The sequence below is a fragment of the Astyanax mexicanus genome, chromosome 1 (assembly GCF_023375975.1).
Source record: "Astyanax mexicanus isolate ESR-SI-001 chromosome 1, AstMex3_surface, whole genome shotgun sequence".
Classification (NCBI taxonomy): domain Eukaryota; kingdom Metazoa; phylum Chordata; class Actinopteri; order Characiformes; family Acestrorhamphidae; genus Astyanax; species Astyanax mexicanus.
The window spans coordinates 74,067,697-74,139,785 of NC_064408.1; positions in this window are offsets into that span (position 1 = coordinate 74,067,697).

The following is a 72,089-nucleotide window of genomic DNA, read 5'->3' on the forward strand; positions in this document are numbered from 1 at the left end:
ATGGTTCCATCCGTCATGACAGAAATATAATATTTACAAGATGAGTACACATGAACACCACCACCAACTCATATTTACTAGTGAAAAAAAAATATTTTTTCAATGAGCTCCAACATCACAAGTTGTGAGCGTAAAAACAAGAAAACACATGGATTTAAAACTACAGTCTATTTTGTTTCCTATCAGCTGGAAACAGAAAAACAGATGGAAATGGAAAAAAGGGCATTCTAGTGTGGTTTTTGATCAAAACCTCTTGAACAGAAATCACACCATACTGACAATGCTAGAATAATTACTCGGGTTCTCTTTAAGTCACAGGGCCTTACAATTCTAACCTCCACCACCTCCTCCCCCTCAGTACCCCACCATATATGAAATATATGTATATTCTATGTGAAAGAAGGTCAGAATACTTTAGTATTCAGGCCTTTTTTCAGTGGTGAGGAGATGCTTATTCAGAAATGCAGCCAGTGTGATCTCCAGTGGCACTGAGCAAACAGTACATTGATTTTACTTGATTTGAATGTGCCAGTCAGCTGCATGAACACAGTGTGCCTCTCCTGCAGCATCCTGTCAAAAGAAGTAAACAGATGTACAACATACTGTATGTTGCTGTAACTGAGTGTTTCTCAATCCTGGACCTGCACATTTTAGAGGATCCCCTATTTAAACACCCCCTGCAGTCTTGAAAAGACGTTCTGAATGAGCTTATCAGTTGGATCAGATGTGATTGGAAAAGAAAGGAAAGAAATAAATGTGCAGAACAGGGTTCCTCCAGCACCAGGACTAAAAAACACTGCAGTAACATATAATATTCACAAACTCTACTTTTTAAACTACTACCTTTACAGTTTGATTTACTGTTGTATTGCAAGTAAACAATAAACTGTGTAAACTGCACAGTATCAGTGTCTGCCAGACATTAGAGAATTGTACTTTTTGTTCTTGCTTCTTTGTTAAGTAAAACAGATATAATGTTCAGTGTATGTTCCAATCTGTGCTTTAATGTTCAGGATAGTTTAAGCTATATAAGGCACAGTATATTCAAGATATCTGTACCTGTTCATTTTTTAGTTAAGTCTGAGACTATATTTTATTGTCAGTTAGTATGTTTTATATTTACTCTTAATTTAAAAACTATTCCTCTGATAATTCCTGCTTCAATAATCAACTCTTATTTTCTCTTGTTCACTTCAGTTCTGTTTTACTCTTCTTTATTCCTCCTCCCAAACCTCTGGTGATCATGTGATTTATATGCTGTTAGCAATGGGACTAAAATGACATCAATTCAATTCGCAAAAAAATGGAATTCAAATGTGATTTTGAGGGCACAATAATCTCCCACAATGCATCACAAGTTGTAGTAATTATCGTATCATACTACATGACCGAAATGTGGACCTAAATGCATTGCAAGTCTCGCTACTTAGCAACAGACAGCGGAACAAATGGAGCTGACAATAGGCAGAAGGGTTGCCTGATTGTTACATTGGCATTAAGGTAAAACATGTATCTAAACCTCCAAAATACAAAGAAAAAAAAGAAAAAAAAAACAGCCGATGTACACCATGTCAACAATATTTTATTACAACATGGCCTTAAAATAAAAAGATGATATCTTAAATATGTATAAATTAGTAATTACAAAAAAGGACATCTAAATTATTTAATTAATTTTCATGGTGACAGCAAAGTCTTGACACTTGGTAGTTTTGTTTGTCCATCAAAGCACATTTTCAGCTGTAAATTTCAAACAGTCTGATCAATTTGGCATGAATCTGGCAACATTGCGAGTCAGTGGATGCCGTGAATTTCACATATTTCACACATTTATAAGATGTAATGATTCACAAGTGGGTGAAATTAGTACTCTAGGGAAGGTGAGCATGAGAACGGTTGCTAATTGGATGACTGGTGGCATGTGACAGAGTGCTCCAGAAGAGAGCCATTATGGGAATAGTAGTGAGAAGAGGCAGGAAGGAGACCCAAAAATCTGACAACAATATGGATTCAGTTTGTGAAAAGTTCAATAAAATATTAGCCAATAAGTATTGTCTTTTTTTCATGTATCTAGGTAGATAATACTAAATAAGTTAAGGTGTACTGTGTCAGAATTCCATCCAAAAAAAAAAATAGGAATGCCCAGAGAAACCAACCTCAACAATCACATTCTGATTTCCAATGGGTGAGACCAGTTTCATCTTAAAAATGTCACTCTAGGCCTTCTGGATGTCCTAGATATGTCAGTGACTGTGAACGCAAGTGGCAGTGCAACAAGACTTCAGTCAGTTTTTGGAAAACAATGGCAGCAGTTATGTGTCAGGACTCTTTATTCAAAAAGACACTGCTAAACTGCTACATACAAGTTATAGTACATGTTTCTGTCTGTTACAAGAGTCAGTTCAGACATGAGAGTCCAATGTGTTTTTCAAGCCTCACATCCAGAAAAGGCTGTTAGCTTTGCACTAGCATACTACTACAATTCCATAGCACGGATTCTTCCTTCTGTCCTTCTGTTAATTTCTGTTTGGACCTTCTTAAGATTAAAAAAAAAAAAAATATATATATATATATATATATATATATATATATATATATATATATATATATATATATATATATATATATATATATATTTTAAGCTGCATAACTTTATATTTTAGTAGCCATCAGCAAGTTTCAGGCAGAAATGGCCATATTTGAGGAAGAGTTTAATCAGATATTTTTAGTTTTTGGCACAGACGTGACTTTTAAGCACTGTCCACATATTTGGGATGGTTGTTTCAAATTATTAATGACGACATGATTTATCTGTTTCACAAATCCAAACTACATTTGAAGAGTTGAGTCATCATCTTTTTAGAACACTCAATTTCATTCATGTTTCAACTGTTTTAAGCAATCTGAAAATTTCTTCATTATTATTATTCCATCAACTGTGTCAGTTTTAAAACAGCACCAGAATATTCTATCTCCACTATGCTTAACAAATGCCTATTCACTTTTATAAATTACAAATATTTTTGTCTCATCTAGAAGGTTGTTTCATATATGTGTTTTTGGAGAAGTAACAAGCAACAGACAGCAGAAGAAGGAGCTTATTTCTTAGACAGCCTCTCAGTTTAAGCGATAGACATCATCTCTCAAAAGTAAAGCCACCACAGGTCGGGCGCACCCTGCTGTTCAGTTTCAGAAAGCTGTGTAACCCCACCCATCCCCATAGGTTTCAATGGCAAAACAGACAACTTTCAATCACGTTTTTTTCTAATATGCTGTAATTCTACCTCCTTTATTTAAATGCAGCAGCTAGTGTAACCTCTGCTTATATTGTCAAATTTTTAGATCCCCACAGAACTCTTTTTTTAAAACGTTATTCAGCTCTATTCAAAAAGGTGTGCTTATTGTAAAAGGGCTGGGTTACACCTGGCTGGGGTGGGACCAATGACTGTATGGGCGGGACCATAGGCTGTGTAAACTCTGTGGAGGCAGCCCTCAGGGGTGGGTTTATTTAAATGAGTAGGCTGTCTGTCCACAGTCTTTCTCCCTCCTCTGCTCTCTACTGCGCAGACTCTGAAGATTTTAGCTTCATTTTCATTGAATAAATGGGAGCAGCGTCAATGTGTCCATCTTTTTTATAGTCTCTGGTTTATGCCGATATAAATCTCACTTGACAGTAGACTGTGATACTGGTGTTCCAGCAGTTTTCTGTTCATGACAGGACTGTGCCTTGGTAGTTCTTGGGTGGTGATGAGCTTGGGATCTGCAGTTGTGTAGAGCTGGCACCAAGAGACATTCCTGCCTTGTGTAAATCTGCAGTCATCCTTCTCAGATCTACACTAAGCTTTTTTGGACTCCAAAAATATTGTATGTTGGTCATCAGTCCAATGAGTGTCATAAAACAAATATTTTTGTGTGTGGGAACAGAGAAGCTATCAGGTCTAGTCAATTATGATCACTAAAAGGTTAAAAAGAATCCAAGTTGAAGTATTTAATGTATATTTTTTTTATTTCTGAACCTTTCCATGTACTTTTGACCCAGCAAAAAATGTTAACTTTTTTAAATTTTCATATTGCCCATTTCTTATATTCGTGAGTTGCGTATAAGTTGTGATATTTTATCTTGTAAGTGAAGTTGAGTGAAGCCTAGTGGGTGCTAAAGAATAGGACATTCCATTTTCATTGTATGGGCAATAAACTTTCCCCAACCCACAGTATTATGTTAGGTGGGCATTACCACCCACAGTGGGCAGCACACTGAATAGTAAAGATCGAGACGAGTGGCGTCAGGCTAGACATACAAGCAACTCAGGCAGAAATCACATCTACATTCCTTACAGGAGGCCCCACACACATATCCCATAGTCCAGTGCAGCATTCTTTACCTTCCATGGGACATGGCAAAATTCATGGGGCACAACACTAGATACTGTCTCTTTACACATTTGGCATGTAGTGTAGTTACATAGGTGTAAATATATGTGTATATGTGTATATCTGTGTGACTTACCTACTTATATAAAAACCTGTGTGTGTGTGTGTGTGTGTGTGTTCTGCACAGCTTTGTACTCAGCTGTTCTGCACTCAGGTTGCCATTTGTGCATCTTCAGTTCCGTCGAGGTGGAGAGTGAGTTAGCTCCCTGAAGCAGATGGCTGAGTTCTGCTCTGCAGAGGTGAAAAGTACCCCATTAGCTTCTGAAAATGAATGGCTTTTACTTTTTAGCGAAGAGCCTTGAATAAACCTGACCAGTCTGCTTGGGACTCAGCTACGTTCTGTTTTTAATCAGCCCCCTCATTCTGTCAAACACCTCCTAAATGCCAGTGTTTGTTCATACATAAAACCCCAAACTACATCCAACAACACAGCATGCCTTCAAGTAGGCTACACTGCTACACCTGTATAGTTCTAATGCAGACAGTCATTCTAATTATTGAATTCAGTTACATTAAGCTGCACCCACTGATGGTGTGAACATTTAATGGGCATATAATCTCCAAAAAAAAAAAAAAACATTTCCAAAAGAATGGAACATTACATTCTGGAGAGTATAAATTCCTCCAGCACTGCGTTGTGGAGCATGTAAATGAAAGTTTTAGTAATAAAGTTGTACCAGGAGACTCTAATGCTATATTACTCTCAACCAATCATCAGCTTCAACCTGGGTTTAAAGAACGGGACTTACACTCTTTCTTTGCTGCTTTCAGATGCACATTTTGTTTTCCCCTCTTTCCTCCCCACTGCTTCCAGGATGGTCTCTGCAGTTGCCAAGAGGGACAGCTCTGCCCCCTGCCATCCAGATGCAAAATATTTTAAGTTCTTCACCAAATATTTTAACTACTGCTGTCAGGTGGTTAAAAAGTTTCAAATTAATTACATGCTCTGTGATTAATTCATTGAAATGAATCACATTTAATTGTACAATTATATTGAATTTATAGAAGCAAAATAAAGAATGAATGATTGGCAACTAATTGACTTGAAAGCTCCCTGTAATGAACATTAGTCAACAAAATATGCTGTACATACTGTGTATCTCCCTCAACACTAGGCACCTTTACTCACCTTAACATTACAAACGAATTATAGAAGACATTCACACATATCAGAATTTATTTTTAGGAGATTCTAGACTTGTAAATATGTCTTAAAGAGTAATTACTAACATACTTAAAAAAATACTGGATGTTCTTTATTATTTTATCATGTTTTAATATGAGTTGCCATGGGACTTTTATTATGAAGCCCAAACTAGCAAAGTAGCCATCATGGCTGCTGGTTATATTAGTAGGTTCTGTGATTTGATGTGATATGTGTATTATGACAATAGTTCACTTGAGTCCCTAGTTGTTACATTCAGGACACTGGGATGCAGCTAGCGGCTCAATGCTAGCTAACAGCTAAACTCAGCAGTAAGGATTGGACGGTGTTAGCTTGAATGCTAACTGTTTTTAGAGATTAAATAATTCCTGATGTTTGATATCAGAATGATGTCACTGTGCTGGCTAGATATGGTAAGTGCTTCTGTTTGATATGATATCTGTATGATGTCTGTATATTTATCTGGCATTCAGCTATGGTAATTATTTTTTTAGTTGTTTTTTTTCTGTGATTAATTAATTGAAATTAACATATTAACGTGACAGCCTTAATTTTAACTTATTAATGTGTTTCACTATCTAATGGTTCGTCCTGCATTCTCGTCTCTGGACTCGTTCTGGTAGAACTGTGTTCTTTGGAGTAATGGAGCTCCATCTAATACCTTTGAGATGACTTGGAACTAATCACCCAACAGATGTCTTCACTAATGTTCTTGTGGTGAAAGCATCCGAATCCAAATAGCAACATCACACCATTGAGTGCAAAACCTTCCCAGCTGAAAAGAGTTCGGTACTCCATAACGTAATACTACTTTTGTTATCAGAAGAGATGTTAGAAGATCAATAATTTGGACATGGGTACAGGTACAGGTGAAGTACACACACACACTGAAAGATTGTCTCTACATAATTGTCTGAGGAAAAAAAAAAATTTACATAATGTTAAGCATCAGTTTATGCTAATTGTAATAACTGACAGTAGGCAATGTTCCAAGCAACAGCTGCCTTCAATCAACTGCAATTATAATCCTTGTCAATCACACAATAGAAACAATGCAAATCTGTGCAATATATTTACAAAGGTAAGTGACATTGCCCAAGTACATAGATACAAACTGCAGGGGGGTATTATGTCATTCACCTTCCCAAACCTAACGCCCTCCCACAGTTAAAGAGACAGGGATCAAAACTCAACACCATGCATGAGTAAAGCCAAAATTCTAAAACCACTGTAGTGTATGGAAAACTGTATTATTTATTAAACTGTTTGAAAACAAAACGGATTTGAAGCTGCAGCTTTATGGTCTCTACAGCAACCAGTAATGCTGCACTGTATTCATCATCATTGAGGGCAGAGGTGGCTTGGCAGCTAGAGCACCAGGGTCATTAATGAGAGGGTTGTGGGTTCGCCACTGTTGGGGTTCTGAGCAAGACCCTTAACCCTCACAGATGGTCTAAAGGTGAAGGCCACATTCCATCTGTGTATGTTTAGCACAAATATGGTAAATATGGTTGTCTTGTCTGTTCTTATCCTGGCATGCATGAGTTTAATTTGCTGGGTTTTTTTTTTCCTCATGGTGATACCAGATCCAATCTTTTTTTTCTCCAAATTAGAGTCTGAAAATGATTATGTTTGAGGAGCTTTTGGATTATGTGTGATTATTGATTCTTGAGTTGAATATCTGGCAACCTTAGGATAGATAGCCCCGTACAATAAGAGAAGGGGCAACGTCCAAGCCGTTTTAAAATGGTCTTAAAATACTGTTTTTACAAGGTAAGTAATGTGACTTCCTAGACTAATGTGATTAACTGTATATAAATGTATATATATATATATATATATATATATATATATATATATATATATATATATATATATATATATATATATATATATATACATTTACATTTTATGTATTTAAACTAGTGCAAGATAGTTTCTGCTTCTGGCAGTCAAACTTTAAATAAAAAAAATAGGCTGGCAATCAGTATTGTCTGTTTAGTCATTGCGTAACTCAGTCATGTTGTTATTCTATGGCATGCAAAACAACAACACAGCATGAGGTTAGCTGATTAAAGTTTATTATGCATTAAAGAAAGTATTTAATGTTTTACTTAATAATGACATTAATATTTTAATTATTCCAGCATATATTTTCCCACAGACAAGCAATTAATATAATGGCACTTGTTATTTTCTCTCTTATTTATCTGCTAATGATATTACTGAAAATGACAGAAGTAAAAAAATAAATTACAGTGTCTTTATCTTTTCATTTTCTTGAGAGTTTAGGAGCTTTACTGGGGAAAGCTGGACTAAAACCCATGCAAAAGCTGAGCCATTGAGTGAGATAATGTGTGCCAAGTTCAGTGGGTGGCATCATCACTGTATGACTGTGAGCATGTACATGCATGGTCAGTAGAGGCCAAGCGGAGGTGCAGGAGTAGCCATGATTTAGAAATTGAGGTCCCAATAACAAATTCACTCACAACTTTGCTTTTTCATGAAACAGAACTAGTCATCCACACGGAAAAGCAATATTTGACATATATACTATATGTCCCTATATCAACAGTAGTGTTTCCATATAAGTTACCTATATGGTGATATAATAATATTACATACATACCTACTCTTTGTGTAGATGAAGTTTGTAGCATATATGAAATACCCATAAAATGTATATATGTACATATAAATACTTATAGGATTTATTTTCATATGGTGTTATGTGTTGAATTCATATATGTTAAACAGTAAATATTTAATTCATTAAAGTTTATTAAAACAACATACAGTATATACAGCAGTAGGCAGTGTTCTGGCCCCATAAGGCATTGCTGTCTCTCTTTGAAGCTTTCTGTTGCAGTTATTGTTGTATTTACTGTTCTAATATTGTTAAGTTAGTAACTTTTGATTAACTTTTAATTTGTGTGATAAGTTTGTTGTTGTTAAAGCGTCATCATGTAGTTGACCATGCGGTAGCTCACTATTACCGGTAGTCCCATCTCTGCTCTGTTTAACCTTAGTGGTGTGGTTGGTTTCATTCATCTAGTGCTTTTAAGTGCTGTAAGGGTGAGATGAAAAAGAGCTTCTACACTGGAAAACATGTTGCTCTTCATAAACTCTTTATGTAGGCTAATGTATAATGTGCAATTATATGTATATTAGTGGTGTCAATTAAAATACTAGAATATACTTGTATGTTTGAGGGGAGATAAAATCAACGTAGGGTGCTGGAATAAAAAATGCATGATAAATTGGATTGTAAATGTCTCAGCTTGGTTGTGAGGATTTCTGAATTCAAACTTAATTTGCTGAGTTTAAAAATTTCCAGCTTTAAGAATCTCCAGACTTAAGAATAACAATGTTGGTAAAAACTGCCTAATCTAAATAACCAATTATGTAATTTTACCAAAGGCACCATAATGCCAAATTAATTAAATCATTATAATAACTATAAGTTTATTATCGCAAACTAATCATGTCCTCATGATTCCTGTTCATCTGTTAATGTCCCTCATCCACATTACTCAGCAATCATTCAATTAAAAAACATGCAGTGCCAATTCTGAAACACTTTAACACACATTCATAGTCTATTCATATTTTTAAAATACTGTACATATCTCAGATACTTTTCAAAGGTTCAAAGTGAAAGTCACGTCTTCATCAATACCATTGTGTCAAATAATCTGCTCAGCATCACTGACACAGATTTCCGCTAAAACATGCTTCTCTTATATATAAAAGCCATTTTCACATTGGCACACAAACCAAGGTTAATCATAAAGTCCTCCGTCAATGCTCAAAACATCACACTCAGTCCGTCTGCTTAACAGAAACCAAGGATTTCTCACTGCAGCTCAATGTTAAAGACTCATCTCTGCAAGCAGCTGTGATTTCCTCACGATTCAATTTCAATAGCATTGCTTTTGCATGCATTTTTATTAGAGAAAAGCGAGGGCCAGGAGATTCGTACAAATTTGAATACCTTCCCTTTCACTGGATAAATTAAGAATTAATGTCACTGCTTTCAAGGCAATGCCACATTATTACACTGTGCTGCTTTGACAAGCATTGGAGGATTAGTTAGCACCACAGTGGAGGAAGATAAAGCTGGGATTACACTAGTGCAGGTTACATCCTGTATCTTAAAGTACAGCATAAGGGCCATAGGGACGAAATGACCAGATCTGAACCAGTGTGCATTATAGTCTTATAGTATATAGTTGTAGGCTTATGATCTGTAATCTGAAATATCATTAATGTTAAACTATTTTCATTAATCATTGTTAGTCAAAATGATCCAGCCACCCTTTTAAATTAGTGAACCGGCATGCCAAGGTTCATGGGATAGCAGAATTATAGTATTATAACTAGCCAAAAAATATTCACTAGGCCATTACATTATTATTAAATCAAATCAAATTTATTTGTGTAGCGCTTTTTACAACTGATGTTGTCGCAAAGCAGATTAACAGAAATTAAACTGCAAGGCAGAGAATTAGGCAAAACATTAAACATATAATACAGAACCCCCAGTGAGCGCGGAGGCAAGGAAAAACTCCCTCAGAGTTGCAGGAGGAAGAAACCTTGGGAGGACCAAGACTCACATATAAGGGGGACCATCCTACCACTGGTCAAACAGCTTTTAAATTAATGTTAAAAAGTCATTATACATCCACACATCCACACCAGCAATGTAAGCAGTTAGAGATCATACTTAAGTTCATAATTAATTAACATAATTAAGTCATATTTAGATGATGTTGCTATACTGTATTCAACAATAACTAAAAGTGTAGATTTAGAATATAATACAACTGACTAAAACAGACTAATATAGTACATTATATTTAAATATTATAAAAAACTCTACCATGTATTTTACATATTTTAATCAACATCAGTCGAATAATAAGAAACACTATACAGTGCTACTACTACTACTACTACTACTACTACTATTACTAGTATTACTTATAATAATAAAGTACAGTAATAATAAAAGTACAGCATAATAATATTAATAATAATAATAATAATAATAATAATAATAATCTATTTCTCTGGCTGTGAGATGTAATCAGTGTTATAAAACACAATCAATATTACAATTTTACTATAACTCTATCCGTATTGTTAACACAGTTTTCAGCAATTGTAGTATCACCTACAGCACTGTGTACGAACGTCATATGTTTATCATAATGTACATGTGTGTATATATGTATCTTTTTTCCTGGTGAATAAATATGTGTCCAATTTTTTATGTGTCCTTTCATCTGAGTGTGTGCAAATTCAAATATTCATATTAGGAGATGTAAATTGTGTATTTTTTCACACCAGCATGATAAAAGCATGACAGAGTGCAACAGAGAGAAAGAGGTTAAATTACAGAGGGTCAAGTGTAGTTTCTCCCCAGGGAGAGATTTCATTAGTGCCATTTTCAGCTGTGGCACAAAAACAATCCCAAAAATGGGACACAGATGGGAGAATAGCAGGCTGATTAGCACTGAGCACACAGTGGAGCCATCGTTTATGACTGGAACATCAGAGATGCACTCATTTAAGGGGAAACGCAGACACATTGTCATAATGAGTACGTACAGTAACCAGAGATCATACGTGTAGGCTTATATAGCCTTGGTATGAACTGTTAATCTTGTGCTACTCTTTATTGATTGGTCAGGTCCGTAAAGCTTAAAATAAACCATTAATTTTTGAAATGGCTGCTGTAATCCTCCATCAGCGATCCACTTACTCTGAGCACACAGTCCCTATTGAGCTAGTTATTTTAATTTGTGTATGTCTACATTCAATACAACTGCTATTGATTTGTTCCTCCACCTTTAACAACTCCTCTGATACCAGTAGCAAGCTAGCGCCATATTAAACAGGTCTCGGGCACTGTGTGTTAAACTGATTTCATATGAATTATAGACACAGAGAGGAAGAGCCTCTCTCAGAGTGTTCATGCTTGCATAGCTGCATGCTTGAGCTAACAAAGTGGCCAATGTTATCTGCCTTATTGTATTTTTCTGACTATAAGGCTCACATAAAATAATAATAATAATAATAATAATAATAATAATAATAATTTTTTTCTAAAAATCATCAGTGTGTGTTTTAATCCGGTGCACCTTATGTAAGAATTCTACCAGTTAGGTATTAGGGAGCAGAAAAAACACTCTGCTGAAGTGCAGCATTATAAAGGTGAGTTTTTTGTGATAATTCTCCTGCACTAAACAGCATTAGCATTAGCCGCATGAGTATTAGTATATTGGACTGTAGTTTGCATATTTACCTTGTTAAATCAAGCTATGTGGGAGGAACCACTAGCACTTCCTCGGTCTAGCTCTATCGGGCAGCATTAACCTCCTTCTAGTGCTGCAATTAGCGGCTAATGCTAATGCTGCTGCAACCAGCCTTAGTGCTGGAGAAACTTTACTGAAAACTCACCCTTAGGAAAAAATACTGAAAATCTAAGCTTACTGTAAATAAACAAAGGTGCTTTACTCTCCCAAATACATGTTATTCAGGAGAGAAATGTGTGTAGATTAACATCCAGTGCTCATCTGACTGAAAATGTTTTTATTAAGAATTACAGTTTTGTTTACTTAGGCACTTCCCCCAGCTTCCCCATTAGAAGGGAAACATGGCGTCGCCTAATGCGCCTAATAATCCGGCGCGCCTTAGGTATGAAAATATACCAGAAAATAAACGTTCATTAATGTGTGCGCCTTGTAGTCCGAGAAAAACAGTACTTATTCAAAAGAAAGAGAGAGACACAGAAAAAAGGATGACAGCTAAATAAGTGAGTAAGATGCATCCACTCAGATCTCCTGCAGTGACACTGGCAATGTCAGTGCATGAAAGGCTTTTTGCTTCTTTATCACTGCATTGTCAGTAAACAGAGTTGTAACCCCAAGTCTTTCTTTGCCATAAGCCAGAATAAACAACTTCCAGGCAGAATATTTACCTCCACTGATTTAATCAAATTAACTACAATAAAGTTGCCAGAAAGAACTGTGGGTAGCAGTAGTTGCCATGTCTGAAGGACAACAGGGATCAGAAAGAGAGACACAGAGGTCCTGCTGTGCTTCTTCTGACCATGCTGTAAATGCCTGTTAGTTGAGCCACTGGTCAGTGTCAACATTAGACAGTCTGTCTTAAAACGCTAACAAGACACCAGGGTGTCTAGGAGGTGCATGATAAAAACACAGAGGGGATAAAAGTGTAGCTTTGTTATCTTACCGGTTCAGATCTAACCCAGAGTATAGATCAGTGGTCTCCAACCCAGCCCCTCAGCCCTAATTAAACCCCCTGATCATCATATCACTGCCTCTAGAAGCTCTGGAGAATCTGCATGAGGTGTGTTAGATTTGGGCAAACACTGAACAGACTCGACAGTGTTAGCAAAAAGAGGCTAAAGTCAAGTCAACAGTATATAAACTACATACAATCATATGCACAAGTTACAGCATGCTTTGTCAAATTACATGTTATATGGGGTTTGTCCTAATATTTACAGATTGCTATACACTCACAAAATAAGTTCTTTGTATATATATAATACTATAATATAATAATAGAACTATGACAAACCAAATCATTTGGTTCATTGCCAAAGACAATAACTTTGATTCCAGCCTTTTGGAATCAAAGTTTATTATTCAAGCCTTCACTTCAAATAAAGGCAGATGGAAAGCCTTGATCATGTCCAATTCATCAAAATGATCATCTAGTTTCTCTCAGTTTAAAGATGTGCCTGCTCTGAATGTCTGTCAACTGGGCAGAATGTCTGCTATTCTGTATTCGCAGTTGTAGAGGCATGTCTAGGAGTCTATTATCTCTCACCAAGAGTTCTACTGCCCAAAAATAGTGCTAAGCCCCTTTTTTACGAGGCATCTGCCTGTGACATATCTGCATACAGTCTTTTGCAGCAGTCTGAGGAGTTTCTTAAACATTGAGTCTAATAACAGAATCGTAATAATAATAATAATAATAATAATAATAATAATAATAATAATAATAATAATAATAAAGAGAAAAAGAAGAAGAATCATCCTCATTAACCATTGTCACTGACATCTTTATAAAACATTTAGTTCTAATCCTGTTTGGACAACTGCATCATGATATTAAAATTACAGATGCACACAAGAACCATTAAAACATTCAGATTTTATTACCATGATTCTGTACAGGCTTATTGAATAAAGAATCCATGAAGAATCCCTGTAAAAAAAACAGCACATTAAAATAACTAAATCAAATAAAGCACACTACTGATCCAATACATTTATATTACATCCATGCATCATTTCCACGCAGTAAATGGAGCTGAGACTTCATAAAACGTGCTTCATAAAAATCTTGCAGGAATTTATTAAAATGAGAAATTTCTTCTATATATATATATGTTACAGTGTCACTTCAAATATCATCTTTAATGTGCTCCAGACTCCTTTAACCATTCAAGTCTACTGACCTATTTTCATGCCTCTCTTGTCATATTTTAACGTAAGGATATGCATACCATAACTCTCATATAATGCATATAAAAAAGGGATTTCACAAATAATTCTGATGTGAAGATGTGCAGTTTTTTAAACAATCTTTTCACTCCACAGTCCATAAGAAAAATGATTAATTGTTTTTTTTGTGTTGTCAAATAGAAATAAGCATTTAAATGTATATATTTTCATTGAATGTATAAAGATTGTTTCAGCCTGGGCTGCTTTTTGAAACACAGTACACATGGCAGACATACCATAAATACATTACATACAAACCTTCACTGTCATAGAAAGACCTTATATGTCAATTTCTTCCAAGTTTTTCACTCCAAATGACCTGAAGTTAAGAATCAGGTTCCTTTTAATGTAAGGAAAACATTGCTTTTGGAGATAAGATTTTTGTGCATGACATTGATGATATATAATTTGGTATAAAGGTTACAAAAGCAGACTGGTTAACGAGAGAGTGGGAGATGGCCTCACAAAATGAACAGTGTGTAAAAAGACACATTTGTCATAAGTGGTTCTCATGAACAGGGGAAATACAGACAGAAATATTATTATCTTTATGAAATTTTAGCAGTGGATGAGAGATGTTGTTTCTGCAGCTGATAATAAAAGCTGCAATGATTTCTGCTTATTAAAGAAAGGAATTTGGCATTACTGTACAGACGTAAGCAGAGCGTAACGGGAAAGCATGGGCAGACCAGTGCTGTCATTAGAGCAGGGCCCAACAGAAGAGATGATGTGAAGGAACTTTGTCTTTGTTTGTGGAAAGCCGCGACTGTGTGGAAGGTTATAAATGTTTATCATCTCAGAGATCATTCTGAAATTGCATTGTGAGGGGGAAGATTCTCACAGCCCTGCAGGCTGAATATTAGATTTCTCAAAAAGTCAATAGAGGGCCTCATCATTAAAGTGAATAAATATTCTCTCCTCTCAAAGCTATTTCAGGTCCTGCTTGCTTCGCGGTGGCTTTTTTATTATCAACAATATACTGCTGACACACACTTTTTTGCCGCGTGGTTTCTCATATGAAACGAAATGGGTGGGAACAAGGAAAGTTGCCAATAACACAGGAATGACTTTATTAGAGTGGAATACTTTACTTTTTATATCTCCTATAAGAAGTCTGTGACCATAAAAAGGGATGAAGCAAAAATGCATCAATCTTGTGTCAAATAGCCCTTCAGGGTGCTGGGGACTTAATCTGTGCTGGACCTAATGGAAATTTAAATAGAGAGAATGCAGTCTGTATTAAAATGTATATTACCTGAGACCACATGAACCACTGTCTTTAAGCCCTTTACATGTGTGTGTGTGTGTGTGTGTGTGTGTTCTTCATGACATGCATTCTTAGCTCTCAAACACACTATTTTAGCCAGTAAGTATTAAAACTGAGTCTCAACACTTTTAATGGCTTAATGGCGTGTTTGTAAGACTTGCCGGGATGTTCCAGATGCTTCAGTTTTGAAAGCTTTATAAAATACTTTTGAGACTCCTCAAAATGTGTCCCAAGAACCAGCAGACGCTGGATAATCTAAGCAGCTGCCTAGCACTCTAACGTAATTGGGCAGGAGAAGACTATAAGAAGATGGGGAATGAGAACTGTGTGCAGAGTTAACTTTTTGGCAGCAATATGCAAGGAATGTTTTGGAGGTAAAAAGGAATATAAAACATCTCCACACCTGTTTAGCGCAGGGTGGTGGATTGTGCTTTGGGCTTGTACAGCTAGTGGCTCAGGAACATTTCGCTGAATGGATTCAATTAAATTAACATCACCCTCTGTAAAAGAACAAAAAGGAAAATGCAGGAAAATGGAGGAAAATGATCCCAAACACTACCTAAAGAGGTTCAAGCAGAAGGCCCTCACAGTCCTGGACTAAACATTGTAAATTTAACTATATTTTACACACTGCTTGTTTTCCAATTAGCAGTTATTATAGCTACTTTTGAAGAAAAAAAAACTTTTATCCGAATTAAATACCAGGACACGGATGCACATTACTGGTCCTGGAGCTCTAGCACCCTTGAGTTTTTAGATATAACACAAATGGGCAGTGTATAGAAAGTTCACTTGTTCCTGAAGGCCTTAATTACCTTAATATGGTGTGTGGAATTGGGGGAGGTAAACTCTGCAGGATAGTGGATCTCTAAGAGCTACATTGAGTATCCCTATACTAAGATATATAAAGCTAGAGCGCTGCTTTTAGTGCTATATATATATATATATATATATATATATATATATATATATATATATATATATATATATATATATATATATATATATATATATATATATTTGCATTGTAGATTAATGCTAAAGTCATGCAAACCATGACAAAAAAACATATGGAATTATTCAGTAAACAAAAAGTGTTAAACAAACCAGAATGTGTTTTATATTTTAAATTATTCAAAGTAGCAACTCTTGCTTAGATGGCAGTTTTGCACATCTTGGCTTCATTATCTCAGTCAGCTTTATGAGGTAGAGTCACCTGGAATGGCTTTCAGTTAACAGCTGTGCTTAACTTGTCAGGAGTTAATTACTTAAATTTCTTGTTCTCCTAATGTGTTTGAGAGCATCAGTTGTAAAGTTGTAAAGAGGTAGAGTTGGTATACAGTAAAATAACCCTATTTAAGTAATGTTTTAATCCATATTATACTACAGTTAGTTCCAACTCTGTAATGTGATTGGCTGAGAGGCATTTTATGAGTGGCATTATCAGCCGGTAATGCACTGTAACCGGACCACATACAGGTAACTTAGCAATGATGCAGCGCTTACCAACCAGACAGCACAGCTACGAACAGAACAGCAATGGAACCATTTTATCTCGCGGAGTGCTTATTACCAATATTACACAATATAACACGAAGCTCAAGTGTATTATTGCTTAATTGTAGAAGAACTACTCAAGAACTATTCAAGTAAAAAAAGAAAAAAGTACTTAAGGAATTATGGTCAATCCAAAACATTTTAAGAACTTCATCAAGTGTCCATCAAAATGTTATGATAAAACTGGCTCTTATCAGGACCACCCCAGGAAAGAAACACCACAGGATAAGTTCATCAGAGTTACCAGCCTCAGAATCTGCAAGTTGCCAGCATCCCAGATAAGAGCACCTAAATGCTTCACAGACTATTTTGGTTTGTTTAACGCTTTCAAGTTACTACATGATTCCTTATGTGTTCCTTCATAATCACATAATCATGGATGACTTCAGTGTTAATTTACAACCTTGAAAAAAATGAAAGCATTAAATGAGAAGGTGTGTCCAAACATTTGACTGGTACTTTATTACTAGACTTTGATAGATTCGCATTATTGTCTGCTTACTTTATTGGAGTTTATTAAATTGCACTGGATAATTGTACTGTGTTGGCATTGGTACTTTGTGGTCTGATAAACAAGACCCTATTCTCATGCCTCAAGGAACACTGATTTGTGCTTGTGTGTACATATATGGCTGAGATGACAAGGATGGGATTACAATTCATGTGTTATTGATCTTGCAACTGGGAAGATAATGTTTCCCTGCCGCTAGGACTTTGTCTTTTTTTCTCTCAGGCTTACCAATTTTCTTCCAGTCATTTTTTTACCTGCATTAACCTCTCTATGATTCAGAGGCACTTAAAATGAATGGGTAATTCGCTGCTGAAGGCATTATCACAAACAGCTACCTGTTGGTAATTCCTTGTTTGAAGCTCTGAGCTATTTGCAGTACTTGTGATATACAGACAGAAGCAGCGTTCATCCAGAATACCAGTTCTTCTAAAAAACAAACAAGCGGTGACCGTAAAGCAGGGCTTTCTGTATTGTTATTCAAATGTTACTGCTGTTTCGCTGCGGTATCTGCAGCAGCGCCTATCAGGAGTCTGTGGCCCTCTTTGCTTGTGACCTGATTGTTTATGTTGTTCTCACAGCAGTTGCGCCTACTGATGCTGAGAGACAGACTGTGAGGTCATTGGTATTCGTGTTAGGTGCTGCATTATGTGGTGAAGGAAGCTTTGAGAAGGCATCGAGACAATTTACTTCTCCTCCTCCAGCCACCATGCCAAGCCAAAGTTAATTAGTTTATTTATGAGGGGACTGGAGCCGAGTGGCAAATGAAGACTTAGCATTGTTACTTATACAAACAGAATGACATCTCAGGCAGATTAAAGCAGGCTGTCCACTGCACCGCTCACCATGAATTAATTACCCAGGAGAGAGGGTGGAGCGGATCTCCGGTTGCCGCAGTGCCTGGCCAGATTCGAGCTGATGTGTGAAGAACTGTGGGTAATCCAGAACAGGCAGGCTGATAGTTCTGAGAGATTGTACCTCTGTTGGCTCTAGGGTGTTCCTAAATGCAGAATTTATGAAGGGGCAGGCATACCAGCTATTAGTGTGAATTTAAGCAATTTAAAGGGCCCATGTCCTCATTTTTTCTTTAATTTGATCTTTTGTAGTGGTGTCAATTGATTAAAAATTTTATTTTGATTAACCACAACAATATTCTGTAATTAACTGCGATGAATTGCACTTTTTCTTCTTCAGAAGCAAGTTGGTATAGTGGATATTTAAATGTAAATAAAAGAATGATGGTAAAAAAAAAAGTTAAATGCAATTATATTTATATTGGTGGTGTCAAATAAATACTAATATATACTTGTATGTTTAAGAGGAGATAAAGCCAATGTGTGGTGCTGGAATAAAGAATGCATGACAATTGTTTTTACTTTATTGTAAAAATATCACCCTGGTTATAAGGATTTCTAAACGTAAACAAAATTGGCTGAAACTTAATTGGTGTATTTTTACACCTGTAGTTGGTTTTTATGGTCCGTATCAGTTGATGAGTTCGCTTGCTCTGTTTGGTTTGATTCCACACAGGCATAAACCAAAACTCACCTAAATGTGCACCAATAAACTATGCAAGCATGCTGAAAATATGCTCCTTCGCTTTCAAACACAGTGTTTTCAATAAGACGTGCAGCGCAGATGGCCGCGCAGTAAACAGAGTGGCACGGCTGCAAGCAGTGAACGCTGCACATACTGCGCTCAGTGTGTAAACAGCATCGAGCAGCAGAAACAGCATTTGTTCATAGCAGTATCTGGCTTATATATTAGATTCCACTCTGCCTTCTTAACAGTTTAGCTCAATTACAAAGAAGTACATTTGATAGCTGGGTCAGATCGAGACCAGATCATGTTCTCATCACATCAATTAAAATAAGAAACTGCAACTTAACTTTATACGGTGGTGGTTGAAAAGGTTTAAACAAATTTGAGCATCAAAAGAAAACAGAGAAAGCAGATAAAGAAAAACAACTTCTTGTGATGAGTCAAATGTTTGATATTCTTAGACCTCTAAGAATACTATACTACTCGAATCGCTCTTAAACTCACCAAAAATCTCCAATCAGCACAGACTGAGAATCAAGACTGAAATCGCAGTAAAAATCATGTACTACTGTAACCCCAGCTTTAAAACTTTATAATAAATGGATGGGTCCAAACTGCTGTCGGCTGAGTTTTCTTTCAAAACAAGCTGTTTTTGCAACCCAGGATTCACATTTGAACCATAAGGAATGGGGGGGCGCATGGTAAACTGAGAAATTATAACAGTGTTTACATTTCATCATCATCTTTCATTTCACAAAAGAAAGAAAACTCATGTTTCCATGGAAACCTATTATGGGTATTACACCTCACCGCAACAAAAATATTGGACTTTCAGCGTCTCTCAGAAAGTCAACAACATCATAATGAATCCTTCATACATAATGTAAAGCATGTCATGAGGGACGGGAGGCTTTGAGATATCTCAACCTTTTCAGCTGATGATGGGTGGAACGGGTGGGAGGGGAGATGAAACATGATAATGTTTGTAAACATTATTTTTCCCCAAATGCTTACCCTCAGTGTGGAGAGAAGAGATGTTTTAGAGGTAAACAGAAGTGATAACAGTTTTGATGGAACATTTTAAAACAGCACATAAAATAGTTCATTTTGAGGTCAGGGTTTAAAGAGTTTAAAGAGTTCTTCAACTCCTGAGGAACATAAATAACGTTTTACCCTTGAACAGACATCATAGCAGATCTTTAAAGAAATGAACTCAAAAACTCTTATGCTGGGTGTACAGATAATAGTGTTCTATTGTATTACATTTTAAGGCAGGATAATGGTGCATAAAAAGAACACTTCTTAACAGAATACATTGAGCGTCATTGTGTCATAACAGATCATGTGTGAAAGTGAGGTTTTGGAGCTTAAATGTGGAATTAAAAATTGAAAGGTCCTATTTAACACAACTGATAAAGCACATATGAGCAATGTGTTTTTTTGTAAAAAAAAAAAAAAAAAAAAAAAAATTTTAGATAATAGTGAACAATTTTACAATTATGAAGTTGCTAAGGCCTAGCTGTGAAAGCACAAAATCAAAATTCTTCAGTGTTACAGAAATTGATCATTGCTTTTGTTTCATTAATGGCAAGAAAGCTCAAAAACTGTCCCAATACCTCCTAATTCTTAATCTTCCAAAGCCTGAAGTTTGGACACACCTTCTTACACCTTCAATATTTTTCTTTATTCCATTTATTTTCTACATTGTTGATTAATATTAATGACATGGAAAGGATTAAAAGACACATATGGAATTACATAGTGAACACTATTCTATTAGTAAAACCTGATCTAAACCCAACTGAGATGGTGATTTGATATGAGCTGAAGCTTTACAGTGTGAAGGAAAAGCAGCAACTCTTGTTCAGTACCTCCAGAAACTCCTTCAAGACACTGAGAAAACTATTCCAGGTGACTCTCCTTCATGAAGACACTGAGATTAAAATATCAAGTGTGTGCAGATCTGTCCTCAAAGCTAAATGTGGTACTTAGAAGAATCTAAAGTATAAAACATATTCTGGCTTGTTTGTTTAAATAATAATTCCACATGTGTTTCTGTAGAGCTTTAGTATAGTCTTCAATATTAAATGTACAATTTAATAATAAAAAGAAAGAAAACACCTTGTCAATGTATGTCCAAATTTTGACCAGTACTGTGAATTATAATTATATATGAGCATTATTTTCATTTTGTTTAATAAGTATGAGTATTTGTTTAATAAGAATTTTAATTATCTAATATTTACAGATCTCTTGTGGAACAATCTCACAGATCATTACATTCTTATCGAGAAGAATCTGACTGCAGGTCAGTGGAATTTATTTCTCAGCTGGGTAATCAGGAATTCCGTCCGTCTCTGGTGTTGAGCTTCTTTTATCACATAGTGTAAACAATGTCTGCATCCCTCTCCCCTATCCACCTTTTAATCCACTTTATTAGTGAGCTCAGCAGACTGAGAGCAGTCCCACAGGCACAAACGTTTGCAGCAACCCAAGAAGAAGTATTAAATTAAACATCTCTCATCCACTGCATGTTCAGGTGGCTTTAGAAGCAACACTTATACTCCAGAGAGTGCAGGTTTTGCCCCTGAGGGTTCTCCTGCTGCCCTGCTTCAGCACTGGGATTAAGGCTTGAGACTCAGGTGAGCCATGTAAGGTTTGTGACCGGAAGAACAGCCTCATGGGAGCAACCCATTGGCTTCATCATTATATACACCACAGGCAATCAGGTGTGTGCGTGATCATAAAACGGAGACAAGGATTTAGTGTCTTCCTCTGAATGCCCACCCAACCATGCAGTCTGTTCTGGGTTTTGAACATATTGTCCCTGTCATAATAAATACAGATGATTCTCCAAACAGGCTAAATGTCCATACAAAGACAATTTAGGAAGATGTTAAACAAGAAGATATGAATCAATGGCCCTCATTCATCAACCATTCATAAGACATAATTTCTTTTAAAACCTATTCAAGCCACTTTTACAAAGATTCTAACACTCACCAATGTATTTTTTTTGTTGTTGTTGAGATTTTCATAGTAAACAAATGAATAAAGGTCTTAGGAAGATATGGGTGAAATAGACACATTGCTCTACAACATCAACAGCAACTTTCTTTCTTTTATTTTTCCCCAGTGTAGTAATTTTCAAATCGTTCCCACTAAAATCCCACTTTCTTACAGTGCTGTTAGTGCTGGAACAGTAAATGCTAGCAGGTACTTTCACCCAAATGCATGAAGTGAGCCAATCCCTTCTTTTTGAACTGCTGATGAAGCAACATCCCGAACATGCTAGGAGGAGAACACTAACACCTAATTCTGTTACATCAGCCTACAGACAGATCCACTGGCTAGCACCATGTTGCAATCTCCTGATGATCCTGTTGATAGGACCAATGATTAAATGTGTGCAATAACTGGAAGCCCCATATCAGCAAGATGTATTAACAGTATAATTATGTCTCTGTTTGTTGACAAATGTAACAATGGAGCCATTCTGACAAATAAATGACTCTAAAATATTAGAGAAAACTAATCTGACCAAAAAACATTTTATAAATATCACTATTTATACTATTTGTCATCCAGCAGACTGGAAAGAGCCTGTTGCTAATAGGCAGGGATCTGCAGAAAACATTGCACAGCTGTAGGCTAATAACCTTTAACATGCATTTCAAGCACATAGTCACATGAATTTTAACGAGCCTAATGGATATTTATGGAAGTATTATGTTGATATTATAGCTTTATCATGAGAAGGTGTGTGTGTGTGTGTGTGTGTGTGTGTGTGTGTGTGTGTGTGTGTGTGTGTGTGTTCATTTCTCACTGACCTTTGAAATTTTGCCTAGATGATGTGGTTTCTAGATAGTGGGTAAAATGATGTCAGCCCCTGATTCATTTATGTAAAATAACTTACAGTGTATTTTATTAAGTTTATATTGATGACCGTTCTTTATCGTGTTTACTGGGTTGGAGATTCCTTGCAAAGCACATTAGGACTTCTCCACATAAAACTCCAACTCTGGGTGCAATGATGCATACATTTTGAGATTTGATACCCACACTTCCATTGCTATCTTAGGTTAGACAATATGCCAATGTTTGCACATTTACACAAAGAGTATATTATTTTTGTATTTGCACATGATATTTTGGGGCATTTTTCTAACAAAGCCATGACACAGAATCAATGCTGAGTGTACACAGCTAATCTGTCAGTGTTAAATAACATACTATGGTAAAGTGAGTGTTAAAATGTTTATCTGACAAACACTTAATACTGTTCACACTGACAAATTTGCTGTGTGAGGTAAAGTTAAACACAAAAACATTAAATAACCTGCCAGTAGTGCTGTGCGGTATGACCAAAAAAGTATATCATGATATTTTTTTAAGATTCTGATGGTTTCACAGTATATCAAGGTATTATTATTATTATTATTATTATTATTATTATTATTATTATTTATAGTTTTTTGCATGACTGGGCTTTAATATAGGTTTGTGAATTACTCTACTGTCAGGAGTACATATAGTATAGAACAGTAAGGCTTTAAATCAAGGCTTTGATTAGTATTGGGTTTACTTTGTCCCACAAAATTACACAATATATAAAGGAATCAGACCTTATTCATAGAAAAACAGCTAAAGAATGTAAACAATATACCATAAAAAGAGATACACCAACCACTTTAACACAATTTCCTTTACAAAACTAATTTTTTAAATATTTCAAGCCATTAAAGGCAGGACAGTATTAAATTCAGCCACAATTCCCTTTTTTATCCAGTTAACAAATACTGATTCTGTACTTAGGATCGTTTGTAGGCTCGTCTTTGGGATAAAGTGCTGTTCTCAGGCAGGATGGAGCGAGGGACGGGTGTTTAGGCTCAATAGAGCTAAGCTACCATCAACTCCAGTGTGTTAGCTTGTTAGCTAACTGGCTAGCATTATCTAGCGAGTTGTCCTTGTGCGCTCCTTCTGCAGTGCTGTGCTACATGGCGCTCTGCAGCACCTCTAGTGGTGTGGGGGTATGAGAAAATTGCATATCGGTTCTAAGCCCTCCTCAGGTATACTGTATGAACAGAGTACCCCCCAGCATTACCTGCCTGTATTTCTAAATAAAATAAAATACAACTAAATTCACTATGTGTTAATTATTTGAAGTATGCATTGTTTAATATGTTTCCATATTCTAAAATGTATTTCTGTCTTTTCTAATCACTTTTCAAACATAACTTATGACACAGCTAATCCAAAGTGACTATCTGTAATCAGTGACAGAAATCTGTAGTCATCTCTTCTTGCTGGTGAATGCCAGGGGCATCCCAACATTTGCCCAAGCGTTCGGGCGCTCTCCATTCATTAGGAGTGCCCTCCACTGCTGCAAGTTACACGACATATAAAGTGACACTTCCTTAAGGGGTGTTTGTAGAGAGGGACTAGTTTAGAAAAGTTCATGGGTGTATGCAAAACAACACCCCACCCCCAGTTGACCCAGTTCACCCAGACACCCAAAACTGCATAGTATGTTTAAAATATTAATCTAAAAAAAAAAAAACAGAGGTAAATGGTCCTGAATGCAAGCTACATTTGGGACATTTGTATCAGTCAATTCATCATGAAATGTTCACACAGAGTAAAAAAATAGGTAAATGACGAAATAATTGAAAAAAAAAACTACAAGTTGCAGGCTTAGACCCATAAACAGATAATAATCCTGAAAAAAAGATTTAAAAGCATAAGACCATGACTTGTATTCCTGAATGCCTGGTCTGCGATTTATTTAACCATTCATCAAGAAATCTAATTTACATTTTTAGTTTTTGGTTAATCACAAACCACTGTATAAAATATACACATGTAGGTGCAATACAAAGTTCATACATATGTATACAAAAAATAAAACACAGAAAAATATTTTGCCTTCTTTTTCTCTCTGAAACAGTGAGAATATACTGTATAGTGTAAAATCAAATCCTAAAACTGCTAACTGCCAGTACTGTTAATACACCTCTTAGAGCAGCCATTTTCTGAAAACACATGTCAATATCTAGTTAAATGGACAGAATATTTTAACATTTCTAAAACACTTTCAGAACAGCTTGGAACATCTCATTTTTCAAGTATCTCAAGTTTTTCAAGTATTTTTAACATAGCTGGAGCACAAGAAACTAAAACAACATGTCTTAATTCCTACCAAATATTTAGCATTTATTTAATTCACAGCTCCACTAGGTGTATAAACATGGGTTAGTATGATTTATAAACCAGTTTGAAGTTATTTTAGTGCATTTTAACACAGAACTCACCTACAAAAAACATGTTTAAAAGCATTCGACAAAAAGCACGACTTCACAAATGCCTCTTTGGTCTGAGAGGGGAATTCAAGGCTACCACAGCTAATCACAGCAATTCACAGCATAGCCAGCGCTACACTGCCATCTACTGGCAGCACCAAGATGTAGCAGGTGTACTGGCCTTAGAAATGCTTAGAATTGAAGCACATAAAAATGTTACATGGCAGATTTATTTAAATAAATAAAAATATTAAATGAAATGAAAACACAACTGTGGCCACACTTTGTGGGTGTCACAAAAATAATAACAAAAATCATGCAATCAGTTTATTCACTTCTTCAGAACAGCTCTTTAGTCATTATACTTTTATATTCTGTCAGTCAGATACTGGCCCTACAATTACATTTCAGTTCAGATTTGTCTCAGTTGATTGTCGTCTACATTTATTTCAGATTTTCACCTCAGGGGTGTGTTTTTTCACAGTGTGAAAATATTTTTTTTTAACCAACTTAATTGACTTCCCTGTATGTGGAATCATGAATTCTTTCTCACACCACATATTTGGTTATGAGTGAATAATAACATTTTGACCTTGGTGGGATTAGCTATGGCCCACAATTGCATCATAAAAAAATATCTAGCTCATAATCATGACAGCATGCCCCAAAAGCTGCCCGACACCCTGCTCTTCATAAATTGTAAATTACATGTTGTAGTCTTGCATGATTTTCCCAGACACCTCTAGGTCCAGCTCCAGTGAATAATTCATGTTTCATTAGTGGAGAAGCAAATGAATTCAAATATTTCCATACATGTGTAATGTGAACAATTACCCTGTGTAAATCATTCACCATAGTCTCTTAAGAGACAGGATGAAGAATCTCTTCGGGGGACCAGTGGGTTTTCTTAGCTCCATCATATTGTTTCTACTTCAGGTTGCATGCCAGCCTAGTCTAACCCAATTCCCTCTGTGCACTAACTATCTAATGAACAAACAGACCATGATGAAATAGTTTACCAACATAAGAATATTATGATGTTATACTTCACAACCTACATTTCAAATGCATTTTAAAATATCCAAACCACACAGGATATACTTATTGTATAAGGCATGTATGGTGCATACATAGCCTTTATTTGTAGCTGCATTATACATTTATAATATACAGTACAAACGTGTGTGTGTGTGTGTGTGTGTTCCAGAGATGCAGTTCCTGGGGAGGTGCCGTTCAGCATATAGTAACTGTGGTTAAATGGATGCTGTTAAGGTCATGAATAAACATGAAATCTCTGCCTCTGGACATGCATTGATTTGAATTCTGATTTAAAAGATAAAAAGCTCCACATTTGGCATCCATATAATCAAATGACACATTCTTACATGATCATATTCTACTTTAAACTGCACAGCTTTTCACTGAAGGTGTTGCTAACTGTAATTTTTATTCAATTCAGATGTGTGATTGGGCCTACTATGGACATTTAATAACTGCTCATGGTCCTTTAGTTCACCCTGAGCAAGGCGCTTTGTGATGCTCTTTGCTATCTTACACCCAGTCAACAGTCTATTTTTAATGCCTTGCGAATATATCTACGTCTATATCTACGTGTTCAGGTAAATTTCTGGAAAACACAGGTGCGCCAATGTCCAATTTAAACCCTGACAACAGTCAAGAGTCACCTGTCCATACCTATCCTAGCTACACAAGTGCGTGTTATTGCTGTTTCTGTAAATGAGCTGCTGGCACACCTTCACAGTATAAATGTGTAGGTTAGTTTAATCTGCTGAGACTCACAAAGCACTGCACTGTTAAGATACCAATGTGTCAGAATGTACCTGCCTCTTAAAGGGAATGGAAAGTGACACACTGATTGGTTTATTTTATGTTACATGCAAATCACAAGAAGAATTTAATATATGTCTTTTGCATGTTTCAAGCTGCCCAAGGCATGATTTTTGCATCTTCACAATACCAAAGACAGACCGACATGCCCTGATAGACTGTGTGATAGATTGCTAAAAAAGGGCCCTCTATGGTTAACAAAGCAACATTAACACACATCCGCTTCCTGTTTAGTAATTATAATTTCAACCCTGAATCACACATAATCTAACCCATCAAGCTACAATATTCCATTTGAATATGCTTTGCTACCACTTTCCATGGAAATCACACATACCTTCTGTAAGTCTGGGACACCAGAATTCAGTGCCAAGCCTTCCAGAGGGGTTGTGGGCCTAATTCAGCAAAATACTGATGAAAGGAAGTGTCTACTTGATGACCCCTGTGAAGAGCTTGTGGTGTAGTGGATAATTAATGTATTTGTGAAGTGAAGGTCAGGAATTTCATGTTTGTTTCAAATGTTCCTGATCGGATCATTAACGGCCACAGCAACCCTTTTGTTAGGTGTATGGTTCTTCATGTTCTATGTGTAAGTCCTGATGTTAGGCGCAGGATTTATCATCTTCCTGTATTATGTTACTGTTAAAAACCAATACCTAATAAAGCCTACTTCAGTCAACAGTACTCTAGAGAACATAATTTATTATAGGTGATATACGTAACTATGATTTGTAACGGTCATATGTGTGATCAGAATTAAGCGATTAGTAACCATGCATTAATTGAGCATTTTCTAACCAAGGTGTGGCATCATTTTTTTAGCCATTATGTCCTTATTTGAGATATCCACTATTTGTTCTCCTTTTTGCACATATTTGAGATTCTCTATAAGAAGTTCTTCATATGCCTAGTTTAGAAAAAATGAAAATGCAAGGACAAGATAAAACCAAAACTAAAGATGGAAAAGCAACATTTAACATTTAGTACAACAAATCACTGGAACTGACTTCAAGAGGATATTTGCCCCAAATCTATCAGTTTCCATTTACTCAGAACTACAGCTAAGCTCTAAGACTGGCCTTTGCAGTCACTGCACTTAATTGAAGGTATTGCATTATATACTTTATTATATACACATTGCACTGTTTTATTTTACTGTCATTTTTTTGTGAGGGTTCTTTTTTTTTTTGATACTCTTTATTATGCAGTTTTTATTCTTGCTGTCTTCAACTGAGCCCTTCCAATGAACTAATATATATATATATATATATATATATATATATATATATATATATATATATATATATATATATATATATAATCAAAATCTGTTTTTTTGTACTGTAAATTGTTGTTTATTGTTGTTAATTGTATTTTAAGTGCCAAAAAGTTTGTCTAAATAAAAAAAGGAAGAAATTGTTGATATAACGTTGTTCACTGGATTTGCTTAATTATATCAACCCACAATCACTAGTTTTACTCTATAAAATGTGCTTAATGAATAAACTAATAATCTATTTACTTTTTTTTACATGCTTTACCATGCTTACCATTACTTAGCCTTTCACGCCAGAAATCACGTGACTTCACAAAGGTCAGTGAGAAATAAATACACAGAGCTTGTAAATGACTTTTATTTCATGTCATGATAAATGTACAACACCATCATGCTTCTATTAATATCCATAAGCCTTGTCTAAACCCGTGTTATCACACGGGTGAGTAGAACGTTAAGGTAATTGGCCCTCAGATGTGCAGTGATGTTTGCAGCTTATTGTCTGTTAGCAACAAGCTTTTTTTCAGTCTGCCAGGAAACACAGAGAACAAATAGCTTGATGGTGAGGAAAAAGGGAAAGGAAAGGGAAAGGAAGGTCAAATCAGTTTTCATTTAATGCAGATTAATCTTTTCATTTTATTTAAATGCATTTAAAGCATATGTATTAACTATATCATCTGTAATAAATATAATAATACAGTTTACTTGAAATACATTCAAACCAAAAACACATTATGTACAGTACCATGAAAAAAATGTGTCCCTTTACAGATTTCTTTTGTTTTCTCTTTTGTGTTACTTACATTTGCATACTGTTAAGACTCTGTCTAGGGTCAGGCCTTAACAGAAAATGAGAGCGGGCTCTCTTCCTAGACCCTCAGGTCAGGTCAGGTCAGGTTAGTCGAGTTTAACGCCACATCAGCTCGTCAGCTATTTCGTGGCAGGAAAGGTAACGTCTATTCACAAGGTTCTATGATCTCGTCCTCAGAAGAGGACTCGTAGGTCGGTAACAGTACAGACTAATCATGGTCCTGCAGCTAAAAACTAAACACACAAAGGGCAGACAAGGAAAAAATAATTGACCATGAGTCGTAATCCCCCACCATTACATTTTTCAGATTTTCAAACGAAATTTAATGCTAGACAAAAATAACCTGAATAAATATATAAAGCAGTTTTTAAATTATGATTTCATTTATTAAGAAAAGTAAAAAATAATTACGCCCCCCCCTGTGATTACTTAATGATGAAGCGGGATAAGACCTCAAAAAGTAACACATTAGGCCCCAATCTGGAGAACACATGAGAAAATGTTACAGTGGGACTCCAGCAGACCACAGTGAGAGCTCTAATTCGCAAAAAGAGGACAGTGGTGAACCTTCCCTGGAGTGGTCGGCCTACCGAAATAAACTCATCCAGGATGCACAAAAGACGGTGCTCACATTTGCTGAAAAACATCTTGATGACTCCCAGAACTTTGAGTAAATATTCTTTGGACGTGACAAAAGTGGAACTTTTTGGAAGGTGTGTGTCCCGTTACATCTAGCATAAAACTAACACATAATTTCAGAAAACAAACATCATACTGAATGTAAAACATGGTGGTGGTAGTGTGATGGTCTGGGGCAGCTTTGCTGCTGTAATTAATAGAACCATGAATTCTGCTCTCTACCAGAAAATCTTAAAGAAGAATGTCCAGCCATCAGTTTGTGACCTTAAGCTCAGATAAGATAATATAGTTAATAAAATTAATGTAATGATTAATATAATTTTAGAGCCATTTTTTGAGAATGTTTATAAAATGTAAAGAAATGGAGTTATAGATTTAAGGCCAAGACTAACACAGTCCAGCAGTTTCCTTGGACCTTAGCTTTTTATATTTTGCAGTATGCATGTACTCCTCTTGTGAGCATGATTTTTAAATTCCCACAACAAGTCATCAGTTTTGTGGCACAGTGATCATCTGTGACATTTATGAATTAAAAAAAAGCCAGTGGAATGTCAGGGTATCTATATGTAGATTTGCCTGCAAAGCACAGACACGCTTAAGCTCGTGTTCTGCCTCCCTTGTCACCCGTGCATGCTTGAACACACACTAACATACAGAGCAATTAATTAATTAGCTGATATCAGGTGGGTGCAATATACAGAGCCGTAGTGATGCTGTGTGATCAAGGCACATGCATGTTACTCCTTGAAATATATGCGGCTTCATGACGAACAAAAAACAGGTAAGAGAGAAGCTTTTTCCTAAAGCTGAACATTATGACAGGCTTCTGCTGTCAACACAGCCTAAATCTTCTTACTAATGTACTGTACATTTCTCAGAGGATGAAGCATCTCTGATTTGTGCAGAAACGCATGCTTATGATTCAAATGATTCATGCTTATGATTCATCCTGCCTGTCGCTTTGAGGATCAGCTTTGGGCTTCTACCTCAGTTTCTCTGTTAGTAGTGACACATTTACATTAATAATAAAAAAAGGTTTCAGGTACTGATCTTGAAATACACTGTACGGCTTAATGTAAATGACATCAGATCACATGCACTGTTATATAACAAAGGTTACATAACATGCTACTGACATTACACTTCCGCTGATTTGACATTCTTACTTTCATTATATAAGCCTACAGTAGACTGATGTTATTTCTACTCTAAATCTAATAATTTATTTTGAGGAAAAAGATGGGATACCCTCCTACTTATTACTAAATAAAATATCTAAAATTAGAATCAGTCGCAGCACATCATCTGCAAATAATTAAAATATGGTTTAAGAGGACGTTGGAGAAGCCTGCTTAGTAATAATGTGGAGAGACAACAGTCAACATTATAACATACTCAGCCCAAGAGCAAACCATAAGATGCGTACGGCCAAGTCAAAGCCTAAGCTTAATATTTTGTTGAGATGCTGTGGGGTGATTTGAAAATGTGCAACCTCTCAAACATCATACAGCTGAAAGAATTCTGCATGGAAGAGCTGGAAAAGCTTTTTCTCACTCAGTGTCAGACTGCCCTATTAAAAGAAAACATCCCACTGAGATTTTTTAGCCAAAATAGGAAATAATTGTTGTTGTGAGTAACTGAGTGACAAGAGATTCAAATTTGTTTAATTAGGAAAATATAAACAACCCACTTATTTTGTAAAAGACCTCACAGCCAAGCCCACCAGGAAGGGAGCCTGGAGGAAAGGGGAAGGGAGGGAAAAGGAAAACAGAGTAAAGATTCCGTTAACTAGATGCTCCACACTAAACTTAGCAAGACAAAGTAAATCCAGCTGTTTGCAGCCAATAGCCCTAAAGGATAATAAATTAAGACAAATCCACCTCCTATGAACACTAATCATAAACCAGTTACATTTAAATAAAAAGCATTACCAGTAGTACCAGCATATTCAAATCTGTTCCAGATATGAATCAGTTCATTTGATGCTGAGCTGAGTCTTGATCAAAAATGCTTCAAAATGTAAGTTGGAAAGTTTTATCTATGATGGCATAAAAATAAATCTCTCATTTGGTTCTCTGAACAGTTATTTCAGATTTAAAATTGGCAGTAGTTATTCACATTGTGTCAAAAGGGACAAAATAAATGCTGAAAATTATTATTTATTAATTGTTTGCGCTAAAATGACTTTTATTTATTTTACTTTAAAGTTTCTGCTTTGTAGATACATGATTTGTGCATGACAGTGATGATGTATTTCATATATTTATTGATAAGAGGTGAAAACTGAAAAAAATGTATAGCACAAATCATGAAAATACAGTTTTTTTTCAGTGTAAGATGTTAAGATATTGTTTTGACCACCGAAAGCTACCAGATTTCAATGTGTTGAATGTTTTTGAATGATTTAAATGATACACAAGACAAACCTTTTTCATTTCCAAATCTTTTGTTTCATTTACTTTGATCTCTAAGAAGCCTCAATAATGCCACAGTACCGTACAGTACACACTGCAATTCAGTACCACAGTGGAAAGCACCAAACAAAGGGAAAACCATCACCTCTACTCACAATGACACATTAAAATCACAGAAATAACCTAAGACTGAAGGAGTCTTGTACCTCTGACTCTTTAAATAATCATGACTAGTGGGATTTAACCTATTATGGGTGCACTAACACGTGTAGTGGGAGGATATGTCGTAAAATATGCAGATTGCTGACATTTACATTTTAGTCCTTTGGCTGCTACCACAAAAATGACCTAGTTGTGAATGTAAAAGTGTATAGTTGCACTTCTACCACAGAATAGAGTTTATTATAGTGCACATTGGACACTGTGTTATATAGAACTAGTTTTTGAGTCTAGGTAATAGTTTAGTATATAACATATTCCTACTAATATACACCTAGTTAGGACATTAGTAAATATTTTTTACAAAATGTAATGCTTACAGGACTGTAAAGGATTTTATTTCCTGTATTTATAACATGATCAGGATGTATCACCAGATATTAAGGAAACATGAGTTTAAACACTGGCAGCTCTTTTCAGTGGAACTGTGAAATGTGTGGTACATCACAGAAATCTGTGTGGGTTGTGACCTCCAAATCTGCCCACCCCCCTAGGTATAGAGGACAGCACACAAGCAGTGTGCTGCAGCCATGGAAACGGATGAACTGGCTAATTTTCTGCTGAACAGGTAATCACTGAGCTTCAGTAAGGTTGCTAACCATGACTGGGTAGTTAACTACCACCACTATCATAGTAGATACTGACATTTTAGACACAGGAAGTTATATATTCCCTGATCAGCTACAGAGTAAGACTCGTCATTACCTGCCACTGTCTTTCAATCTGGCAACCTGTGTGGGCTTCACATTTGGGGAGGAGCGGATGGGGCAGAAACTCCATTAAGCGTTTGAAAATGAGACTCCTATAGCCATTTCACACATTCGCTCACGTTTATTACTGATTGTTCCTTTGTTCCATTGTACAGTGTTACCAAAGAATATCATACGATAATCATAATTATATCAATAACAATCACTGTTTTAATTATAACAGAAAGTATATTCATTCACAGCCATGATATTAAAGCTCTCTCACATTCCTAACTAACTGAAGAACAAAACCTTAAGGGGTCAGTTTCCCAGACAGGGTTATTAAGCCTAGTCTTAGACTACACTTTTACAGGTTTTTCACTGAAATATATATAGCATAGCATAGAAACTGTGACCAGTATAAGTCTTGTCTTGAGCAGTCTTCAGCAAACTGTGCTGGGCTTTTTACAGGAAGAAACCAGCATCTCTCTGAACGGAAGTGTGGCTTGATGTTTTATTCATGCCATTGTGTTTTGTTTTGTAGATTTAAAGGTGTATATTCCATTTAGTTGATCAGAAAGTCAGCAGTACTACTCAGGAGACTGCAGAAGCCGCTGTGAACAAAATGCAGAGAGCAAAATAAAAATGATTTTGGGAATTAATTCAAATGATGAATACATTTTCATGAAACTTATTATCAGAAAAATTATATTAACAAAAATAACAGCTAGCCAGTAATGTGAGAAGCAGTGTGAATGGAGTAAAACTTTCCTCCATGTTTCCTTATCCTCATGTATTGTAAATGTATTCTGAATGTATTTGAATGTAACAGAATGTGTTCCTGAATACATTTAGGACAGTGTATTCAGTATTCAGCCATCACTCCCCATTTTCTCCCCAACTCAGACTACAACTGAAGAGAACTTACACCATGAAGGTGTAAATATAAAATACAGGACTGAATATCTAAAATATATGTATTTACCAATAATTCTGCACTTTGAGCTCTTAGGAATTTCAAGGAAGGAAAACCATTTATTTTTATTTTAGTTTCCAGTTTCTATTTTCCCATCACGCTAGAATATCCTCACTAGGAAGCCCAAGGTATGCGCTTGCCTTTTCATATGTTTGATGCCTGCCATGGCTTCCTTTTTGAACCATAGTTCACAGAAGAGAACATCAAGTGCTAGATAGCAGAGAACATCAAGTGTTGGAGGAGAACATCAAGTGCTGGACTATAGAGGGAGAGCATTCCAACACTAGGCATATAATGATGAGGATGAGGGACTGCCATCTTTTCATCCAGATGAGTATGTGAACAGTCGTGTCCTCTGAGACCTGGCGCACAGATGTCACATGGCACTTAAAGCTGAATTTGGTAGTAGGAACACTTCTGTAATTCTGTACCCTGGGCTTTCCTGAAAAACCTAAAAACTGAAAACTCTTTGAAGTTCTTATTGGATTTGGAAATCTGGTTCAAATACCTGCCATCTCCAGGTAGCAATAATTATGACAGCCTCATACAAACCGCTCATAAAGTGTTTTTTTCCTGTTTTTTTCTTTCTTTGGTTGCACCTGTTTGTTGGGGCACTTTGCACTTGGTTGAGCGATAGCTAGAGGGCAGGCACAGATGACGAGGTGAGGCTCCATGGTTCCAGACATGACAGATGCTGATGCACCCTGACAGGAGCTGATAAGCTCCTATGGAATCCACATGTCATCCACAGTGATGTGAAAGCGTTATCTGGAGCCTGTGCGATGTGTTTTCCTCTGTGTGTGTTCACTCCACCTCACCTAGCAGCCAGCCCCTGTGCCTCCTGCCCTGCGTTTCGCTCTGGGCCCTCTCGCTTGGCTGCTTTCTGCAGCATCTGAGGTGGAAATGATGATGGTTTACATTTCATCCTCATTGAAAGTATCACCTATGCCTGATAATTAGCTTCGCCTGATGGAATTTAGCAGACGATGTCATTTAATTAACCGAGTAATGTGCAGGCCTGTTGAAAAAAAAAAAAAATCAGTAATAATTCAATTTATTCAGTCTTAGTTCATCACGCTATTGTGCATTTAGGAATCTTTTTAGAACATTTGAATTAATTGCACATTTTTCCAGCACCGTGATTACTTTCATAAAAATGTTGATGTGCAGACTAATGCTTAATTAGCTTGCGACCGTTTAATGCATCATTCACAAATGTAGGATATGACATCCTAAGGTGCTTGTAATAAACACACAGCCAAAGGAATGCAAAGAAGAAACAATATCTGCACCGTAATAATGATTGCCCTCGGAGTACAGTAAACAAAAACACACACTTACGTTCATTTTACATAAATTATTGTGTTTTATTGATGTACACATGAAAGTGCTAATGCTTAATTGTATATATATATATATATATATATATATATATATATATACAGTGTTGGGAAGATTACTTTTAAAATGTAATCCCTTACAGATTACTGATTACATCACTCAAAATGTAATTTGTAACGTAATCAGTTACATTACTTCAAGTGAGTAACGTAATCTGATTACTTTGGATTACTTTAAATATTGTCATTTTTTTAAGCCTGAATGAATGTAGCAAACACATATTGCATATTATTCTTTTATTTTTCTTTCCAGTTAACAAATAGATAAACAAATAAAACTGCCTTTTCAATCACTCTATAAAAATACTTATGAAACCATTTCATCAAACAATTTTATGAAACACTTCTATAAATTGATAATAAAACCATTTAAAAACAAACAATGTAACAACAACTGTAAGCTATCTATTTGCAGGTTTGCCACCAGTGTTAATTTTGACAACAAATTTTGATTTAGTCATAGTCTTGTGACGAAAATAGTATTTAGTTTTAGTCACAATTTAGTCATCTGAAATGTTTTTAGTTTTAGTCGACTTAATGTCATAAGAATATAGTCGACTAAAATTACAGTAAATTTAGTCGACTAAAATGTAAAGGGTGTAAATGTAAATGCTTTTTCATCAGTTCCCTTGAATTATTAACTCTACACGTATACGAAATGAAACGTTTAATAACCACTTGAGTAATATTGTTAATGTTTGAAAATGAAATATATTTATATATGATTTAATGTATATTACTATTATTATTGTAGGTGTGTGACTATACATATGTTACATTTAAAATTTTGCTCTAGAAATCAGGTCATAAAACATCTGAATAGTTAAATTAAAGTTTAAACAGAGCTGTAGATGCAAAAACAGCTTTTAAATGATCTAGTTTTATCTCCAGCACACCTACTGGAGCTACAGTCTATAAATGAGATCAGAAACACATTCACACACTGTGCTGTAGAGATGCTCTCAGGATGTACTGAGAGACTTCATGAGTTAAAGTGAGAAACTGATGAGAAAGTGCTGTAAGGAACTTTACACAGACTTTTGGGTTCATAGATTCACTTATTTTATTGTTTTATTTTCGTTATATTATTGAGTTCCTTTCTGACCTGCTGCTGCTTTAACACTAGCTATATCTTTCCCACTGTGAGACTAAACAGATGATCTGATCTTAATGAGTTAGGGTTCTGTATCAGTTCTGTGTTTTAGTGCACTGCCGAGTTAAACACCCCATCAGCTCATGAAATAACATCAGTATTAAAACGCGGATCTCTGCATGGAGATCTGTGTGACTCTGGTCTGCAGAAGCTGAAAGATTAGTGGTGTTTTTACCGGATGTTTACACATTATCTTGTTTTTCGCGACGTCAAAGGAGAAATATATCGACTCTCCCCTCTCTCTCTTCCTGCTGAACACTGTCGAGTTAACTTCCAGTCGAGCTCCGTAACGACAGGTTAATTCCCGGGTTTGTAACTAAAGTAGCAGTGATTGGATCTCTTCCTAACTGGTCCCTACCTTTCACAGAACTAAATCAGTCTGATTGGATTTCGTCCCTGCCAAACATTTTCGTCTCGTTTTTATTCGTTGACCAAAATGTCAGTTAATTTCGTCTCGTTGTGTGTGCGGAGCCGCTGTCTGCCCCTCCTCTCTGTGTGTGTGTGTGCAGCGAGACGGGAGGAGGGGCAGACAGTTCCCTGTCATATCAGAGCGATTTCACCGCAAAATGTTATTTGCGTTTTGTCGGTGTTGGATTGGAAGAGCAAAAATAGGAAAGTACCGCAATGTAATCCTTTAATTTTAGCAGAGTAACTGTAATCTGATTACCACTTACTGAAGCAGTAACTGTAACGGATTACAGTTACTCATAATTTGTAATCTGATTACGTAACGCCGTTACATGTAATCCGTTACTTCCCAACACTGTATATATATATATATATATATATTAAACACTCATTAAACACTTTATTAGAAAGACGAGTACAGCAATCTAATCAGCCAGCAGTATGTCTGCAGTACAATGTATTAACTCATACACACAGAACAATATGGTACCTGAAATATTTTAAGCATTATTGAGAGTAGCCAGTTATGATTAATACAGTCGTACTTGTGGGTTATGAGTGTCATAAGTATTCGTCCCTAGATGCAGTTTCTTATTACTGCATTATCATCACATTTAACAAGAGATCATGAGAGAATAAGAGAATTAAATGTAACAGCAGCATACTTTTGCTAACATGGGGCTTTATTCAGTAGCCGTTTTTAAAAAATGTAATGTTGTTTAAAAATGTACGCACATGATAGACACAGCTTTTGTCCTCATGAAGATGATATAACTGAATTTAAATAACACAAATAAAATGTCCACAGTAAAGTCCAGGAAAAACAACCCCAGCACACCTCAGAACTTTCCAAAGCTAGCATCCGAAGCTAAAGCACATTCTCACAGTAGGTATAAATATATTATGTATGTATTACTTTTAATGGCCGGTGGAAATTTGTTTTAAAATGTATGTACTCTCTGCTTTAGCTAGTTTGGTAAATGGACACTGTAATACCAAATTTGCAAATACTGACAGCAACATTGCTGCAGTTTTTTTTTAACAATGTTGTTGCCCTTTGAAAAAAAAAAAAGCAAATCTAATCTTATTTAATTTTAAAAAACCTAAAATATCTCCACAATAAACATTAACACTGTTAGGAAAGTGAAAGATAGACTTTGGTAAGGGTTGCTAAGCAAAAAGCAACAGTTGCTAAGCAGTGGTCAGAAGGCTGACCATGCCATGATTTGTTTGGCGACAATAAAAAAAGCTGTGGATACACACCTAATTTGTTTAATCAGACGGTTCATCTCACGTCTTACCATTTTTTTTGCTTTTTACCATGTTTTAAAAGCTGTGTTATATTATTGGTCATGTCTGCATTATACTGTGCGTTTTCTGTAATAAAAATCTCATTAACTTCACTCATAAACATGATTAGTATCTACAGAAGAATGGTTAATGTCTGAGATAATTTGAGCTTTGGTTTGCTTTTTTTTAAGCCTTCATTATTTTCCTCTTTCTGATGTCTCTCTGTGATACTAAACTATAATGTGAGCATTAATACAAAGTCAATTATTATTTCTAGTACATTCAGCCTGAAGGAGACATGGTTTCCATTTTCCAGCTCTGTCACATTATAAAAGGTAAGTTTTGTTAATTATGTTATTATAAACAGTGCGCTAGATGGAGCAGTTACATTAATTCAGGGCCGCAAAGTTAGTCCAACTCATTACATGAGTTTTAAATGAACTCAAATCACCATGTATTAAGTAGGTCTTCACTGCAGGTTGTTTTGTCATTTGTTTCAAACTAACTTCTGTGATGCTTAAATATTTTCATTATAATGTCATTTAAATCAGCTAGAATATTTTTATTAATTGGACCGATATTTATACTAGGGCTGTCAATGTGCACATGTTCATGCACACAATTAATCTGGACATTTTAATACAGAATTTTTATACAAATTAATCATGTGACATGTACAGAGCCTGGTGACATATTAGCAGTTTTATTAAACGATATATAACACAACATCGCTTGCTCTCTACTTTAAAAAGTATCAAAACTACCCTGAGATATTATAATAAAATGTAAAAGGTTCTAGTCTGCTTACAAGGCACACCATAATACACTATTTATTATTATTTCAGCATTCTTCAAAAAATACAGGGAACAACAAGCATTTTAAAACAATGCAAATGTAATTTAAATTATGATTAAATCACATCATATTGATTAGTGGTGATTACTACAATTACATTTTAAAGCAATTGACACCACTAATATAACTATCATTTAATGTTGATAATCTAACCCTAAATCTTTTGTTTACATTTAAATACCCATTTTTAAAAGCTTAGAAAGGAAAAGTGTGATTAATCACAGAGTTCTGTGGTGATCAATCCGAAGAATGTTTTAATCAATTGACATCACTATTTGTTTATACACATGTTTAAAAATAACATCGCTTTTATTCAGTCAGTAAATGACATTTTAACATGACATAAAAAAATTGTATTGTAATTTGCCCTTAATCATTATCATCTCCAATCCTCAATTATCCTCAATCATCTTCATCATTATATTACAGCTTAATTTCTTCAGATTTTTGAAAGCTTATTTAATGATAGAGAAAAGTATCCCTATATGTCAGGGCCAGACAGGAAGGAGACTGGTGCAGATACAATAAAATAACTTTTATTAAAGTTATAGAGTAAACAGGGGTAGTCAACAGAAACAGGGTCAATACCAAAAATGCACAGTGTAGAGAAACCATACCATAAACGGAGGACAGTCCAGAGTTCATACACGGAAAGGCAGTATCACAGGTTAGGCAAAAATCCAAAGTACAATAAACAGTCCAGGTCATACACGGTAATCCAACACAAGGGAGCAGGCAAAAATCAAAGTCGGTAGAAAACAAAAACAGGATCATACACGGAAAATAGCAAGGGCAAGAGAAACGCTTTGTATTGTAGGATTTACCAAACAGATACTCGGCGAGGTGTGAGCGTGAGCATGGTCCTTAAATACTCTGAGTAATCAGTACTCGGGGCTTCCTGGTGGCGTCATGTGACGTGACATGTGATCGGGAGTGTGTGTTGTGTCATGGAGTGGTGCGTTCTGGGTATTGTAGTTGTTACTGTGAGAATCGCAGATAGAGCTGGATGTGGGAGACACAGACGTGCTTTCAGCACCAGACATGACAGTACCCTCCCCCTGAGGGCCCGGAGCGGAGGCAGAACGGGGCCGACCCCGGCGACGACCACCCGGCGGACAGGGAGTACCGGCGGGAGGTGCAGGTGTCGGAGCGGAGGTGCCAGACAGACGGGGCTCACCAGAGCGAGAAACCCGACGAGTTGGAGCAGAGGAGGTCGGAGGACGCTTGGGACGTCCACGGGGCCTAGGAGCAGGCTTACCAGGAAAACGAGCATGAAACTCCACGAGCAAGGCAGGGTCCAGCACGTCTTTGGCAGCCACCCAACAACGCTCCTCCGGACCATACCCCTCCCAATCGATAAGGTATTGGAGTACACCCCCACGTCTGCGTGAATCCAGCACCTCCCGGACAGAATACGTGGACGACCCCTCCCCCTCCACAGCCGCGGGTGGAACATCAGCCGGTGCAGCGTCAGCGAGCGGACCCGGGACCATAGGCTTGAGGAGAGATACATGGAAAGAATTATTAACACGATACTGAGGGGGTAACTCCACCTTGTAAGTAACTTCATTAATACGTGACAAAATCTTAAGAGGACCAATAAACTTAGGCAGGAGCTTTCTACAACTACCCTCAAACCTAAAGTCCCGGGTAGAGAGCCACACCCGATCTCCTGGTTGGTAGTCTGGGTTGTCACCACGGTGCTTGTCAGCACGCTCCTTGTACACGCGCAGTACCTCAGAGACTTTACGATGCGTGTCTTCCCACACCTGCTCACTGCGCTTCATCCATTCATCCACAGCCGGCACATCAGTGGACACCGCTGTCCAAGGAGCTAGAGGAGGCTGAAAACCCAGAACACACTGAAAGGGGGTGAGGCCAGAGGTAGTGTTAACTAGGGAGTTTTGTGCTATTTCAGCCCAGACGAGGTATTGTGACCAATCAGTGGGATGTTTGAAGCAGTATGTGCGGAGGAATTTCCCGAGTTCCTGATTAACCCTCTCACATTGACCGTTACATGTAGGGTGGAACCCAGAAGTGAGACTGACATGTACACCGAGATGTTCAAAAAATGCCTTCCACACACGAGAAGTAAATTGAGGACCACGGTCAGACAAAATATCTTCGGGGATACCAAAGTGTCTAAATACATGCATATAAATAGCTTGAGCAGTTTGGAAGGCAGTAGGCAGAGCTGGGAATGGAATAAATTTAACCCCTCTAGAGAAACGATCAACAATAGTGAGAACTGTAGTATAACCCTCAGATACAGGCAGATCAGTAACAAAATCAACCGCTATATGCGACCAAGGTCTCTCAGGTACAGGGAGAGGTAGTAGCTTACCGGCTGGAAGGGTTTTAGGCGTTTTACATTGCGCACAGACAGAGCAGGAGGTAACGAAAGAGTGAACATCAGCACGCATAGAATCCCACCAGTAACGGGCAGAGAGTAATTGTAACGTGCGTGTGACACCAGGATGACCAGAGGTTAAAGCGGAATGAGCCCAGGTGATGAGCCTGTCTCGAAACTGAACGGGTACGAACGTTTTACCCTGAGGACAGTCCTCAGAATTGGGCTGATTAGCGTTACTTTGGCGAATCTGATCGTCTAACTCCCATTGAATGGTTGCGATCTGAACAGAGGGAGGAAGAATGCGTTTAGCCTCCTGGGGCTGGGATGCGCTGTCCACAGTGCTGTAAACCCTGGACAGCGCATCAGCTTTAGTATTACGGTTTCCCGGACGGAACGAGATCGAGAAGTTAAATCTAGAGAAAAAAAGAGACCAACGTGCTTGTCTCGGATTAAGTCGTTTAGCCGTGCGGAGGTATTCCAAATTCTTGTGATCAGTATACACAGTGAACGGATGAACGGACCCCTCCAGCCAGTGACGCCATTCTTCTAGAGCTAATTTCACAGCAAGAAGTTCCCTATCCCCTATCCCATAGTTACGCTCCGCAGGGGAAAGCTTGCGTGAGAAGAAGGCTACAGGAAACAATTTGGGTGGCGACCCACTACGCTGAGAGAGAACCGCGCCAACACCCGATTCGGAAGCGTCCACTTCCACTACGAAGGGAAACTCGGGATTAGGGTGCCTAAGTACAGGGGCTGAAGTGAACGCAGCTTTCAGCTCACTGAAAGCGCGATCTGCTTCGGTTGACCACTTCAGGATTTTAGCAGCCCCCTTAGTGAGAGCAGTCAGGGGCGCAGCAATGGAGCTAAAGTTACGGATGAACCGCCTATAAAAATTAGCAAAGCCAAGGAATCGCTGGAGTTCTTTAATGGTCTGGGGCACTGGCCAATTAGTAACGGCAGTTACTTTCTCATCGTCCATAAGGACACCGGAGGAACTGATAACGTAGCCGAGAAATGTGACCCTTTGAGTGTGGAACTCACATTTCTCGGCTTTGGCAAACAGACTATGTTCTCTCAGGCGTTGGAGAACTTGGCGGACATGCTGAATGTGTGTGGGGAGATCTGGTGAATAGATAAGGATATCGTCTATAAAAAGGACAACAGAGTGATTAATGAGATCGCGAAATATGTCATTCATAAACGACTGGAATATAGCTGGGGCGTTAGCGAGACCGTAGCTCATGACCAGGTATTCATAGTGGCCGTTGGTGGTGGAAAACGCCGTTTTCCATTCGTCACCTTCCCTGATGCGAATGAGATTATAAGCGCTACGGAGATCGAGTTTGGTGAAGTACACGGCATTACGTAACTGTTCGAGAGCTGCTGGGATTAACGGGAGCGGGTAAGCGAACTTTTTAGTAATGTCGTTTAAGCCTCTGTAATCTATGCAGGGTCTCAAACCCCCATCCTTCTTCTTCACGAAGAAGAAACCTGAACCAACTGGGGATTTGGATGGGCGAATGAAACCCTGCGCAAGAGCTTCACTAACATACTCTTCCATAGCCTTCTCCTCATCACGAGACAATGGGTACACACGAGCTTTGGGCAGTACAGAACCCTCTATTAAATCAATAGAGCAATCATAGGGGCGATGCGGAGGTAACTCAGTAGCTTTAGCTTTACTAAACACATCAGAAAAATCATAGTACTCGGAGGGAATATCAGGGGTATCTACAGAATTAGGGCTTTCGACAGAGGTAGATTGCAAAGAGAGTGAAATTAAAGATAAACAGTTCTCACGACAGAAAGGAGACCAGGCAGTGATGTCTCCCAGGCTCCATGAAATGACGGGGTCGTGTGTCTTTAGCCATGGCGCTCCCAAAACCAGTGGATGTTCTGTGCGTGGGAGCACATAGAGAGAGAGCTGTTCCACATGTAGAGCGCTGGCTTGAAGGGTGAGAGGAAGAGTCTGCAGGGTCACAGGTTTGGAGCGTACAGTCTCTCCATCGATGGCATGGATGGAGATCGACTTGGAGAGAACTTTCGTGGGTATGGCGTGCTCCTCCACCAAATCCAGGCTGATAAAGTTCCCCTCCGACCCAGAATCTACAAGCGCTGAGACACAAAAAACATCCGTTGGAGTGGTAATAATAACAGGCAACACGAAACATTTTTCTTTAAGTTTAGAAACAGGGGTACATACCACGTTAGCGCGTGGAGTACTCTCCACGCGCTGTCCCAGAGCAGACGCTTGAGCAGAATTGGGCCGGAGTTCACAGTTAGCCCTTAGATGATCTGGACCACCACAATAGAGGCACAGGTGAAGGCGTATGCGACGCTGCCTCTCAGCGACGGATAGTCTGGATCGTGTGATGTCCATGGGCTCAGGGCTGGGTGCAGGCGCAAATTCCGGAACTGGATTCCCGGACTGGAGTAGTGCAGGGCGAACCGCAGGAGTGTGGCTAACAGCTTTGGGCTTACGGGAAAGGAGCTGATCCAGACGGATAGACAGAGCGATCAGCTGATCCAGGGTGAGTGAGTCGTCCTTGCATGCAAGTTCTCTTTGAATCTCAGGGTTAAGTCCGTGTCGAAACATGGAGATGAGAGCAGGGTCGTTCCAACCGCTGCTAGCAGCTAACGTACGGAACTCCAGAGCAAAGGCTGCCACAGATAGTTTACCTTGCTTCAAGGTAATCAGAAGCTCTCCACTAGATTGCCCATAGCGTGTATGATCAAAAACGCTGCGAAAAATAGACAAAAAAGTGTCGTAGCTGGATTCAGAAATGTTCTCCCAAATAGCTGTAGCCCAGTCCAAAGCCTTGCCAGACAGTCGAGAAATTATAAACCCGATTTTAGCTTTATCAGAAGCAGGAGGTGAGTTGCTAAAAAACACGGAGCACTGGAGCAGAAACCCATTACATTTCTCAGTGTTTCCGTCATAGACTTCGGGTTTACACACAGCGAAAAAGGGAGTAGTGGTTTTGTTAGGGCTGGCTACAGGACTAACCACTGGGCTAGGGTTCTGGGTGGACAAACCCCGGAGGTGACTCATAATCTCGGCTAGCTGCTGCTGTTGGTTAACCTGGTGGCGTGCTAGCTCGTCAACAGCTTGGGTCACACCAGCGAGCGTTTGCTGGTGCTGACCTAAAAGCCGACCCTGGTTAGCCAAACCAGACTTAATAGACTCTGTATCCGCAGTCTCTGTCATTACGGCCGAGTATCTTGTCAGGGCCAGACAGGAAGGAGACTGGTGCAGATACAATAAAATAACTTTTATTAAAGTTATAGAGTAAACAGGGGTAGTCAACAGAAACAGGGTCAATACCAAAAATGCACAGTGTAGAGAAACCATACCATAAACGGAGGACAGTCCAGAGTTCATACACGGAAAGGCAGTATCACAGGTTAGGCAAAAATCCAAAGTACAATAAACAGTCCAGGTCATACACGGTAATCCAACACAAGGGAGCAGGCAAAAATCAAAGTCGGTAGAAAACAAAAACAGGATCATACACGGAAAATAGCAAGGGCAAGAGAAACGCTTTGTATTGTAGGATTTACCAAACAGATACTCGGCGAGGTGTGAGCGTGAGCATGGTCCTTAAATACTCTGAGTAATCAGTACTCGGGGCTTCCTGGTGGCGTCATGTGACGTGACATGTGATCGGGAGTGTGTGTTGTGTCATGGAGTGGTGCGTTCTGGGTATTGTAGTTGTTACTGTGAGAATCGCAGATAGAGCTGGATGTGGGAGACACAGACGTGCTTTCAGCACCAGACATGACACTATACATGAAATAATCTTGCAGATATTACTTTTAAATTTATGAAGCGTTAGACTGATGTATTGTTTGTGTAACCCTGTTCATATAGAGTTTTCTGTTCAACCCTATAACAAGTGAAAGAATGCCTGTTCCTATTATCCAACTTGTATTATTCTCAGTTTTAACTAGTCCCAGTATTCACACTTAAAAATAAAGGCTTTGTGACATTCTGATAAGTCCAGTGTCATTAATATTACAGAACAGAGATTTCCAGCATACAGGCATGTTTAAGAAACAGACAAACCAAGTCTCCCTGAAGCTGCGGGAGTCTCCTGCATTTCGGTAGTGGCTCCCTGATGCCCGCGAGTCACATATAATCTCGCGGAATTCAGAACGAGCGCCCCAAACGCGCACTGCACGCAAACGAGCACATAGGCGACAGACTTTTTTTCTCTAATCACGTGTGGGAAGGAGAGAGAGAAAACAGAGAGGGTTCTGATTGGCCTGTTCTCTGCAAAGAGTCTGTGAGACAGCCAATACGTTTTTAGTGTGGGCGGGCAGTGTTTTTCCCCCTCCCGGACGGGATTTGTTCAGTGAGTGAGAGAAAGCAGATCATGGCAATATTAATAATTATTGTAATATGATACGAAATGTTTTTGACGTTGTGCAATTTTTTGTGATATAGTAACTGTCAATTTTTGTCAAATAAAGGCTTTTTTTCCAAAAAAAAAAAGGAAAGCAGAGGCAGGGCCTTCCAAAAAGAAAAAAGATAAAACTAATTTCACCTCTGAATACTCAAAATTTAATGAAAAAAAAAGTAAAATTAATTAATATAAAAGTAAAGTTTCGTTATCCTGTGGTGTATGTGCATTTTTTTATTTTTGGCCGGGGGTGTGGGGGGGGGGGATGGTAGGGTAACCTCCCTGAAATCAACTTTTGCAACTTGGGATGTCTGAAGAAATAGATCTTCACACTGAAGTTTAAAGGGCTGTGCGGGTTTCAGACTTCAGTTCAAAATTCAAAAATATGATATAACTAAAAGATAAAATGTGACAGCATGTTTAAAGTATAGTAGGTATGGTTGAGCATATGAGAGTGTGCATTAGACATGTATGTGTTCTCAGCTTTGAGAACTCACTGTGGCAGCCAATCTGCATATGAAATGAGTGTGAACCGGACTTCTACACACTCCATTTATTGAGCCAAGATTAAGGAATTATGACTTCCAGCCAGTTCAAATTTATGCCAAGAAAGAGCGGAGGTGTATGTGAACTTTGAATGGCATTTAATATTACACACAGCTAAGTGTACTTAAAACACATAAGTGATCTGTTACAAAGAGACTAAATTGTCTCTATAGAAGGTCAAGGCCTGCACTGTTAACATTTTTCAGAACATTGTGCGTGGAAACTTGATTAGCCCACTTGATGGTCTAATCAGTTCTCATTTCCTGGGAATACAGTGAGAAAAAATACTATATGTCTGCGTTGAGGTTTGGTTCAGTCTTGGTTCAAGATTTCAGACCATATGTACAAAAGTGTTTCAGAAAGACCTGATTTCCTGATGAAAATCGTAAACATAGGTTTGTTCAAAAAGCAAATACTGATCGGTCCCACCTTTTTTGTCTCTTTCATGTCTCCTTCTAATAAAACATTTCCCATAATCCACCTCTCTCGAATCCTTAACAGTTTTTGTGTTGGTCATCACCTGAGTTTTGGAAGTTCTCTGTATCCACCTTATTCTGCCATGCCGCTTTTAAAAGTTTGCACTTTGGTTTGAATATCCGGTCAGTTTATATTAGATGAACAAAAAGGTGGTTTGTGGTCTTATCATACTTGAAGTAAATGCAGTCTGAAGTAGCTACTGTTTATAAAGTAGCTAGCTATTAATATATTATACTACTTATTTTGTAGGTTTATTATCACTGTGGGTGTAACCTATATCAATGGTCCGCTGGTGCAACGCAAAAATCTAACACAAAATAAACAAACATGGCCCCTCCTTGTCATCAGTCAAAATAAGATAAATAAATACCTGTCTGTTTACACTTTGCGAAGTATTGCCAACTGCTCATCACTGCATAGTGAGTGTTCTTTCCTATGTTTTGTCAACATTTTATTGATCTTTGTCTGCAAATGATTTATTCCTGATGGTTTTGTTATTTGGTTTTGATTACTTCTCTGACTTTTGACTCTGCTCTGGCCCATGTCTGTCCTGTTAGCTCTCGCCAATGTATTTGAATTGTTCTCAATATATGTTGCAAAAAAACAACAAAAATAACTTACCAAAATAGTGAGCAGAGCTGAAGAAATCCAACACGGTTAGTTAATATATTCTGTGTTTCTAGGTTACCACCACAGTTTGGCCACTGAAATGAAAAAAGACAGCCAGAATAAAGCAGTCCAGTTCAAATCAAGCCATTCCATCTGAACTTGATTCAGCCTGACAGAGACAAAAGGCCAGGAGTGGGATTCCAGTCTTTTCATTTCACCCACTTGAAACAAATGTGTTTTGCTTTCTTGTCATATGCTTCTGTCTCCTACCTTTTTGGGCAGAATATGCCATTCTTGAACCAGATCTCAGTGCAGCTGCCCCTCTGAAGTTGACAGATACATTTCTTCTAATGTATTACCTCTCTGACAAGGAACAGTACCTTACAGATTATGGAAAGTCTCATCCTGTCATTATTGAATGCATGAAGAATATCTAGACATACAGCGCAATGACAATGTAGACACATAAGCTAACTCAATTTTGTGAACTCAGAACTGAGCATACAGTGTAGTAGCTTTAAAGGAGAATGAAAAATATAGGCTGGAGAAGACATATGTCACATCATTTAGACTTTCTGCTAGTTTCTCAAAAGGTTCAATGCTTGGTCCACTACTCTTTTTCATTTATTTCGGCCCTAATGGCAATAAAATGTATTCCTACAGCTTATCATAATAAATGATCTTCTGTGTCTGACCTACCGCAGCAGCTTATTTAAGAGAACAGCAACGTTCTTTTATTCTTTGTTCTGTTTATTGTTTGAGGTACAAGTTGGGTTTGCGTGCTGCAGCGCATCCGTGTGTGTTTAACAATAAAGTACTATAAACACACAGAGGGCTTTAAAGAGCTTTACTTAAAACAGAGCAGTACTGTTGCCAGGTAAGTAGGTTGGTCAGTAGGTGAAGAGACACTGAATTAGATCAGCCAGTCTAATTTAGGATGATCTGCTGCACCATTTAAGGTGGAACAGATAATTTAAACCCATTGTTCAGCTTTACATAAAAATAAATTTTTAATATTTAATCACTTTGGCAGTGTTGCTGCTTAAATGTAATGAACTTCTCTTGAATCAGAATTTTATATATTTTTATTTGTCTGCTTATCAGTAAATGTTTTGTCAATGCAAAGAGAAGGTGCAAATTTGGATGGTACAACAAGCTGATATCAACACAGGTTATGATAGGTATTGTCACGTGAGACCAAGGATGAGGATCCAAAAGCAGGTTTATTTACACAGACAGAATAATCCAGGCAGAAGTAACAATCAGGGAATATCCAAAAATCGCAGTCCAGAAAACGAGAGCAGGAGTCAAAAAACCAGAGTAACATAAACATATAGAAGTGCTTCGAAATGCAAGGTATGACCAGACAAGACGTCGCACCTGAGTGCAGGTGTGGTGTCTATTTATACAATACTAAAGCTCCCGAAGAAGGACTAAAACTGTGGCGAGAGTGACCTCCTGAGGCGAGGAGGTGCAACACCTGGGTCACTGGTAACATCACCCCCCACCTGACGATCGGCCCCAGCCGACCCCCTGACCCTGCGCCGAGGACGACCCCTAGGACGAGGAGCAGGGCGATCGGGGTGTTCACGATGGAACTCCTCCATAAGCGAGGGGTCGAGGATGTCACAAGCAGGCACCCATGACTGTTCCTCTGGGCCGTAACCCTCCCAGTCCACCAGGTACAACAGCTGGTGTCCCCGGCGCTTGGAGTCCAACAGGGAGCGAACGCTGTAAGCTGGGTACCCATCAACGTCCAGTGGAGGGGGAGGTTCAGCCAGCGACCCAGGGCCCTGAGAGGAGGAGGAGGAGAGGGGTTTTAGTAGAGATACATGAAATGTAGGGGAGATACGGTAGTGAGCAGGCAGCTCTAACCGAAAAGAAACTGGTGTGATTTGTTTAATTATTTTAAACGGACCAATGAAACGTGGACTTAACTTTCTTGAAGGTAGACGAAGTTTCAAGTCTCGAGTGGACAGCCAGACCCTCTGCCCAACTTGGAGTTTTGGTGTCAAACCTCTTCTTCGATCAGCTTGCATCTTCATCCTGCGGACAGCTCGACGTAGTTGGACATGTGCCTCCTCCCAAGTCTGAAGACTCCTATTTTTCCATTCATCAACTGTAGGTACATTGCTGGGCTCAGTGTCTAGAGGAAGGAATGGAGGTTGAAATCCTAATACACATTGAAAAGGGGTGAGCCCTGTGGACGCGCTAACTAGTGAGTTCTGAGCATACTCGGCCCAAGGAACAAAGGAGCTCCAGTCATGTTGATTACGATGGCAATAGGAACGTAAAAAACGGCCAATTTCTTGATTCAGTCGTTCCACTTGCCCGTTGGAGTTGGGATGATAACCAGAAGTAAGACTCACATGAATGTTGAGTACCTTGCAAAACGCCCTCCACACTTGCGAGGTGAACTGGGGGCCTCTGTCCGATACAATGTCCTCTGGAAGTCCATAGAACCTGAATACATTTTCAAACAGTTTTTCAGCCATTTCCCATGCTGTGGGTAATTTACATAGTGGGATTAGTCTGCAGGCTTTAGAAAATCTGTCTATTATGACTAGGATGGTCGTGTATCCATTGGAGGGTGGTAAGTCAGTAATGAAATCAACACCGAGGTGTGACCAAGGGCGTTTGGGGATTTCTAAAGGAACTAGCAACCCAGCAGGCGGTGAACGGGGTGATTTGCTTTGAGCACATACCTCACAGTCTTTTACAAAACGTGTTATGTCCTCCATGGACGTGGGCCACCAGTATTTGCGATGCAACAGGTCAGCAGTGCGTTGTATGCCGGGATGGCCTGAGCTGGGAGAAGAATGTACAAGATCAAGTACATGACTGCGTACAGCGATTGGAACATACGTCTTTCCCACAGGACAGTGGCTGGGTATCGGGTCATGGGTCTGCTCCAGCTGGATTTCACTGTCTATATCCCACAAGACAGGTGCCACTATACAGGAAGGAGGAAGAATGGTTTTCGGGTTAATGTTGTGTACATTGTTAGAGTTTGAGTGCATGCGCGACAAGGCATCAGCCTTTCCATTTTTAGATCCAGGTCTATAGGTCACTGAGAAGTTGAAGCGGGTAAAAAACAATGACCAACGGGCTTGTCGGGAGTTAAGTCTTTTAGCAGCCCTGATGTACTCTAGGTTGCGATGATCTGTAAAAATCAAAAAAGGATGTCTAGCACCCTCTAACCAATGTCTCCATTCCTCCAAGGCGTACTTCATAGCTAGGAGCTCTCTGTTGCCTACGTCATAGTTCCTTTCAGCAGAGTTCAGTTTGCGTGAGAAATACGCACACGGATGCAACTTGGGTGGTGTCCCTGACCTTTGAGACAAAACAGCTCCAACACCAGTATCAGAAGCATCTACTTCTACTTCAAAGGGGAGTTCAGGATTGGGATGCTTGAGGATAGGAGCAGAGGTGAACCTGTCTTTTAATTCCTGGAATGCTCCATCAGCAGCCGAAGACCAGTTTAAAGCCTTGGAGTTACCCTTAAGTAGAGAGGTAAGGGGGGCTGCCACTGCACTAAAGCCTCTAATGAAGCGGCGGTAAAAGTTGGAGAATCCTAAGAAGCGCTGTAATTCTTTGACTGTTCTTGGTCGGGGCCAGTCCACCACAGCCTTGACTTTGTCTGAATTCATGCTCACTCCTCCTGGGCGTATAGTATACCCCAAAAAGGAAAGTTCCTGGACATGGAATTCACACTTTTCTGCCTTAACATATAATTGGTGGTCTAAGAGTCTACGTAGCACTGCTCTAACCTGGTTGACATGATCCTCAAGGGAGGGGGAGTACACCAGGATATCATCCATAAAAATAATTACCCACCTGTCAATCATGTCTCTAAACACTTCATTCATAAACGCTTGGAAGACTGAAGGTGAGCAGGACAACCCATATGGCATTACAAGGTATTCGTAGTGCCCTCTTGTGGTCACAAAGGCAGTTTTCCACTCATCACCCTCCTTGATTCTTATTAGGTTGTAGGCACTTCTCAAATCAAGTTTAGTGAACCACTGAGCATTTCTGAGCTTCTCTAGAGCTGAAGGGACTAAGGGCAAAGGATAGGGGTTTTTTACAGATATGGCATTTAGACCGCGGTAATCTATACAAGGGCGGAGTCCACCATCTTTCTTTTCCACAAAAAAAAACCCCGCAGCACAAGGAGAGGTTGATGGTCTGATGTGACCCATGGTAAGAGCTTCATCTATATATTTTTCAAGAGCAAGGGTTTCAGGTTCAGACAGGGGGTATACTCGACTGCGTGGGGGTGTGGGGTTGGGGAGAAGGTCAATGGAGCAGTCCCAGGGCCTGTGTGGTGGCAGCTGAGTGGCACGTTCTTTACTGAACACTTCCTTCAGATCTTGATAACAGTCTGGGACAGAGAATGTGTTAAGCAGATCAGGGCTCTCGACAGTGGTGGCAAGACACGGTATGGTCAGACAATGGTCATAGCAGTAGTTGCTCCATTTAATAATCTCCCCATGTTTCCAGGAAATTTGGGGATTGTGTTGAGCTAGCCAACTAAAACCTAAAATTATAGGGTGATCAGGTGACTCAATAATCAGAAAGGATATAGTCTCTTGGTGGAAAAGGCCAACCTGAAAGGGTATCTCTACAGTTTGTTTAGACACAGTTCCTTTGCCCAGTGGACGTCCATCCAGGGCTTTAATCTTGAGTGTGGTGTCCATAGTCTGAAGGGGTATCTGTAGCTGACTGGCCAGTCCCACATCCATGAAGTTTCCGGCGGCCCCAGAATCTATAAGTGCTAGAACAGAAAACTTTTCTGAGTGTAGAGCCAGATGTACTGGAATATTAAGGAGTTTAAGATCAGCAGAGAATAGAGTTACACTCACCTCTGCCGTCCCAGAGCAACTGGGACGGGTAGGGCAGGACGCGCATATGTGGCCAGGCTGGCCACAATAGATACATAGCCCCTCTCTGCGTCTTCTCTGCTTCTCTTGAGGAGTGAGGCGAGCCCGTCCAAGCTGCATAGGCTCAGATTCACAGACGGGGGCGTGGCTAGGTTGACTGGCGAGTGGTGTGGGCTCCCTTGTGAGTCTCCTTTTGCTGCGCAGAAGGTTGTCGAGAGAGATGGCTGCGTCTATTAACTGATTGAGGGTCAGTTCTTGTCCCCTAAAAACTAGCTCTGCCTGTAGGTCCTCCCTTAATCCCCTCTGGAACATAGTTTTTAATGCCGGCTCACTCCACCCGCTGCCCGCTGCTAGAGTGCGGAAGTCGAGGGCGTAACTCACCGCAGAACGGGTGCCTTGTTTGAGATCGCATATTTGTAAACCCACCTCTTTTCCGGCGGCCGGGTGGTCAAATACAGCTTTGAACTGAGCTAAAAACTGAGTCTCAGAGTGTAAAATGTCACTGTTAGCTGACCATAACGCGGTGGCCCATTCCTTGGCTTTACCGGTCAGCAAAGACAATACAAAGTGAATTTTATCCGTCTCGAGGCGGAACTGTGTAGCGTTATGAGTCATATAAAGCGTGCACTGCATTAAAAAACTCTTACACGCTCCCGGAGAGCCATCATAACGTTCGGGAACGGCGATAAACACAGAAGAGGGAGAAGCGGCTGGCATACTTATGTCCGCAGCAATTTCTGGTCCAACAGCAGCAGGCTCAGCTGCGGGGGGAGTCACACGCTGCACCAAACCTTGAATGAGCTGGACCAACTCCTCAAGCTTCTGCTCCTGGGTAGCCATTCGCTCCTCAAGACCCGCTGGATCCATTGTAGGCGACGTCTTATGTCACGTGAGACCAAGGATGAGGATCCAAAAGCAGGTTTATTTACACAGACAGAATAATCCAGGCAGAAGTAACAATCAGGGAATATCCAAAAATCGCAGTCCAGAAAACGAGAGCAGGAGTCAAAAAACCAGAGTAACATAAACATATAGAAGTGCTTCGAAATGCAAGGTATGACCAGACAAGACGTCGCACCTGAGTGCAGGTGTGGTGTCTATTTATACAATACTAAAGCTCCCGAAGAAGGACTAAAACTGTGGCGAGAGTGACCTCCTGAGGCGAGGAGGTGCAACACCTGGGTCACTGGTAACAGGTATAATTGGACCTATCTTGCACAAGGCACGTCACAATACGTATTGCTATCTTACATACTGCAAATGGTCTCTTTCATGGCAAAGTCAGAGCTCATCTGGCTCTTAAATGAAATGTGTTAAGTGAAACGCTGATTGGTTTATTGCATTTTATTACCTATGATTAGTAAAAATAATTAGTACATGCCTTATTCGTGTTTCGAGCTGCGCAAGGCATACTTTTCCCATTGTTATGACAGCAAAGACACACTGACACGCCTTAAATCAAGCTCAGCGGTTAACGGCTCGCCTTAAATTTGCTAAAATAGGACCCAAAGCATCATTAGCCACTGATATCTAAAACAAATTACAGAAGTCATATGTGGTTCAGGTCATTTTAATGTGCGTGTGTGTTTGAGTGTGTGTGTGTTTGTGTAATCAATATGCACTTCAATGTGTGTTGCCTCACATTGGCCATCTGTTGTAGTGCTAAGGTGGAAGATGTGTTGTGGCTTAGCTCATTTGATCAGCCTTGGAATATTCATGTATATTCGCATGCTAGTGTTTTTCCACAGAGAGCTATAAACCACAGGGAGCCCATACTGAGACCGTTCATTTTTTCTGGTTTTGCTGCTATGGGCGCAACTCTGGCCCTTCCCGCGGTGCTCAAGTATGCCGGCGCATGCTCTCTCTCTCTCTCACACACACATACACACACACGCAAACACACACATACACACCATATCACTCACTCATTCACACACGCTCAGCTTGTGTTTACTGTGGCCTTCACTTTGGCTTCTTCCCTATGGTGAGCTTTCCTCTTGGTTCCCCTACTCGCTAGCCATGCAGAGCACTTCAAATGGCATGGAATATTTAATTAGCTCTGCCTCTGCAGATAGTCTTATCAGTGACTGACTCTTACTTAGGCCATTTGCATGTCTTTTTTAACAGTGGGGTTCAGAGGCTCTCTTCAGGGGATAGAAGCAGTCAGGTCCCTTAAGCTCAGCTCCCCCCCAACCCATCTTCATCACCACCCACCCACACCATATTAGCATGCCTTTGAATCCTCAGGCAGCTTTCAGTAATGCGCAGCACTTCCTGAGGACATCAGAGGTACTGCATCAAAACAGACAGCTTTTGGTGGCGCTGAAAACATTTTGGGGACCTACAGTAGAGCTATTTTGTCACTTAAAGAACAAACTTACTTAAGGTTTAGGAGCAAAACACCTCATAGACCCAGACTTGTACTCTCCATGAGGGAATGGTGCTGATTGTCCTGAAATAGCTTTTGGTGCTTTGCCTACATTTCCCTTTTTTTTTTTTTCTTTTTGACATATATGAAAAGCACTAAACTTAAAAACTTAAACTTAAAATCACTTTGATTTAGCTGACATTAAAAGTAAACATTGATTTTTATTCTCCTCATTTTATTTTGGGGATGGAAGATTTTGGTTGATTGTGACTTTTTTTATATATACACAGCTTCATTACATATACCGGCTAGCTTATAGATCCACACATCTGCCAGATCAAAAAGAATCAAGAACAAGCCAGGCAAGCCAATGGCGACATTGGAGAGGAAAACTCCCTCAGAAAATTAAGAAGAAACCTTTGAAAAGTTAGTCTCAAAGGGAGAACCAATCCTCCTCTGGTCAACACAGGATAGCAGCACAACTAGCAAAAGGTTTAGACCAAACCAACATCTGAATGGCAATGCCAAATCTTAATACAGCTAAATATTCTGAGACGTAAAACATATACAGTTGAACCGTGTTACAAACTTAGTGACCACACTCTACCACAGGACTGGGGTAAAAATATTCTTACTCCTATTTTTGTTTACATCTATTTCTATTTACCACAACTGCACCATGAGACAAAAGGATAGAGCTATCGTTTCTTTAAGAAATGCTTAAAAAATGACTGTTCACAATGCTTCGCTATTCCTTCTACATCTGTGTCTACCACCTTCAGACTCCATTACCCAGATTGCACCAAACACTTATATCACTCATTCACTCCTTCACATGACTAATCACATGACACCTCCCAGTTTACAATCACCCAAGTATTGATTTCACCTGTTCACCTCACTGTATATACCCCTGCACTTTACTCTCTCACAGCCGAGTATTAGACTGGTTCTCTCTGTCTATACAAGCCTTTATCTTGCCTATTGTTTTCTGTGTATGACTGTTTTAGTATCTTTTAACATGATTCTGCTTTGCCCTCCTGTACTGCCCTGCCATGTTTTTGACCTGGACTCTTTTACGATTCTTGATAAGTTTACTGCCTTTTTTATTGGCCTTTTGATACTTGCCTGTTGTATATCACAAGTTTGGATTACCCCTTTTTTTAATAAAGCCCTTTTATTATATCTGCACTTGTCTCATCTGTGCCTGGCCCTGACATTTGCTATAGATACAGATAAGAGATAATAAACTAGGTTTTATAAAAATCTGAGAATTCCTTTAAATGTCTTGACCTTTTAATTGTTTGAACCAACCAGATATATAATAACATTAAAAAAACAGTCAAGAAAGGCACTAAGAAGACTGGATAGAATTCGATAGATAGTTTTTGTCTTCTAAACTATATTCTATTCTTCAATAAATTGAATCAGAAAAAGAGAGAGAGTAGACTCCTGATGAAATTAAGGGAAGATGGCTCTGGATTGCTGGACAGTCGTTACGTAGCTGCCTAAGGGAAAGTCTTTTTCCAGGCCTCCTGTTAACCTACAGGAAGCGTGTTCACATGTCCTGAGATGGTGAAATACACAGAGATGTGGACAAAGGTCAAGTCCTGTGGGGGGAGCCCAGAGGAAAATGGTGTATTTCTGTGTGTTTCAGAGGGAACTGCGGTGAGCAGGTACAAACCCTGTGAAATGTTACCATGCCAACCAAGCAGCGAAGAACATTTGAAATTCGTTTATTTTTTAATCTTGGAAATAGATGGTGAGCAGAGAGAGATGCGTGAGATATGCCTGTGTGTGTGTGTGTGTGTGTGTGTGTGCGTGTGTGCATGCATGCGTGCGTGCGTGTCTGACAGGTAAAACCAGCACGATAAGGAGGTCTGTTCTCCACCTAAGTCTGGTTTCCAGCTTTCTCACTGGTTTCTGGCCAGTATAAAAGCTACAATTCTTCTGGTCAGCCATTCTGATAGTGACCTTGTGTGATTTAAAGCAGACAATATATGCAAATTTTGTTTTAAAAAGAAATTAGAAGAATAAATAAGCAAACAAGAGTGAACACAGCTCCACTGGGAGTTTTAAAAAGTATCTTTTGAATGTCCCCCACCAGCCTGAGTCATGCAAGGCATAAAAATGCTACTGCTGTAGCTGGATGGTGTTTGCAATTGCACTTCATACACTGAACAAACAGTAAAGGTACAAACAGCACAAGCAAGCAAGTGCTAAAAGCAAAGTTTACCGTCAGCAAAAGGGGCAAATGCTAAAAGCAAAAAAGACTAAATTGCTAATTACTAAATTATTTACTTGTGCATATTTGACATTTATTTATATTACCATGATTATCATAGAGGGCAAATCCATTCTAAAAGCCTCTGTTTTGGGTACAGTAACCTTTATGCAGCGCTTTCAAATGAATCCTCACAGAAACAGAAAAGCTACAATGTCTAGTCTGTTTTTGAATGGTCACACCTGAATGTTCGCACCTACTCATAGCACCAAGGTTCTGTTGCTGTAAGTACAGTGAATCTGTTTTTGGTGTTTAGCCCTTAACATTCTGCAGAAAAATCGTACAAACCTGTAAGAAGCATTTTACTGTAAAAAACAAAACTTAAAATTGTTCTCTTCAATGTGATTTTTAAGTAAACCGAACAAGAAATATTGAACTGCAGCATAAACCATAGAAAACCAACTGCATTAACTAACATTATTAGGTTTCTTGTTAAAAGTTGGCCTGACTAAATCATTTGTGTTGGCAAAATTTACTAACTCTAGTTGAACTTTAGTTGAGGCCAGGCCAACTATACTGTGCACATGCTCAGCTTGACTCTTTAGTTAAACGGGGTCTACTGAGCAAGTCTGCAGGGGTTTTCATCAGATGTTGGTCACAATTAGCATATTGGGCGTGTCCTCCCACATCTCACTCATTATCAGTGTGTAGTCAGTCTCCTTAGGCTGCTTCTCTTATGATTTACATATGTGTTATATAATAGTTAACAGCCTGGTCTCAGTGTTGAGAGCTATAAGAGCAAGTTACTGTGTTTTGAATTGTTCAGTTTGATTATATGCTGTCTGAGTCCAGCTGGTAATATTTGCATTACTGCAAGCTTATATGACTGAAAATAAGACGTATGCATAATAGTAATTAATTATTAATTGGCAATTTAAATTAACACCAAATATAGTGTTGTGTTCATTATGAGTTTGATATTTATGTAAAATGTGATTGACGCAAGTTAATTGTTTTAGTTTAAGACTTACAGTAAAAACTTAACGAGGCCAACTAACAGTATAAATTTAATGTTTAAGTTGGTGAGTCTTAATAATAAGAAGAAGTTTTTATGCATGTTAAAATTTAATTATCTGAACTAAAGATTTCCAGTTGGCTTAACTGTCGGTTAAAAAATGGCCTCAAAACTCTGGTGCAGTAAGTTGTCTTGAAATTCTGAGTTTTCTTAACTTTTTCATTTTTACAGCTGATGCAAATTAATCGTTTTATTATTTTTTAGATGCCATTCAGATGGTTTTCTGGTTTTATGTATAGCAATTGCTTTTACCCTGGATAAACTGTTTTTTGAGGGTTGGCTACAGGCTTGCGATTAATCTGGAAGCTTTAACACTTTCTCATAATCTCATTAATTTACACACACACACGCAAACACACACATGCTGCTGTTTCAATTAAGTTTTCCAAGTTTCCTCTATTTTCTGCCTGTTTAATCCACTCTTAATTAGACATCAAAAAGGACTATCTGTGTTCAAAGTTACATATTTTTTTATATATTTAAATATAGATAAAAACCTACTGTGAATATGTTACCTTAACAGCATATATACAGCACATACATATAAATATAAGATATGCTATGTGCTGTTAGTCTGGGCAACTTGTAAATGTGATATTCCCCTGAGCATTCCCGGTTCCCTCACTTTGCAGAAGCACACAGTACGTGAACAAGCTGTGCTAAATTGGTCTTGTGGTGTGTGTGTGGGTGTGATACCCCTTAATAAAATGGCGCCTTGTCCAGGGGGTATTCCTGCATTGTGCCCAATGATCCCATATAGGCTCCAGACTTACTACTCATTACTCCCTGGCCAGGATAAGAAAGGATATGATGATGGATGGATGTCATTATTCAGACTGGAATTGAACAAAGGGTAGCTGTACATGTTGTTCTCAGTGGAAATGGAAAATGTAAGAATGCAAAAGAACATATAGTATACCATGTATACCATGTTACCATGAAATTTTCATCCCCCCCTTCTCATTATTAATGTGTTTTCTTTCTTTTTATGATTTTTAAGAATTATTGTGGCCAGCCCAAGTAACGCCTGTGTAATAATCACTGTGTCTAATCAGCTTTTTGATATGTCACACCTGTGACTGGTGGATGGTTTATCTTAGCAAAGGAGAAGAGCTCACTAACACAGATTTAGACCCAATTGTGAACAGAATTTGAGAGAAAAGGGCATTTTTGTACATAGGAAAAGTCTTTGAGTTCAGCTAATTAAAATTGGGAGAAAAACCAAAAGTGTTTATGTTTTTATTTAGTGTAAATAGATGTATACATCTATATGTTACAGCATGTTACATATCTCTGCACCTTATCCTCTTCACACAACTTTAGATTGTACTGTGGCATTACTGCACTTTCTTTTTATTAATTGTGGTGTTCTAATTCTTTGTTGCACAATTTATTGGACACTGCATGCTATGTTGTCTACATTGTATTGTTTATTTCTTGTTCAATTTGTTGATCTACTTTTTTGTGTTGTCTATCTATTCTTATCTGTTATCCCTCTATTCTTCTTTGTTATCCCTCTATTCTTCTTTGTTATCTATCTGTTTTGTATTGCTTGTTGCAGCTGGAAGCCTAAATTTATCTTTCTGTCTGTCAGTCTGTTTTTCTCTCTGTCTGTCTGTCTATCCATCGGTCCATCTTGCACCATGGTCCTGGAGAAACTCAGTGATGTCCCATTGTGTACTTGTACTCAGATGGAATGACAATAAAAGTCTCTTGACTTGACCTGAAGTAATTTAGTACAACAGCATTCATAAATTCACATTTTATGACAAATTCAGTTTAAACCGCCATTAGAAGCTTAGAACTCTACAGGAACAGTTTTTACTTTTCTGTTTTAGTGTTAAACCTGTAGCCATGTGGATCCATAGATTCATCAGATCTGCTAGTGCATTTACTGATGCCATAAACAAGACATCAGAATTAGAAAATTAGAAAGCAGACAGAACATGAGGTTTGCTATTTATTAGTGAACATTAGACTTTAGACACATTCAGCTCAACAGACTTCAGGATGAATCTTTTAGTCTTCCCTACCATGGCTTAAAAACTGACATCTACACAGAACACAAAAAAAGAACCATTAATCCAACAATGCATACCAACCATACGTAAATAAGCCAGTGGCAGTAAGTCAGCAAGCTGGGTTTGGTTGTAGATGGAGAACAGAACAGAGTTTGTTTAGAGTGTATAATGAACGGTTTTCTAATGCAGCAGTGAAAGCTTCAGTGCATCAAGAGAGCCCCAGTAAACCCAGTTCTGTCTCCCCAACTACAATCACTCCCACCATGATGATTGCTTTGCTCTTACAACACCCACAGACAGTCTGTAAACCCATTGTAAAGATTGCAAAACGTTTTAATCATGTATGCAGTACATATTATTAGTATTATGACCAAGTGTGGGGCAGCAGTGGAAGCGCCCATAGCGTGTCAAAGTCTGGTCATGCTTTCTGAGCCATTTGAAATTTAAGGTCAAAGCTTTGTCTACCTCCTGCTTAGCAGAACAAACTCAGCATCAATCTAGCTGGACAGAACTCAATGTATTTAACTTACCTTCAACATGGCAGACCTTTAACACTGTTAATTAAGTCAGGGTTATAACAGAGCAAATCAAAATTAGTGACTTACAGAAATGCTAAATGACATCTGTTTAGTCTTTAATAACTAAATAATACATTAGACACTGCTATAAGTACACACAAGCTAAGAAACTGAAAGAAGCATTGTTTACCTATATTAACTATATTATGTTTTCACTTGGTTTTATTACAGTTGTTTAGTACAACTATTGGGAGTTCACCATTGACTTTAGTTAAAAACTAGGGTCAGTACTGGAAAAGATCACTTTTGGCACCTGTGCCTCCCATATATTCTTAGATCTCTCTGATTGGCTGGTTTTGTTGGTGATGATCGTGACATCCACTGTGCTAGATCCAGATTCTTTAGCCTGTAGCTTAGAAGAGCATAACAGGGTCGAATCCATTTGTACCTGAGAAGAGTCCACACTTTCTTGCTTTTTCTCTGCTGTCTTCAGTTAAAAAAAAAAACTGAGGCAGCCATTTATCACCTCCTTAGCAACCTTTGCTGCTTGCTCCTGAATGACCATCTTCTGGCATGAGGAAATGGCTTCAGTGACGAGGCCGGCAGCCGAGCATTAAGGTTCCTTCACTTCCATATGGACATTTTCAGATAAAGGCAATATTTAGCCAGATACCTCAAAATCAGAAACGTCAGACACCTCAGACTCAAAAACGGAAGATAAATTGCCCTTACTATTTCATAGAGGATAAACTGACACCAGAACATCCTAACCCAGAGAAACAGGTTCTCAATTCTGAAGCTCCAGTAAAGCAGACATATGCATGTTTGTGTGTGTGGATGAGTTAAATTTACCTCCTTCAACAACACACGACTCCTCTTCTCAGGAAGGCAGTGGATATAAGTAAGCTTGGTTAGTTAGTGAGCTTAGCAGAGCACTCCTATCTTTTTGTGTGTTGTGTGTGAAAGCTGTTCAGTTATGCTAAAAATAGCTGTAAATAAGGTTAAATAGTCTCTTGGAATGCTGAAGCAGTAGATACTTCAGACTGTGTTCACTTTACATACAATATGACTGCAAACCATCTAACATGAACTGACCAGATATTCAAAATAATTTGAAAGACACAAACTCTTGAAAGTGCACACGGCAGAATAAGGTTGATGAAGATCAGTTTATTCACACTGTGTTTTACAATACACTACAATTGCACTAAAGCCATTTTACATAGAGTTGGCATCCATAGCTATCTACAATCAATAATTTTTGTAAAATGGGAAAATATATACACTACCGTTCAAAAGTTTGGGGTCACATTGAAACGTCCTTATTTTTGAAGGAAAAGCACTGTACTTTTCAATGAAGATAACTTTAAACTAGTCCTAACTTTAAACAAATACACTCTGTACATTGCTAATGTGGTAAATGACTATTCTAGCTGCAAATGTCTGGTTTTGGTGCAATATCTACATAGGTGTATAGAGGCCCATTTCCAGCAACTATCACTCCAGTGTTCTAATGGTACAATGTGTTTGCTCATTGGCTCAGAAGGCTAATTGATGATTAGAAAACCCTTGTGCAATCATGTTCACCAACTTGTGGGAGCTGCTTCTAGAAGCGTGGGGTGCAATTTCTCCAGCTTACCTCAACAAATTAACAGCTAGAATGCCAAAGGTGTGCAATGCTGTAATTGCTGCATTAATACAAATCATTATTTCTAACCTTGTCAATGTCTTGTCTCTATTTTCTATTCATTTCACAACGCATGGTGGTGAATAAGTGTGACGTTTCATGGAAAACACAAAATTGTTTGAGTGACCCCAAACTTTTGAACGGTAGTGTATTTTTCAAATCAGTGATGACTGGAATGTACAGTGTGAATATTGTTAAAAAGGAAATATGCATGTTTATTCTATGGTAATGTTAATTGTCTGTATAATTACTAAATCAATATCTTAATATGTGAATAAAAACAAACAAACAAAAATACATAGAAACTGTTCAAGGCAGCATTTTTATTGTATATCTCATATCTATTTCACACTAAAATCATGTGGATTGTATGGCAAATTATTACTTGAGATAATGGCACTACATGATGATCGTTGAATTATTAACTGAACAAATTCCAAATAAGAAAACACTGCTGACTGTCAGAATCTTGTTGCTTAATTCCAACTGGCTTTTTACCAGCATCTACAGGCACCTGTATGGTCTTGCTCTCATTCTTTTCATCATTTTTTTATTCTTATCAGAATAGAATGATGGCTGGGTTTTATCTATCCTCCAGCACTCCGCACTGTTACAGCCTGCCATCTGCAAGATTGAGTCAACCCCTGCGTTCCTCGCTGGGTATATATATTGTGGTGAGCACCAGGGCTGCGTGGCTGCTGGTTTGTACAGCATCAGTGGCAGGGTTCACATGCAGCAGAAACAGGCTGTGGAGGCTTTCACCTTGATTTGTGCTGTGGTACTGTTGTTGTATAGGAAGGTTGCCAGCCCCACCGGAGAGCTCGAGCGACTCCCGTAATTGGCTTTGACTTTCAAGAATGTCAACGAGATTTGAGGACTTTTTTTTTTTTGCAACAAGGTAATCAATATTAAATATGACTACTGACAGAGATTTTCTGCAAAATGTCAAGATTGTTTTAATGTCAATCAGCCAAAATACCAGTTAGTGTGAGATGAATGGTCATCATCCTGCTTAGTCCCTAAATCCAAGACTTTAAATACAAATTCATTTTTGCATTCATTAAAGCCTTTTTAATTATATAATAAAAAAGTAATTAAATGAATGTTGAATGGGGACTGTAAGGCATTTAACATTCAGTATACTAAACCATTCTAATAACCTATAGGATTATTATTACCTATATAGTTATCATCCAAAGTTGGTTTGGTAAATCATTGTTTAATGATGTTAAATCAGGTGAGCTGATGATGGAATTGAACACATTCACATGCCAGCCAGAAGCATCCACGAGCAACCTGTAACTAAACAGACATGAGAAAATAAGCATTGTATGACAAAGGTTAACAATCTTGAATATTTTTTTTGTATTTTTAGGATGCACCAGCATTTTACAGTACACATACAGTAGCTGAACCCAACATTAGTTGGACATGGACATTTTGCTCAACATTTTTAAATGTACTAATACTTTTCCCAATAATAACATCTAAAAAGATAGATTCAGTTATTTACGTGGAATAATTAAGCATCAAGTGTCCTTTTTGACAGTCATCATTGTCAGGGTTTTTCTTACAAACTAATGAAAACAATTTAAATCCATGTCCAACCAATGGGAAGTCAGAGTTATGAAGTATTGTTCACAAGTGAAGATGATTCCAAGAGTTACAAAACCCAGATAACAAATGTCTGGTACACTGGATACTAGGACTGAAGTTATCACTTGTTTTATGTGGGTGATCAGTAAATTCTCACTTTGTTCACATGAGATTTCTAAGTGTTTTTTTCTGGTTCGCTAGCATGAGAAAATGAAACATCAAAGACATGAACAAATGTCCTCAAAGAGCACACTCTCTTGGACAGCGCTGGAAGTCACAGTTGTTATCCGTGACAGATGAAAAGAACGTTGCTTGACACATTAGAGTAGAATGGATGACATCTTGTGACACTGTTTCCATTTCAAAGACTTTATCCTAACATAGTAAATTTAATATGAACAGTCCAGCATTAATATATTTTTCAAGTATGATATCTTTATCAGTGTAGACTATTATTTAAAAAAAAAAAAAAAATTATCCTAACACTAATTCCCAGACAGCATACAATTATTTCTACTTGTGAATGATGTCTTTCTCAAAGCTTTGCCTAGGGCACTTGCTGCACTAATGTCCCTCCAGCCAGTCATGAACAATTTGCACTTGACCTTCTTGAGATAAGTCTGTAATATCAACGTGCAGCTTCAGTAAGGGTTCAAATCCTGCTGCTCTACACCTTCTCCCACATGAGCCACAAGCTTAACAAGCTTTACTGTTGTGGGAAAAGAGGAAATATTGATATATAAATAGACTTTTATGGAGATTTGACCTTTCCAAGCTGTTTCTTACAGATTTCAAGCCAGAAGCATCAAACTTTTTTTTCATAGCTTCCGGCCATTTCAGCTCCCATTAATATTCTTTTCTCATTTTCCTGTGATCTCTCTGTACACACCCATCATTTGGATTGCTTCAGATCTCACCAGCGCAATAACATCCACAGCACATTCTAATTTCCATTGTTGCCTATGTGTGGTTAACATACGCAATCGCATCGTTCCTTTCTTTCATCCTTGCTGTAGATCCCGATAGCGGTTTATTAAATATGTTGGAGTAGCTCATTCTCAAACAGCTTTGAAGTTATAAAACTTTCACTTAGCACTGTTAAAGGCTATTTTACCTTTGGGTCCATTTATATGCACATTTTACTTTTTTTCTTTATTATTCATCTTTAAAAATTATAAACTGCTCCTAAAGTAAATTTGATATTTGGTTAAAGCTCAAGGCAGGAGGAAATAAGGAGCTTACACCTTTTACAACCACTCCCCTTTTTCTATTGCTTTTTTTTCAATTCATAAGCATATATACTGTAACCAGAGACTGTAGAAAAGATGGACGCTGTGTCGCCATTCCCATTTATTTAATGAAAATGAAGCCAAAATCTTCCGCCATGTTGGCGATCCTGAGACCCGAGTCTGCACAGTAGAGACCAGAGGAGGGAGAAAGACTGTGAAGAGCAGCCTACTCATTTAAATAAACCCCACCCCTGAGGGCTGCCTCCACAGAGCTATACACAGTCTATGGTACCACCCATAGAGGCATAGGTCCCACCCCGGCTAGGTGTAGCCCAGCCCTTTTACAATAACCACACCGTTTTGAATAGAGCTGAATAACGTTAATTTAACAATATAAGCAGAGGTTACACTAGCTGTTGCATTTAAATAATGAAGGTAGAATTACAGCATATTAGAAAAAAACGTGATTAAAAGTTGTCTGTTTTGCCATTGAAACCTATGGGGGTGGGTGGGGTTACACAGCTTTCTGCAATCGAACAGCAGGGGGCGCCCGACCTGTGGTGGCTTTACTTTTGTGAGACGATGCTCTGTCCAGCTATACACAGTCTATTGTCACACTTCACGTGTCCAGTAGGCCTGCTGTCATGGTGTGGAGTGCGTTTTTGTATGAAGCCAGATCACCCTTGCTCTTCATTACAGCCCAGTGTTATGTTAATGAGGTCCTGCCACCAGTGGTCCTACCTTTTCTGAATGTAAACTTCATGTGCACTATTCCAACAGGACAATGCTCATCCATACAGTACCATCCCAGAGCTTTCAAATACCTAGGATGCTTTCGGACAAGTTATCGACCATACTGCAAAATCTGCAAAATCAGCTGGAACTGCATGAATGTTTAAGCTGCATAGGATGGATTATCGCAGGACACTGTTAGGAACCTCTACAGCTCCATGCTGAGTTGTCTGACATGTTGCGTGTGGCTTTTTATGTACTGCTATCGGAGAGTTCTGTGCCAAGCAGCTTCTATCTAATATCACCACAGAAACATATACCTTTGGACAAGGGCTACACTATATATCGTTTAGGCATCGTCATTGCGATGTGCGCATGCGCAGTAGTCACATCGCAGGACATGCAATGTCAAATAAGGCAATTAAATTACGTCATGTTGCAGTGTTTTGATTCTTGACACAAGAAGTAGATACACAGCGCTGTCTCTGTGTCTGTGTGAGTGACAGGCTGCTGCTCCATCCACATGGTCCATGGTCCATCCATGATACGGCCCCCATCCACATGGTTAGGCACATGCTTGTAAACTCATGTGTCGAAAGCTGTGCACCTCAATCCAGCACAGTTTTGCGCAGATATTTCCAGTTACAGCTGAAAACATGCTTTTAATATCAGAAAAATGCACCTACAGTATTTACCTTTTAAAAAGTCATTTAAATGCTTTGATGAAAGGGCTGATTACTGTTGTATTGCTGTTTTTTTCGGGTTTTAAGTGCTCGGCGCTGATCCAGCTCTTGATCGGTTCGGACACGAGACAGCGGGTGGGGGGGTGGGTCTGGTGACGTCATGGGCCCTGCATTGTTTAATTTTGGAATTAATATCGCAAAAAAAAACATTGCAATGTAAATTTTTTCCAATATCATGCAGCCCTACTTTGGACTCCATTCACACTACCTAGAAAAATTTTCTGTGGGTGAATAAAGCATATGTGTCTCTAAGTCACTTTGGATTAGAGCTTTTGATAAATTACAACAGTATTAAGATAAACATATAATCCTTTATTTGCTTTGCTGAAATGAGTTTTAAACTTTCATATCTGATGCCAGCTTCACCATATTCACACAGTGCTACTAGCTTGTAATAACTCTACAACATCAGTCATGCCTTCACTTTCAGTAATGGTTCTTTATCACTTAGCTTGTCCAGAAATGCATGTGTCCTTTAATGGTGTGTCAAAGCACGAATTACACTTTTTAGCTGTTAAGGAACTCCAGGAGCAATAAATAGCATGTATTATTTACCACAGGAAATGCTGCTTTAAGTGCAATAAAAGCAACACAATGATATCAAATAAGTATATTTATCATGTAATGCTATATGTAGTGTACACTGTATTCCGGATGTGTACTCTGCCACTTCCATTCTCACACAGTATGACGCATGCAAAACCTTTTACCGGAGGCCTAGCTGTGCTGATTGCTGTGAAGGGCAAGGTCAGTGTTAATCACAGCTGAACAGTGGCAGCTGATCATGTGTACCCTGATGCTAAGAGAAGATCTGTTCATGCTGAACCTTCCTCCACCCACTTACTGTAGTATAAACCACACCATTCATTTGTTACTCACCAACATAAACCACGTGTCATGGCGTAGCCTTCATATTAACCAGGCATAAACAAAATCAGACATGAGCTTTGGCTCTCTGTCATATAATCTGTTCAAGAGATGTTTTTCATTTGTATACTGTACAGGCCATGATATGCACAAAACAGATTTTCTGATGCATTTCACGAGCATGCTGTTCTAATGTTGAACACTTGTGCCACCTCGTGGTCAACTGCAAGTAAGACATGTTGTCTTGAACATACAGTGCCCTCCATAATTATTGGCACCCCTGGTTAAGATGTGTTCTTTAGCTTCTCATAAATTGAGTTTTGTTCAAAATAATATAGGACCACGATGGAAAAAAGAGTAAAATACAACCTTTAACTCAAGTGAATTTATTCAGTAGGAAAAAAATCCCACATTAAGAAATAATTATTTAACATCAAATCATGTGTGCCACAATTATTAGCACCCCTGATGTTAATACTTTGTACAACCCCCTTTTGCCAACAAAACAGCACCTAATCTTCTCCTGTAATGTTTCACAAGATGGGAGAATACAGAAAGAGGGATCTTTGACCATTCCTCTTTGCACATTCTCTCTAAATCATCCAACGACCTGGGTCCTCTCCTCTGCACTCTCCTCTTCAGCTCACCCCACAGGTTTTCAATGGGGTTGAGGTCTGGGGACTGAGATGGCCATGGGAGGAGCTTGATTCTGTGTGCGGTGAACCATTTCTGTGTAGATTTGGCCACATGTTTAGGGTCATTATCTTGCTGAAAGACCCAGTGACGACCCATCTTCAGCTTTCGGGCAGAAGCCACCAGATTTTGTTTTAAAATGTCCTGGTATTTTAGAGCATTCATGATGCCATGCACCCTAACAAGGTTCCCAGGGCCTTTAGAAGAGAAACAGGCCCACAGCATCACTGATCCCCCGCCGTATTTCACAGTGGGCATGAGGTGCTTTTCTGCATACTCAGCTCTTGTGTTACGCCAGACCCACTTAGAGCATTTGTTGCCAAAAAGCTCTATCTTTGTTTCATCTGACCAAAGCACACGGTCCCAGTTGAAGTCCCAGTACCGCTTAGCAAACTCCAAACGTTTGTGTTTATGATTGTGAGTGAGAAATGGTTTCTTCCGTGCATGCCTCCCAAACAGCTTGTTGGCATGTAGATAGCGCCTTATGGTTGTTTTGGAGACTTTGTGACCCCAAGAAGCTACCATTTGTTGCAATTCTGTAACAGTGAGCTTTGGAGAACTTTTTATTTCTCTTATCATCCTCCTCACTGTGCGTGGTGGCAAAATAAACTTGCGTCCTCGTCCAGGCTTGTTTACCACTGTTACAGTTGTTTTAAACTTCTTAATAATTCCTCTGACAGTAGATATGGACAGGTGTAGGCGAGTAGCGATTTTCTTGTAGCCATTGCCTGACTTGTGAAGGTCAACACACATCTGCCTCACTTGAATGGTATGTTCCTTTGTCTTTCCCATGTTGAAGATAAATGACCTCTGTGTCACGTCATATTTATACCCCAGGGAAACAGGAAGTTGTGAATTACTAATTAAATGTTCCTACATACTCTGATCAACTTCGTAAACTACTGTAGAAGTGACAGAAATACTTTTATTAAATTTATTTCCTAAGAATTGTTAGGGGTGCCAATAATTGTGGAACAGGTGATTTTATGAAGAATAATTATTTCTTAGTCAGGGATTTTATTTCCCCCTTAAAATTTACTTGAGTTAAAGGTTGGACTTTACTTTTTTTCCCATCGTGGTCCTATATTATTTTGAACAAAACTCAATTTATGAGAAGCTAAAGAACACATCTTAACCAGGGGTGCCAATAATTATGGAGGGCACTGTATAATGTGAAAATAAAATTTAGTGGGTGCTTAAACAATTCTTAATTTAAATAAACTTAAAATATAGTCATATAATCAACTTGTGTATTAAATATGGCACAAAATTATTTTATATTTAGGCGGCCTTACAATTAAAGTAACTTACATCATAAAACAGACTTTGTAAGGAACTATGTAAGCTATTACTATGTTATCAATTTTTTTTGTATTCATATCAAGTCAATGTCTAATAGGTGAACTAAACACTATAGTTCGTTTTTTTAACAAGAAAAACATTATAAAAACCTAAATACTATATTAGTAGCAGACATAGCACTCAGGAGAAGGAGTAAGAGGAAATACAAAACATCATTTAACATTATTAGTGCAGGCCATCGCTGATATAATTCATTTTATTATACTGTGTTTTCTTTACAGTTTTTTTTCTTCAATTGCTAACACACTAAATTGACATGCATAGAACAATTATTTAAATTGACATACAGATGATAGACTTTTTCTAAACTCTAAACACATTTCCTGCTTAACACACATTGTACAGTTCAAATGGCAATGCAAATTTTATATGCATTGAACACTTTTATCTGCATAACACACAACAATCTAACATAAAGTCACATGTTTCCATATCAGAACACTGCCATTCAAAAAGAGAGGAAGAGGGGAGGAAAGATTGAGAGGGGTAGGAAGAGGTAGAGGTAGAGCTGGTAGAGGAAGAGGTAGAGGTAGAGCTGGTAGAGGAAGAGGTAGAGCTGGTAGAGGAAGAGGTAGAGGTAGAGCTGGTAGTGGAAGAGGTAGAGCTGGTAGAGGAAGAGTGAGAGGTAGAGCTGGTAGAGGAGTTCATGGCAAAAGAAGAAAACAACTTTCAAATGAAATCAGAGCAGCCTTTGCTGATCATCTCATCCATCGTGGGCTGACAATGTGAGAGGCTGGACAGAGAGTGCAGCCCAACTTCAGCCATTTTACTTTCACCTCTGTCACCTAGACATAGATAGCATTTTTTTTATAATTATTACAGCATGTGTGTCTGTATTATGGAAAAGTTGACTAAAGATGAGAGTGTTTCTCATTATGACCAACAGTATGTAGTTGGTTAGAGTTAAATCTGGTAATATGAGACAAGTGTGTGCTATTTGGTGCAAGTTTGATTTTGATTATGCTGTATGTAGTTTGTAGTTTGGGTGTGTATACGCTGTTTAAGCATGTGGTTTTGTGAATTGTATAAGAATAAAAACTTTGACCTTTAAAAAAAGCCTAGCAAAAAATTTAATTTTACAAAATTGTATTTTAGCTATTTAAAAAACTGTAACACTAATATACACTGCCACAATTAAATTGTATAGTTTGAAATGATAATAATATGTAGCAATTTAAAAATCTCAATATCTGCCCACAATGTATACAGATGTAGAATATATGATCTGCCTCGTCCTATAGATTTCTTTACGGTCTTAAAATTTTGATGTTTGATTTTTTTTTTTTTTTGGGTATAATTTGCACACAGCATTGACTTCCAATAAAAGGTAAGACTTTTTTCTTCTTCTGCAGTAAAGTTGTCATTTTGGATATACATGTTTTTAGACACTGCTGATATAGACCAGTATATAACAGTCTCCTACAGTCATTTTAGTAGGTTGATGTAACACTAACTCATTCTTTCTCTTGTTTCGGTGATTTTATTCCTCGTCATGCTCTCTCCTACCGTGCTCATCTTCACTTCTCACACCTGCTCCTCTCCAAGCCAGCACCATATCAGTGATTCTACACACATAATCTGTCTGTCAAATTATATTAGACATGCTCTTATTCTCCTTCACGTTTACCATCATTAGTGTCTCTTTCATTGCTTTTCTCCCACTAAGACTCTTGTCATTATGATTTTTGCATTATTACATCTCCTGACAGTGTGAGTTAGTGCAGAATCAGAAATAATAAGGTCAGGTATTACAGATAATCATGGAGACCTACGGAGGCAGGACTTGCTAAACAGGTAGTAGCTTAGCTTAGTTTCAGGTAGACTATGTACATATTATATATTATATACACATGTTCACAGGTCACATGAACATTATGCCACATGTAAAAACATCAGAAAATACTGTGTTATCAAAGATTGTTTATATTTTACATATACACATTTAAAATGTCATTATGTCCACTCCCCTCCAGAAGTATTGGAACAGTGAGGCTGATTGTTTTATTTCTACTGTAGACTGAAAACAATTGGGTTTGAAACTAAAGGACGAAACAAAAGATCAAACTTTCAGTTTTTATCTTCAAGTATTTCCATACTGAATCTGATACACAGTTTAGAAAAGTCTAAACCCACATATTTTTCTTGTGAGCAATATAATGGGAACAGATAAACTTAAAAGTAAATAAGAGTGACTAAGACTTAAGTTGCAAACCCTTTGCTTTCAATAACTACATTATGTCTGTGACCTACTGACATTACTACCGTTCTGCATTTTTTTCCTGTGATGCTTTACTAGGCAGGCAACATTCACTGCCACAAAACTATATATATATATATATATATATATATATATATATATATATATATATATATATATATATATATATATATATATATATGCATAATTTGTGC